The 72,089-nt window shown below is 42.5% G+C and overlaps 3 protein-coding genes and 1 long non-coding RNA gene across 14 annotated transcripts in view; 3 read left to right on the forward strand and 1 right to left on the reverse strand.

The window, feature by feature from the left end:
- Window positions 1-312: 312 nt before the first annotated feature.
- Window positions 313-34,036, reverse strand: LOC111837344 (platelet-derived growth factor C-like). Of its 3 annotated transcripts, none has more exons than XM_023799338.2 (7): window positions 33,215-34,036; window positions 14,980-15,166; window positions 12,291-12,471; window positions 3,724-3,931; window positions 3,134-3,154; window positions 1,993-2,213; window positions 313-1,897 (listed from the first exon to the last, which is right to left on the reverse strand). In XM_023799338.2, exons 1-7 carry the CDS (start codon window positions 33,324-33,326, stop codon window positions 1,781-1,783), a joined length of 1,047 nt encoding a protein of 348 aa, XP_023655106.1. In that variant the 5' UTR covers window positions 33,327-34,036; the 3' UTR covers window positions 313-1,780. The 3 variants fall into 3 exon arrangements, with proteins under 3 accessions (XP_023655106.1, XP_023655108.1, XP_023655107.1); XM_023799340.2 differs by lacking the exon at window positions 33,215-34,036 and adding an exon at window positions 17,456-17,637; XM_023799339.2 differs by lacking the exon at window positions 3,134-3,154 and having other exon boundaries at window positions 33,215-34,035.
- On the forward strand, window positions 18,265-22,790 carry LOC111837345 (uncharacterized). Its single transcript, XR_002836638.2, has 3 exons — window positions 18,265-19,246; window positions 19,344-19,411; window positions 20,684-22,790. It is a non-coding gene; the product is annotated as an uncharacterized lncRNA (long non-coding RNA).
- Window positions 33,932-53,722, forward strand: LOC111837382 (glycine receptor subunit beta-like). Of its 2 annotated transcripts, none has more exons than XM_072707178.1 (10): window positions 33,932-34,044; window positions 41,628-41,771; window positions 42,674-42,780; window positions 43,487-43,554; window positions 46,621-46,847; window positions 47,792-47,874; window positions 48,121-48,261; window positions 50,750-50,902; window positions 51,717-52,003; window positions 52,729-53,722. In XM_072707178.1, exons 1-10 carry the CDS (start codon window positions 33,968-33,970, stop codon window positions 53,020-53,022), a joined length of 1,581 nt encoding a protein of 526 aa, XP_072563279.1. In that variant the 5' UTR covers window positions 33,932-33,967; the 3' UTR covers window positions 53,023-53,722. The 2 variants fall into 2 exon arrangements, with proteins under 2 accessions (XP_072563279.1, XP_072563280.1); XM_072707179.1 differs by lacking the exon at window positions 33,932-34,044 and adding an exon at window positions 39,189-39,516.
- Window positions 53,723-60,494: 6,772 nt separating this feature from the next.
- The window catches only part of LOC111837356 (glutamate receptor 2), a 27,728-nt gene continuing 16,133 nt past the window's right edge, over window positions 60,495-72,089 (forward strand). For 6 of the 8 annotated variants that reach the window (XR_011985584.1, XM_023799369.2, XM_023799362.2 and 3 more), the window contains exons 1-3: window positions 60,496-60,908; window positions 61,160-61,300; window positions 70,736-70,975. Coding sequence is in view for 7 of the 8 variants with exons in the window: in XM_023799369.2 (XP_023655137.1) it covers window positions 60,824-60,908; window positions 61,160-61,300; window positions 70,736-70,975 (466 nt within the window). In the remaining variant the exon portion in view is untranslated. Of the gene's footprint in view, window positions 60,909-61,159; window positions 61,301-70,735; window positions 70,976-72,089 lie in introns of all 8 variants that reach the window. The other 2 variants (XM_023799363.2, XM_023799367.2) reach the window with 2 other exon arrangements.

Below are 72,089 nucleotides of genomic sequence, written 5' to 3' on the forward strand. Positions count from 1 at the left end.
TATCGATACTTGATTCATCCCTGTGGGAAACTGTCTTTTCGCCAACCTCATCCTGCCCCCATGTGCACCAAACAAACAAGTTATGGCATGTTATGGAGGGCCACATCACAGAGTCCGCCAGTGTCCAGCATTCCTCGGTCACTCGAGGCTAAGGGCCTTGTTCAAAGTGGCGAAGGTCTGTCAGCCACGCGATTCAAACTGAGGACCGACTCATATACGCACCACCTCAGTGATGCAATGACTTTCAGAGGCACTTACTAAACATGCGGCAGATCTCCAAAAGCTAATCAAAAACGACTGCTGTTCTGTAGCCTTGTTCAGACTGCAATTTTAATGTCACGTTTTATTTTCCAAATATACCATACTGAAATTCAATTTCAGAAACACCATGATGACCCCATCGTTAAATGAAAACATTTTATTAGCTAATGGTTTCATAGCACGTAGCTCTAACAATACCTCGGAAACTGTTTACAAAACATGGATCACTCACCCTCACTTTTCCAACAAATGAGACTAACCGTCATTAGTATTGGTAATTATAGAAATTCAATATAAGTTTAATGACCGACATAATGTTGTTCAACGCACACTTTTAAGGTCCGTTTGCAGCAAATGCGTGTACATTTTTTAAGTAACGACAAGAAAACAATGCATCTAAAAATATTTACATCTAATGCGAAAATGGATAGCTGTGTTTCATTATACACAGGGAAAATTTAATTGCATGAAATAGAAACAGACCCATCACATTGTGATAGAACTAGAATAAACAGGCATAACTAGGAAATGCTGACACAAAATAACCACAGTTTGACAAATATGACGACAAATATAATGAACACACTTCATTACATTGTTTATAGAATTAAAAAAAAATCCATGTCTATCCTAGAACATATCAAACATGTAAATAACAAAAAAACACAAAATTTACGTATGTGTGGCTGATGAGTTACTTCTGTACACGGTGGCATTTTTTCCCAACAGCTTTCACATCCTATTAAGTTGTTTGATGACTCTGTTGGCTGTAAACTCACCCCTCACACCATCAATCACCAGTATTGATCAAGGTAATAAATGTTAAATACCTTTGGTAACATATCGGACAACGACGGAGATCAGAATAAGGAAGTTTGCAAAGACCCCAGAAAAACAACTCTGAAATGCGGAGATAAATATTTTTTGACAGAATGTTAAAATAAAGACTCTTGGGTCTGATATGGAACACATGGACTATAGCAGGTAAGATGGCGATAAAAACTACTTCCCAGACATCAAGCGTTAGGGGACATCAGAAGTCAGAAGGCGGCGAAGCCCCTATTATATGGACGACACTTGGAGAAGAAAGAGCGCTTTCCCCGAGACCCTCTGAAGCCGTGTGTGTGGAATTTCAACAGTCTGCGGCAAAAAGAAAACTAGCGGGGAGTCTGAGGCCAGAGCTGCCAGCGTCTCCTTCCTCCGCGGGTCCCTTTCATCAGCCGGCGTTTCCAGAGACCGAGAAACAATCGACTGCCCCTCAGTGATATAAAAGAGCAAATAATTAACAACTGCCCTCCAATGTCAGTCTTCTCTATTTGGAACGCACTCAAAAGTTCCAACTCAAGCCCTCTTACTTGCACGCCAGTCATCCATAGAGTTTTTTTTTTTTTTGGGGGGGGTGGGAACACTACCCATTCTGTAGGCATGGGGGGGGTATCTGTAAATAAAGACTCGGTTTTGGAGTTCATCGTAACGGCAGGGGGGGCTCCGAAGATTTAGCTACTTGAGCAGGACCGCTTCAGCCGTTGGGTTCCTCTTTGCAGATGCAGGTACATTCCTCATGGTGCTCCAAGTGCACGTCGGTCAGGGACTTCTGGAAACCCTTGCCCCCACCTCGGTGCCTCAGCTGAAGAACCTATTATGGGGAAAAACAACGAGAGACCATCTGGACCTCCATTTTGCCATACCCTAAATCCCGGTATGTAAGAATGTCCACAAAGGACACCCTACCTCATGGTACTTCTTGGTGACCCTGGTGGGCACGCACTGGCAGTCGCGGCAGCCGTACGAGCAGCATGCGCAGTTCCCACCGCACCGCTTGACCAGGAGGCAGCTGGGCCAGAAGATGGTGTCGGTTCGCCGCAGCTCTTCGCGGAGAGACACAGAGAAGTTGCGCGGCGTGCAGCTGTACAGTCTCACCTCCTCCTTCAACACGTTCAGGTCCACTGCGCCTGGAGGAGTGACCCGGCAACACCAGGCGACACACATGAAGCATATGGTGATTACACGTGTTCCAGCTGACTTTTCAACGTCCAAGAACTCATTGAACTCATTGTGTAGGAGATCATGTTTCAACTTTTGAGCCTATGAGCAAACAATACCTGTTAAAAGTTTTGAGTACACTTGCTGGAAACTAGCAAGTATACATACAAAACAAAATAAAGTTCATGAAAACTGAACACTGTCTCTAAGTCTTGGATTCTTCAAAATGGCCACCATTTGCCTTGATAACAGCTTCACAATGAGGTTTTCAGGTAGGTCACAGTTAAATATCAGCAGGAACTCATCCAAGATGTTTTCCCGGCAATTCCCAGATGTGTGGGGTGCTTGCAGGTTGCTTTGCTTTGACTCTTCAGTCCAGTTAGTCCCTTACAAGTTCCATGAGATTTTGAGGTCTGGGCACTGGGCAGAGCTTTGAGTTGTCCTTCACTTTCCTTCTCCAGATTGCTCTTGAACTAATTTGAGGTGCGTTTTGTGTCTTAATCTTACTGAAAAATGACAAACTGCCCACTCAGCCATAATCCCGATGGAATGTTATGGATTTGAAGCATGTTATGATACCTAAGCCGTTTAAGATTTCCATGGATTTGGTAAAGATCACCAGCTCTCACCAGCAAAGCAACCCCCAACATTGCTTCTATCATGCTTGATAGAGAGAACCACACATGCAGAATCCATGCTCTCACTACCTCCATATCATACAAACACATGCCTATTGAACCCAAGTATTTCAAATTAGTCTATAAGACTGACTTCTGTTCCTGTTAGTAGACAAGTATACAAGAGTTTAGAGCACAAATAATTACTATTTCAAGCAGGTGTGCTCTACCTTTTGACTGCTTCTGTATATTTATTTCAAATCTTTGCATACCTTGAAATTTGGTATCAGGTGCTTATCCCAAAAAGGGTTGCAGGTACAGGTTGCCCAATAAAGAGAAGACCAGAGCAGAGAGAGAATGCAATGGCGTCATGGACTGTTTGCTGGGATTTAGATAAATTAAAACATTGTTCCCGCTGGGACAGCATTGTTGCCCAACATGTTGGAAGGCTCGCCAACTAGGTTCTGCCTTTGTGGTGATCAGGTGGTCGAGTCCCCGAGACCTGAAGTACGGCTGTGTATTTGCGATTGGCCAACGATGGCCTGGTATTCCCAGAATATGCTCTGGGTCAAAGTGACAAACTCAATGTTTCTCAACCCAGTCGTCGGGGACCCCTGGACAGTCTGCTCAGCTTCTAACATGTGTAACCAGGTATCCAGTGTTCAAGATTGGTTGGGAGCTGGACAGTCTAGGGGTCCCTGAAGACTAGGTTGGGAAACACTGCCCTAACCGGATTAATACATGAATATTTGTAGGGATTTTAGCAGTAAAAAAGATGGCTGAGGCAGGGAATGATGATTGCAGTTGTTTTTCCAAAGTGAAAACAATAGGTAAAGCAAAGGAGACAAATGAACAGAATTACCTCTGGCTTTCCTGTGATGAAAGAATGACTTGCCCAGCACGGGCCATGCTGGCTTGTAGAGATCCTCCATGTGGAGCTGCCATTGATCCGGCTCCAGGTATTTCATGACCTCCTCCACTGTGCTGAGGCCAGACACAGCTTCAGTCAACACCTCTAGGCTCTGCAGAGAAGGGGCCGACACCGCTGGGGCCGCCGGCTCCGGAACTTTCTGGATTCAAGACAGGAGGGAGTATTTATTTTTTAATGATGTCCCGACACAGTGGGGAGTAGGAATGGTGGCTCAGTGAACAGGGCTGTTGCCCGACACCTCCAGCAATGCATGTTCTCCCGATGCGTTCTCCTGGTACTCCGGTTTCCTCCTAAAGTCCGAAACCATACTTTAGGTCAATGTTCCTCAAACCGGTTCTTGGGGACCCTCAGAAGGTCCAGGTTTTTTCTCCCTCCCTCGAGCAAAGATTGGACTGTCTGGCAGGGAGCTGGGAGGGAGCAAAAATTTTGACCGTGTGGGGGTCCCCATGGACTGGACTGGGAAACACTGCTTTAAGTGAAATGGTATTGTTACATTGCCTGTAGCATACATGCATCCTGCAGTTGACTAGAATGTGCTGCCCTGCCTTGTGCCCTGGACTGATTGGAATAGGGTCCACCCCCCCCTCCACTTCCCAGTACAAAGTGGATAGGATTTATAACCTTGACTCACCTTGTTTTGGTATTATTAAACGTCCTGTTACCAAAACTAATTTCTTTTGCTTGCAGAGAGAGGAGTCATAGTAGAAGACTAAATATGTTTCATGTTTACCCCTGAGGACACTGCTGGTTGGTATGCTGTGATACTTAAAAAGATCAGGATATAATGTTATGTCTTCATCACAGACTGGACTAATTAGTGCATATTAAGTTTATTCTTGTCTCAGTTTAAAGCCAAAATATTAAGCATACTTTGCCCTTTAAATATTATTCTACGCGCATCAAACACAGGACAAATGTGTCTTGTCTTGGCAACTCTGATACTCAACGCTGCAGCTTTGTAAATGCCAAGAGCACTGTGCTTTTTAAATGGGGGGGATGTTCGGTGGGCGGGGCTGTCCCATGCACCAGCCAATCACAGCACTCGGGGCCAGCATGGTAAGGTGCCCACTGACAATGAGCAGGACTGCCCTGGCATTCTGGCTGCTCGCTGTCCCAGTTCATGACTTCATGATCTTAAACGCTTCAAAGAATGACCACAGTAAGGGTCTGTCCTAAATATACACTAGCAAACTCAGACATGACTGTCCATACCACAACTTTCATAAGTGCTGAGAAATGATAACTAACATTTAGGGTTCCTGCAAGACTTTTAAATTGTTACATTTTCAGAGTGTAATCTGTACTAAAAACCATTTTGCTTGCTGCACAAGAGTAATATGAAAGAATTTTTTAAAAACCCAATACAATAAGGGCAAGCTGAACAGCAATATCCATTTAAGTTTAATATTCACCTTCGATTAAAAATATAAATTTGGAGAAAAGGCTTCAATGTTTTATATATTTAATATGTTTCTGAAGAAAATCACAACTTATTGGATAGGAGCAGGATTTTTATTTTTTTTTATTCAGCTACTGTATCTGAGCTGGTTTCTATGACTGTGTCGCCCTGCAGTTTGGGTGAGCAGATTACAGACTATAGCTGTAGCTGTAGTCAGAACCTGTCAGACCCAAATCCTTACAGGCGGCCTGCTGTGTAGATCCCCAATCCAGCTGAGCATTAATTAGCAAATTAACCTTTTTGCACCCTGCAAGGCAAAAATGCTGTTGACTGGACACCACGGCTGGGTCCGATTCAAGAGCCCTGAGTTCCCACACAGTTGGAAATGTGAATCTATGATATATTGCACACTGCTCTCCACTGTATTATCATATCATTAGCATGTTTTTGAATACCAGTAAATAGTGGTGGGAGGCTGGAACTATTGTGTGCTGTCAATCACTGCATGATAACCAATAGGTGATCAGCAGTGCGTGTTAATCATGCCTACCACCAGCCTGGAAACCTCATTCCTCTAAGTGTTCCTGGTAATAGGTCTGAAGTACAAACACAATTAATCAACTATCCACAAAACAACAGTTATAAAAATATCCCTATAATGATACAAAACATCAATGAGTGAGTTAATGTACTGTAACACTGTATTTTAGCATATTTAACACATATTTCACATTTTGACCATTTTTCCTTGCTTTATTTAATTCTTCAGTTATTACATTTCTAAGCAGAGCTCCTACTTTTGGCAATAATGCATTTATATAATATTTAAAGCAAGTCCACTCTGAATCTGATTATCGAGCTATTATTTTACCCTGTGAACGTCCCATCTGGACAGAAGACTGGTGTGTCATATAATAACACATATACAGCTATGTATTAAAGTCATTATTAAATTATTATTAAAAAAATAATGAAGTTTCTGCAGAATTCTGCAAATATCTGGAGACCAGAAACAAAAGACCTCTTCTTTGTAGTTTTTTTTGTGCCAAATTAAAGGGATATTTCATTTTTTTTCTATGGGCTTGTAGCTCTGGCATACCTCACAAAGCAGCACAAGCAGAATACTGTATTATACACTTTTTTGACATTAATAAAAAACAACGAAGGCCATTGTATTCCGATGGCCTGAGCAAAAGATGTTTGAGAGTGAGGCTTCGACAGGGGGAAAGGACTGCTTAGTAAGGATGAAGGTCAGGAATCCATAAACAAACAAACAAAAATAAATAAAACAAACAACCATTTGAAAGATACTTGCGCTTGGTTGGACAGACCATAATACGGAAGAAGTGTGTGAGACTCTACAGCCATGTCAATGAAGCCTCCTTTCATCGCGCTCTAAACATTGTTTCACTGTTAAACCTATTAAGCATCCATAAGTCCAAAAAAATAAAAGCTATTCGTCCCTTTGGTTTTGATCGTTAACTTTGACTGGAAAGTTTAAGCGAGCGGGTTTTTTTTGTTTTCGCTGCAATAAAACCTGCTGTTTTGGTAACTGAAACACTGTGTCAGCTTTACGGTGAAACATCGTGACGATGAGTTTGATGCGGGGGACACCTCTGTTGTAGTGCCTTTTTACGAATTGAAGGTTGGACGCGTTGAGGCGGCCGACTTTGGAGGGGAGGGTTACGCTATGGAAGAGAGACTTATGCATTATTTACGGATCGGGCTACGAATGAACATGTGACTTAACGGTGAAGTGGTTCATTCATCGATGTCAATGCGCCGATTCGGAGACCCGGTCCTGCTTTTGGCACATGCTTCAATGGCTTCCCCCGGCCACACTGCTTCAGCAGAAATGACAAGCTATCAGGCTTTCCTCTGCCTGGGATCCAATCCGATCCAAGTTTCTCCACTTTGCTGTGGTAAGTGTTGGATAACAAGGACCTTTAGTACTGGGAAACTGTGAAACAAGGCTTCTTTGAGCCTGGGGGGAGGGGAGTGTCATTGCAGACCAACGTGTGAGAGACAATTTCACTCCGGTCAATCTGTCTTCTGTTCTTCTTGTTTTAACAACCTTCTTGCCCCGGCGCCGGATGCCTCCAGAATCTCTTCCGAAAAAAATTATGTCGGGGAGGGGGGGGGGGGGTTTATTGCCCTTTTATGTTTCCCTCGTGGAAGCGGCGAGGAGGAATCGCCGCCTTTTTTCCAGCGCGGCCCCCGCAAGCTGGGAGTTTCAGTAGCTCTGGGCTTGGGGGGGGGGGGGGGGGTCCCGCAGTTGAGGCATGCGCGCGGGATGCCATCACCCGGCACCCAGACCTGATAGCAATGACAGACCGGCACCCTGCAATTAATTACATTGGCTGCCTATCTGCGTCAAAACGGGGCTCGATTATTACTGCCTGCCTCACCTGTACTGGCTCTCTGAGGACCATTTATCCAGCAAGTGCTGAAAAAACACAGCCTGTGGCCAAAGCGGATTATAAAACTTTATCCTTAGCTCGAATATGATAATTAAAATTCATCGTTTAATACTAGATTTATTCAAAAGAATCAATCAAAATAGTTATGTTTACGTACAACCATTAAGGACAGTGTTGGCAAACAAGCCCTAAAAATGACGCTTTTAAAGGAATATTAAAACGGAGAAATATCCACAACCTAAAAATGTCTTGCTCTCCAGCATGGTAAAATATAATGACTCAGGATAAATATTTTCCGCATGCAGGATAAAACAAGGATCTTGTAAATATCTGATAAGGAGCTTTTGAATGGTGTTTTGTGAATTACACATACACTGAGGGATGCGCTCAGGAGCAGTGAGAAACTGAATGAACTGTCTGGTCCCTAGATGGCCTGTCATGTTATAAAATAAACAGCACAGTTCGTAAAGCATGAAGCCAAAGCCACTGTTGCATTGTCCAAAAGCCCTGCGGCAGGCATGTCCGGCGGACAAAAAGTATGTTTAACCAGAGCTTTTTTCGTTACATTATAACACCACAGCTATCACAGAAGTTAGCTACCCACACGCACAACGCAGCAAATACAATGGGTATTTTCCTTGATTATGAAAGATCAACGTTTCGCTAACGAGCTCTGACGACTGCTGTGGCCCACGACAGGCACCCCCACGGTCATATTTTTTATTCGCAAATGACACACATCCCACCACGGGAGTTTTTTTTTAAAAAAAAAAGCCTTCAGGCGCTTTTAGGCTAAACTTTGTGTGTCAGTGTGGAGGCAAATGATTGGTTTTCTATATATCCTCCTCCTCATGTGGTACAAAAATAACACAAAGGCAGACTGGGTGTCCTCGTGACTCCACATCACTTTCACGAGGACACATCTCCTCTCAGAATAATAAATGTCCAGATTGCACTGTCCGAAAGGACGCCAATCCCAGTTCCTATTTATAGATAAGTTTAACACAAAAGATAAGTGTAGATACATAGGACCTGTAAAAGATAAACATTGTTCTTTTTAGGATAGGTGTTTAAAATGGCCACCTTCCATTAAATAGGATGCATTTCTGAATAGCGTGTTTCACTGGAGGTTTTTAAACATTTAATAATATAATACGCGAGAAACTACCAGCGTGAGTGCTTCCAACGCTAATATTATGATTACTTGGGTGATGTGTATCTGTTTAGGTCTTGGGGGAAAAAAAAGCACACATTTGAAAACGTTTTAGAGCAAATTTTAAATGGCATCCCTCAAATCCGTGGCTGAGTTTAGAAGTAAAACCATACATTAGCCCAGTAGCTCCGTGACGGGAGACCAGGCAGGACACGCCCTGGCTTTGTCATCCAGTTACAGCCTGGTGTAGACATGTTGCCCCGGGGAGGGCAGACAGTTTAACAGCAGACATCTGAGTCTGATCTCAGCCCAAGAAAAAGAAGGGAAAAGCAAGGGTCAATGTTGTAGCTCTTGTAGGACTGAATGTGCCGCTTTGCTTGTGATAAAAAAAATTTTGGTAGTATATGGACCTACAAGGGGGTCTTGTTTTCTTGAAAATGATTGCAATTATTTTATATAAAGGTAGTAATGAACTGTCACAGGGGTGGTATGGTAGTACAGTATTTAGCACCGTCGTCTCACACTTCTAGGGTCAGGGTTCTAGTTTCATATATAAAGTCTGCATGTCCTCCCCCTTTTTCACGAGGCTTCTCCAGTCCAAAGACAAGTTAAGGTGACACAAACTTCTTTCCAATGAATCCTACACCTGAGCTAGACTTTAATGTTACAAGCATATTTAACTAAAAATTCAATAATGTGCGAAATAAAGACTGCTACTTTTCTGGCAACAGATTACGCTAAAAGGAACCATCCAATGACCAAATGTAAAGACGACATAAAATTTAATATCCGTCTTTAAATCTGTTCTGTCAGTTCACGGACTTCATTCTTTAACACTTCAACTATATATGGTAACACAGTTCCTCCCCCCATTTTAGCTTCTAATCCTGTTTCCCATAATTCCCTGGGGCTATAGAAAGGTCAAGAGTGCTTTCAATAATGGGAAGTGTTAACTGGAAATCGTATGGTACTGGGAACTACTGGATGTGCTCCACAAACCAGGATCAAATACAGAGGGGCACTCTTCTTTTTTTTTAAGAATATAAAAATTCTCAGTTACTTACTGGAGCTTTTTATATCCTGAGGTAATTTTTAGTGATTCAAGTGACAGTGATACTTTTAACAGGACAAAAGTTTCTGCCAACTAAAAAAAAAAAAATTATATATTTAAGCAATAAACTTTGCCTACAGGCTGTTAAGGATAAAAGGACCATCTGATAGATATCAAAATTGCAGTAATAAATGTAAGTTGCACCATTGTTCCACTGTAACAATAAGGCGCATTTAGAGTTTAGACTTGCAGGGACACTATGCAAATACCCCCACGGAGGTGCCTTGAAAATCCCCATCCTACCGCAAACAGGAAATATCCCCTCAGGATTGCATTTGATGAGTGACGCTACAATGCACCGCGGGACAGTTATCAGGACGTGTACCAAAGGAGATGACGAGATTTGGCTAATGTAACCGGCAGAAATTGGAACGGGGCGGTGATGGGGAAACAATTCAGCGAACACAAAAGAAGGAGGGAATCGCATTGCATTGGCACAAGCCTTGGGTTTGGCCCAGTGGGTACAAAGGTGGCGTTTTGAACTGGAAACATTGGGGGCAGGATTGCAGGTGTCTTAAATTTTTTTGCAGATATTTTTTTCTAAGTGACGTCCAATCGAGAAAGCAGGATCAGACGGGAATTGGGAACTAAGGGCGTTGCTCAGGGGGCTACTGGTGAACTCACTCTGCTGACTCTAGGATTTGAACCAGCAACCTTCTGATTTCATGCACAACCTACTAAGCCTCACGCTTCGGCTGTATTGTTATAATTCATCTTCCATCCATCCATCCATCCATCCATCAATCCATCCATCCAGGGTCTGGTTAGTTGGTTGTTTTATTGGTCTAACTTGAAGGTGAATAGATGGTAGACATTTTACAAAAAGACCGTTCATCTGCAGCTGGGCAAGTCATGCGAAATGGTCTATCAATCCGAGGTTGCTGTTCTGTATTGATAACTTATATGGTTTAACTTCCTTATTAAATATGCACTAAATCTGGCAGTCAGACCAAACGGAATGCATTTCCATATTTATGAGAGCATTATGTTGGTGAAAGACTGATTAGCAAGCAATAAACAGTGTGGAGCAATTGAGTTTCCCCTTAATGGAATAATAAAATAGTTAACGAATATCAATTTTTAGCAGGACAGAAAAAAAAATTGCACGGAAAAAAAATCCTCACTCTGAGAACCAGCCAATTAAAAGGCACATGACAGATATTTCAGTCAAGAAACCCATAAATCTGAATCCAAAAAAGTAAGGCTAGCTGATATCTTCTTGTTTAGGTGGACGAGGGGTAGATGGTCACATCGCAGAGCCCCTATCTGTTTGCAATTAATTGATTTAAAGGGAAATCTTGCCAGTAAAACACTGCAGGATAATTGCAAACTGACAGTGAGTAATTCCTGGGAAAGTATTTATTAAAGTTATCTCATGGCTTTTGGAGAGTGTCAGCAGTTATGCATCATGTTTCTGCATGTGTGGTCTGGGGAGGGGAGGGGTCCAGGGTGGTCCGGGGGGGGGGGGCAGTGCACAATGCAGCAGCCTCTAAGGGGCCCAGCCTGTCTGCAAAGCCCAGCACCAGCCGAATCTCCCTAATCCCCCATTTGTGTCCAAACAGAGGTATGAATCAGGGCACTAATTCATCCGCAGTCTAATACTCAGCTCACATTGTTTGTGGGGCTCTTCTGTTGGACTTGTAAGACTTCTAGGATTTGGCATGACTACTAACAAAACATATCCACAGCACTACATACATTCCCTGAACACTGATGCAGAAGAAGCAGAAAAAGTAAGAAAAGAAAGAAAAAAAAAACGTTATTGCTTGTGGAAAATAAGATATGGCACTCAATGAGCGGGACGTGTGGGTTATGACGGTATTGTTTTTGCAATCCCTTGTAATCTTGGCTTTTGTAGAGAGGAAGCGTACAGTATTTTGATCAAACTCATTTAAGGGGATGGATTCTGAGTGTTTAGCCTGTGGTTTTCTGAGCAGGAGCTGTTTGGACACCTTATAGGTGGCCGTATGTAACTCAAACTGTCTGTGTGTGTCTGTGTGTGAATCACGGTTTCTAAGCAGTATGTGTGCATTACGACTTACTGAAATAATACTCTGTTTACACACACACCTGCTGTATCGCTCCATAACAAAACAATACACGATTATTTTATAAAGTTTTACATAAATTAAATATAAACTGGTCTGATTGCATTCGGCTACCAAGTTTGGCAGTGAAGGGCAGCCACCCATAGCAGCACCCATGGAGCTGGGGGTTAAGGGCCTTGCTCAAGGGCCCCACAGACGTGATTATTGTGCTGAGGCTGGGGCTCAAACCAATGACCTTCTGATCACAGACACATAGGCTTAGCCCACTGAGCCACATGTTACCCTCAAGAGAACATAATACATGAAATCGATCATTTATAATAATGGTATTAATTGTTAATTGCACAGGCTGTTAAGAGACACTTACCACAGGGACCGGGGAATATCGGATGCAGAATCCGGGCTTGGAGGGAAGATACTGATCAGACTGGAATTGGATCCGAAACTGGTTCCCTTTGGACACGAGCTTTCCTGGTGCAGCCTGAGATCCACACCACCGGCCCAGAATGGTACCTTCAACAGGGTCCTCAATCTCTACAAAGTCATACCTAACAGGACAGAAAACATACATACATTACATACTGCCTATATCAAGTTATCAGATAAAGGCGATGATTCTGCTCTATTCCACACTGCCTATCTAGTACAGAGTCATGGTGATCCCAGAACCTATCCCAGGAAGTACAGGGCACAGGGCAGGGGACAACCTGGATGGGATGCCAGTCCGTATGGCGATCAGCAGGTATCTTTGGATTGTGGGAGGAGACTGGAGAAAACCTACATAACAATGGGAGGGCATTCCCAGAAATCCAGCTAAAGATACTGTACAGCTCAATTGTATACCCGTATTCACCAGCTGTTACGGTCACATCCTAGGTGTTTGTACCCGTATTCACCAGCTGTTACGGTCGCTTCCTAGGTGTTTGTACCCGTATTCACCAGCTGTTACGGTCGCTTCCTAGGTGTTTGTACCCGTATTCACCAGCTGTTACGGTCACATCCTACAGTAGGTGTTTGTACCCGTGTTTACCAGCTGTTACGGTCACATCCTAGGTGTTTGTACCCGTGTTTACCAGCTGTTACGGTCACATCCTAGGTGTTTGTACCCGTGTTTATCAGCTGTTACGGTCACATCCTAGGTGTTTGTACTCGTGTTTACCAGCTGTTACGGTCACATCCTAGGTGTTTGCACCCGTGTTTATCAGCTGTTACGGTCACATCCTAGGTGTTTGTACCCGTGTTTACCAGCTGTTACGGTCACATCCTAGGTGTTTGTACCCGTGTTCACCAGCTGTTACGGTCACATCCTAGGTGTGCAAAGCAGCATGAAGAGAATGAGAATCACTCAGTTCTGCTTAGGTGAGTTGAGCTCAGTCTAAATGCGCTTTTCCATTTCCTGTAGCAGCAATAAATAACTAACCGATTTATATCGGAGATACTATGACCGTAGGCTGGACATTGTGAGGGTCATGGCTTAGTCCTTCATGATCAAGGACAAGATGGATTAAATCTCATCCTTCCTCTGTATGTCTGGTAGAGTGAGGAAGCTTAACAAACAGGGAACGGTGAGTGTGATTTGAATAGCTGGAATAGCAATATACAGTATTCCACATCCTACATAGCAATATAATGCAAACTTAATGATGGCACACAGCACATCGACAGTACACAATACAATTCTGAAGGAGCATTACATTCTGGACGATATTAACATTCAGGTTCTTTTCTCTTATATTAACCTAAGAAGAGGAAATTCAAGGATTCCATACAGAGAGTTCAGTGATTGTACCTGTCAAACCTGTGTTTTTTACAGACTACTTGGTGGTCAACCTGTGTTTTTTACAGACTACTTGGTGGTCAAACCTGTGTTTTTTACAGACTACTTGGTGGTCAAACCTGTGTTTTTTTACAGACTACCTGGTGGTCAAACCTGTGTTTTTTACAGACTACCTGGTGGTCAAACCTGTGTTTTTTACAGACTACTTGGTGGTCAAACCTGTGTTTTTTACAGACTACTTGGTGGTATACTTGGCTTAAAATTCCCAGCATGTACCTCCCGACAGCTCTTACAGTGTTATATTCATTTAGGGCTATCTCTCTACAGATGTTGCAAAAAATGCAGTGACCTAGGTATCTTGACATTTCCTGCAATGACTCAGTAACCTGCAGTAAAGTTTGCCTTGCGATAAGGTAACACTGAACAGCTCTATAGCTATTTATGACTGTACTCTAAAGCAAAACCACAGTACAGCAATTCAACAGAGTATTCAATATACTCTGGGGTCAAACCTCTAGGGGGTCAGAATACCCAATACGGTTTGAAGGCAAAATATTCAATATAGCTCTAAGGTTTTAGTATTTAAGATGACTCTGAGGTCAGAGATCAAAACGTCTCTGTTGTCATAGGATTCATTATGACTCTGTGAGGTCAGAGTTCATTATGGCTGTGGGGTCACTGTTCAATATGACTCTGGGGTCAGAGTTCAGGGGATCTGAGGGTTTATGATGTCTTTGAGAGCTGTGGGTCTGAATGCTCACCATGGCTGTACCGCCAGTGTGGGTTTATAAATGAGCAGAATAGCACTGCATGGTGCTGGTCTTGCCAGACAATCGTCGATCATCACTGTACCCTCTGTGCACCGGCCGTCCTCATGAAGGACAGTCGGGGCTCTCGGCCCGAGACACCACAGAGATCCCATTCATTGCGGGTGTTCACTACTCCAGGCAGGTAGAGCATGTTATAATTACACGGTGCTGTGATGCGGGGGAGGAGGTGAAGGGGGTGGGGGGTTGTGATTCTCATGCATCGTATAACCATCAGATGGCAGACAACAGGAGGGTGTCGGTTTGAAACACGGGAGGCCGGGGACACCTGTGTGGCGTCAGTTCTGTATTCCGCCAGGAAATGATGCCCTTGTGTTTGAGGCATTATGGGTAAAAAGTGGCACATGCTTAAGACATGTATAAGCATAGGAGAGTGAACCAGCCCAGGCCACAAGCCAGCCTACCCGCTCTCGTTGAGCCTGGACAGGAGCACTCGCTGAAATCCCGCTTACTTGCATATCCCGTCTTCGGTCTCCTCGAGGCCAAATCTCTCGTCGAACACCAGTTGTATCCGCATGTTCTCACTCGCCGCGACGAGCCTCCAGACGAGAATGCGGTTGCGGGGGTACGTCTGGGGGAAGTCCGGGCTGCTCACCGTTCCCTCGGCTGACACGCGGATGATTCTCTCATTCTGCACACCTTTAAAGAGGCCGCGACAGCAAAGTGCATCTTCAAAAGCGTGCCGTGACGATCGCGATCATAATTACAATTATTTTATCAGAGCATCTTCCCTGTTCGAGAGCAGGCTGCAACACAGACTTCTATCAGTAACCGCTGCAGTGCATGTTTGATTTATTCACCATGTCCGTGTTATCGCCTGCTTCAGCCGTCGTTTTACTGACCTGATAAAATTACAGACTCAGCTAAATATGCCTGCATCCTCTCCTTGCCAAAGCAAGAAAATGAGCTCTTTGCATGTGACTTGCATGTTTTCAAAAAACTTAGTCTCAAATCAAGATGAAAGACATCAGATACAGGTGTGGGGGGGTTGTTGTTCATGGGGCACCACTCAAAAAAAAATTCACTTTGGACCCACCCGGTGTAGTGACTGTTTGTGACCAACAGGGGGCCCTCAAACTTGCGGGGGGCCCGACACAAATGTGTGGTTTGAGCAGTGATAAACACTGGCACTGGGAATAGGAATACAACAAAACTGGCAGTTTGCATTTAGCAAGAACAGAGCAGCTTATTTCTACCTACTTAAGGGAAATTATGAAATATTGTGCAGTAAGGATCTTCATTCTCTTAACAGTCAAACTAATGCATCACTAGATTAGGGCACAAAACTGGGAAACAAACTAAACAGGTAGGAGACCATGACCACAGGGCTGAAAAGCATAAAATAGTGATTAATTTACATTGGGGTTCAGTTACACTTGGCTCCCAATTATAGGACACAGCTGAAACAGTATTCAGGTTAAAATATTTAACAACAGGATTAAAAAAAACACGTTATTCTTTTAAAATCTTCAATACTTCGCATTTGTTTTTACAAATTATTGAAACTACTTTTTTATTGGCTGAAAGAACTGTAAACCTAGCCAAAGCAATCTGATATGTTTTTTCTGTAGCCAAAAATTAAAATAAATCCATCTTTCTTGTAAAAGGTTTTTTATTTCAGGAGGGATGAAATCTGTCAGGACTTGCCCTCTGCTTAAATTATTTGAAATACTTAAAAAACAAAAAAAGAGGCCTTGGTGGGCATCATATGTTTTATTGATTTTTATAAAATGTCCGTCATGCAGTAGGAGAATTTTTTGCTTCTGAAGGAGAGGAGACTTTTTATGGGCTATCATCATCATCATCATCATCATCATCATCATTAGCCAATCATAAAAAACAAAAGGGAGGTTCTGGAATTCATCTACACCTTCCTTCCTTTATGTTCAAGAAAGGTTTGAGATGGAGTTCGTATAAAAACTGGATCAAAACAGTCCGTTACCTTTCAGCACATCGGAAAGTTCCTATGTTAAAAGGACTTCAAAGTAAAGTACACAGGCCGAGTCCGTGCAAAGGTAGGACAGATAAAAGGATTGATTGTCAAACAGTAAAAACAATCTACTGCAAATGCCAGTGTTGTGTAGTTTGAGAGTACGGTGAGGCATGTGTAACAAACACCAATCCAATTAAATAACTGTAAGCAACTTGAGTCCTATAAAACAGGAAAAGCCAAAAGTTTCTCAATAATAGTTTAGCCGACGCAAATCAGGTAAGATTCCCTGCTCTGCAGTGACACGGAGATCTCATGAGACCGTGTGATGTACCTGTCACTGACCTGCTCCTACAGATCGGTGAGGGACGTGTTGTCAATCAATTAACTAATGATTATCCCCCCTGAGGGTGGTCTGTCTAAGCTGTGTGCGTCCAGCCCTAATTGCTGAGTCTTCAGCAGATCTCTGCCAACAGGGTTATTTAGGGCAACTTTGGTGAACTTTGCTGGTAAACGTATTTGCCAGTCCTAGTAGTAGAATATTGTCAGTTCTTTTTTCACTAGGTTTCTAGCCAACACTATAACCCACTGAAACTTTCATTCTAACTGCTTCATCCTTCTCATGCTTGAGTCTGGACCCACAGTCCTTGCAACAGAGATGTTACTCTGACCTGCTTTTTAACAGCTGTGCTTATCATTGAATATGAATTATTTGTAGATCACTCCAACGTTCAAGGCTGATTTCCAGCTACTTGTTTAGAGGAATTACATCAACAGTGCATTTCACTTAAAACACTGTTCTGGATTCACCATGTGGTTTATAAATGAATCAAAAATTGCGGAATGCTTTTAAATTATACTGCAGTGCTAAATAGGGGGGTTTGGACACTTTGCAGGAGTCTTTAATCCCACCAATGGACTGGCTCTGGGTTTAATAGGTGGTCTTGGCAGCCTTGGAGAGACACGCTCGCTTCTCGCCTTGTTCTACCTCTGCTCACCGTCTCCGTGTCCTACCGCTGAATATACACCGCTCCCTCAGCAGCAGCAAGACGATTCTTGCCCCTCTGCAAAATATCCGTGGACACTTTTCTGAAATTTTAATCCAAGTTCAGAATCCTTGAGGGGGAGATCCACTGCCATTTTCTGGAAAACACCACCCCCCCTCCACATTTTAGAACAATTAAAGTATTGAGTACAAAATATACAGGTAATGCTTTCCTTTCTTCTGATGAAAAGTCTTTGATCTGTTTTTTTTTCCTTTTTGGAAAAAAAAGCTCGATCGTTCTCTTAGCATGCTGTAGCAGCTCTTCAACAACGATGGACTGTTCTCGCCGTTTTGTTTTTGCCAATATCTGCCAGCTGGTTTCCAGTGTCAGAAAACAGCAAGCATCCCGTCTCTGCTTACCGGTGAAACAGCGGTTTTTAATCACGGTCGCATGTTTCGATCGCCTCCGTGCTGCACCGGGGGAGTCCCATCGGATACTGATTGATGGAAACCTTCCCTTAAGCAGGGGACGCCGAAGTGGCTCAGCGCACAGTGAGGACACATGGTTTCAATAAAGCAGGAGCGCCCGCTTTTACGAGCGAGGGTGACCGGGCACAAGGCGTGTTTGTGTAGCCCCCATAAACGTCTCGTGCCTCCAGTTAAAGGACGGTAATGATTCATGGTATGATGGATTGTTGAAACACTTCAAATTGCATGTTTGAGGAAATTAAATTGCAAGTTTTTTTCAGTTACAGCTCGGGTGGGAAAACGAGAAACAAAGGACTTTGAGTCTCTCTCTCTCATCTCTCTCTTTTTTTTTTTTTACTTTTTACAATGGTTGGGTTCAGAATTTAGGATCAGAGAAGACTGGTACAAATTACTTAAGATTTCAAAGAGCCAACCAAATTGTTCCAAAGTGTCAGGTGTGCAAATGGTTTTTGATTATACTAATTATATGCATATACATACCCACACACACACTTGCAGGTAGGCCTACAAAGGCCAATATAGGCCTACATAGAGAAAGCAAGATATTAGATAGCTGGATCAGCATTTGCTTGTATCTGATTAAATTATTTATTCTCTTCGGCAACAAGCCAGAATTTATCAATTAAACATAAAACACAATAGCAATATTACGATTAACACATCGTCAGGCGTTGGCAAACATAGCATCGCGTTTATCTTGCTCAAAGTTTACATGCTTCACAGAGAGGGGACTCTGGGTTTTTGTGTGAGAAATGAGGTAGAAAACACACTCCTTATTCTGGTTAAATAGTGTCAGGTAACCATCACTTGCAAGGTCTGCTGGGTTAATTACTTTAAACATGACTTTTCCTTGACCTAATTTTCGCGGAAGAGTAATTGGAGAAGCTGAGGGTAAAATAAACAGCCCGTCACTGTACCACCGTTGTGCATTGTTCACACGTTAAAGTCGAGCTGCGACAGCGGAAAAATATTATCAAATATTAACTAGTTAAAGGGAAAAGCGCATGTCACACTTTGCTTTTAATTGTTATAGTGTATTATTTTATATTAAGTGCAATTCAGAAATATCTTTTTCCGCCCAAGTTCTGTTCATATGAATGAAACTTCACCAAGCAAACGTTCAAATGTCTCTGACTGGTAAATGTTTTATTTTTTGCCAAACGGAGTTGGCATTTAAAGTAAATGATTCGCTTAGCGGACCCAGCGGAAGCGGTGTTGTTTATGCACGTTTAGCGTCTGCTTGTGATGGCGCCCTTTCTTGCAGGTCCAGCCGATGAACGTTTGAAGTGGTTACCGATGGGAAAACATTACATAGGTATTCTTCATTTAAAGTATAGCGGCTTAACTGTATCGTAAAATAGTACAATGAAACTGTCAACACTGATTGCTAAGAGCGATTTTCCCTGGAACAGCTACTGTCAGCTCCACTGAAAAGGTGCAAAGAAAACAATTCTAACACAATACGCCACTGTGAATCTCGGTAAGTTAGTGTCCCGTGAATGCATCAAATTATTGGTAAGAAATGCAGGTAATTGTATATATTTACACTTTTCAGTTACATATAGGTTTTTGGTTTAGATTCTCTGTGGCAATAGAGGTGGAGTAAATCGCTTGTATTTTTAGTTTTGTATAGTTTATTTTTACAAGAAGCACATAAAATTTATTCATGATGAAGGGATTTGCTCTTATATGAACAACACACTAAACACCTAGAATAGTTATAATTTCTTTGAAACGGTAATTGCTTACAATAAAGTACTTTAAACTACACTTAGATTCTAAATACTTAAATTTCAAAAATAAAAACACAATCAAAGTTGTTATATCCCTGCTCTGTCATATTCCATTGTGCAAGACACCTCAGTAGGTATGCACCAACTACCAGCGGTACCTACATCACTTCCTCTTTCAAATGACCAATCACTGTATGACTGCTGATCACAGTTTCCTGTATGTGGCCGTCCGAGGATATGCCTGGCTGGTAAATCAAACCTTCATTTACAGAGAGTAAAAATCAGTATGACTCTTTTTAATGACCCTGATCCCCACACAGGGGAAGACAAGTTGATAACATGCATTGCCTCTGTGGCTGTTGATGACGTTCTGCTGAATAGCTTAGATTCCTTGGAAATTACTGAACTGGGGGTTAAGGCAGGCCAGGGAAACCGTACTGTGAGAAAAGTCGGCACCATGTGTGCGGAACCAAGAGAGAAACTGTCCACAGACAAGCCGTGCATAATTGGATTAGTTCTGACTCCTGATTCCCTGGATCAGCGAAGCTGGCTTGTCCTTTAAACCGATCAAATGTGAATTAAAACAAAAAAGATGAAAAGTATTTCAACACAAATCTTTGACATCCCAGACACATACGAAGAAGTCCAGGTACTGAAAGCCGCGGTGAAACTGAAGGTTCAAAGAGCTTTTATAACAATTCAAAAACTATTCTTGAAACCCCTTTGAACTAAGGATTTGTTTTAGGTATAGAAAAACAAGATAGACGAAAGTACAGGCCAAACAACAAAATAGTAATAAATAAATGAAACGGTGGCGTGTGCAAGGTAACAGAGCACAGCTACGGAGGCTTTTTAGCGTTATAGCTAAGAGGTGATCTAAGAGACAGTACTTTCTCTCAACGTGTTCGGTCGTGTTCCAGCTAATCTCCAGTCACAGATTTGTACAAGTTACCCGGGGCTCGCTTCCAACAGCAACTCCGGAAAGCCTCTAATTATTGCTGACGTTGGCCTCTCCGAAGGTGTGCGGCTCTCCCCGTCGGACGGCCCGTGACTGACATGTCGCCTCGGTCCCGGGACCAACGTTCGCCTCGCACCCGGGATGAAGGCATGACCTCCGCGCCTAGCCCTGCGTGTGACCTGCACCCGGCGCTGACTAGCTTTCAAAGGATAGATGTCCTGCAGATGTAAGACAAACAAACCAATTATTTCATGTAAGTCATTTTTCCCCACAGCTGCAGGGGCCCAAACGCTACATGGACATATGTGGCCTTTGTAGTAACATCTGTTAATCAGTGTCAGCTGGAATGCAGGAGTAAATTACAGTGCTGTTCCGGCTTAGCTGGGCTGGCTGAGGGTTTGCATGGTGAGGTCAAGGTACCGCTATTAAAAGTGATTAAAGTTCCAGCATCCTAAAAGCAGGGTATATGGTTTCCCCAGTGATTGACGTGCCGCGGCTACAGATTTCTTGCGGGCTGACATCTCACCCAGCCTTAAGACAAATACTCTAAAGAGGAAATGTCCCCGAAAAAGAGAACAGAAGCAAACTAAAATGTGAAATCGACATCTTAATCCACCTGTTAATTTTCCAGCTTTCCTGCAAAGACTATGCAAAAGGAAATGCTTGTCTCCATTACCTTTAACCCGAAACCATAAAATTCATTAAGAATAATGGTCTTATATGCATCATGATGTAATAACTGCAACAAGTACCTTCAATATAAGATTTCTTGTGCACCATTGCTGAATACATTACATCATCTCTCTCATCATAATCTTTTTTTTTTTTGGGAATAAAGGGGAAATCTTGCTTTATTATCTGCGTTTAAATATTCTCTTCAGTGTAGTTTCTCTCATGGAACCCAGGCCCACAAAAAGAACGCCGGCACGTATGTAATTACAGTCAACCGATTCGCAATTGCTGAGAAAAGACAAAAAACTTACACTGTTAATTGTGACGAGGTGCAGAGGTCATCTCTTGTCAACGCTTTCAGCATTTATGGAGAATCGCTGCATTCATTCCTCATCTATAATACGAAACTTGAGTAGGTCTATAATATTATTGTAATACATTCAAGAAAAGCTTTCCCTTCATTGTGGTCGTTCTCTCAAGGATGACCTACCTACCTCCCATCTCAAACACCAGTTTTATTGCACTACATAAACAAACCTTTTGTTTACGGGGATGTTAAGTTGATATGTTTAGTGCGGTTTATGTTTCGGATAAGACACAAAAAAGGTCTGAAATTGACCTTGTAACAGAAGAGGAATAATATCACTTTTGAGCATTTTCAGGGGTGGGTATCGCGTGTTCTTTTTATGCCTTAAATAAATTAATTTATGAAATCACTGGTGAAAGCCATTTGGGTCTGACATTTAATCTCCCAAATCCCTCCGCACTTATTGTTCATTGTTAATTTCTCTGTATTGCATTTCCTGCCTCAGTGCGACGCTCTAAACAAGTTGCTCAGTGTTCTTCCGCTTCTTAGAAATGGCACAAAAATAAAGCGCCCACTTCTGAGAGACCAGAAGGAAGGATGATCAAGCTTTGGACTTAAATGGTAACAGGGTATATATATATGGGTAGATTATGATAATGTGCCAAACGTTTCGGCGGTTGGGCCTTGAACGTAATTGAAATGGCTCAATATTTCGGTCTGGGACTTTCAACAAAGCGCACCATCACCCCACTGTGCTGAGGTTTAGCTACATACCGTATTAAAATCCACTGTTCATTTAGAGGGAAGGTCCACGTGGAACGAGCAAGGCAGGACATGTTAGTGCCCAGCGCTTGTCTTGGCTGCCATGCGCCATTAGACAACTGTTACCATTCAGCGACAGGTTTCGGAACTTCCTGTTTACGAGCAAAGTTCGGCTCCTGTAGTTATAAGAGGTGCCCCTCTTCGCGAACCTGCTATTTACGCGAGCAACAGAAATAATGATGGCCTGACGTGAATCTAAAACGGGCAGTGGGGAGGAAGAGGTGGCCGGTACTGTCGGGCCAGATAAACACAAACAGCTAATCAACGGACGGAAACGGAGCCGCCTCTTCGACTGGCTGCGTGGCCATCCTGATTCCGGATCGTTCCTTTACGGGGTATCGATATGTGTGTGGCGGAAGGTTGACCGAGTTGTAATGGGAGAGGGGGTATGTCACATAATGTGGAATGGGGGGAGGGGGGCGCATTGGAGCTGAGGGTGTTTCTGAAACGCGGGCTTTGATCTGCAAGGAACCACCAGTACGCCATACACCACAATGGCGTTCATGATCAACTCAGGCGGGTGCCACAGGTTTCAAGAATACCGTGAGAAACGTAAGCTCCGCTGCAGAGATCCCAAATGTGAACATGACCCAAAAACTGAAACTAAGGATTAAAATAATTCAAAAAATAATAAAGACAAACGGTCCTATACTGGGCTTCGTCATTGAAGTATTGTGTCATTTTCAGGATGCATCTAAATCTTGTAGTATCAACCCAACTCATGTCTAAACCTGAAAACTGGTTAAAAGGGTTGGTCATCATGCAGCAGGACCCCAAAGCTGTTTGACACGGGTGTCCTGAAATGTCCCAAAATGTCCCGAAGGTGCTTTCTGATCCTTCAATGAGCTCTCTGAACAGAAAGATTAGGTTACATGTCAGAGAGCTGTCTTTCCCAGCTTACCTTATATACAGTGTAAGGATATACGGTGCAACAGATGGCAAAATGCACCCAGAAGACTAAAACGCATCGCTGAGGTGAATCAGCATTTCTTAATGACCTGAACAGAAACTGAATCCTGTCTAAGGTAAGAAACAGAATTATCCCTTCTGAAATATATCAGATTACAAGACGCAAAACACACAGACAGACAATAATAGACTTCACTTTAAATTCTGTCCAGGTACCATAATATATCTGAAATAGTGACCCACCTCTTAAATTTTGGCCCAGTATACTTTGTTTAATTATAAATATTGTTCCCTTACTTTAACAGCAGATTAAGTTGCTTTTGTGTTAAATATAAACGCAACAATCACTCAGCACAGTGTCTCGAAATCCTGGCATAAGGTGAAATTCATATAAAGTTCATATTCTCCATTTCTGAAGAAAAAAGATGGTGCTTACTTCATTATGCTATGGAAAGTTACATTGACCTTTTCTAACTAATGGTGTCCACAATGTTTTGAAGAAAGCTTCTAAACACTGGTGTTCAACCAGGAATAGGACGTGTACCTCACCTCACCTAACCTCATGTCAGATCTCATCTTAGCTGTAGAAGCGTCTCTATCACTTCCTATTTCAGTCATTTTGATGTCCTACAGAAACAGGGAAGGCAAACACCATGAGTTCCATTTTCATTGCTCCAAGCCAGAAAAATGCATTAATATAGTACCAGTGAGAAGTCTGGAGACACCTGCATTTAATGCATGTCTATTTTAACTCCGTTATTCGTTTATTGTTAAAATCCTCTAGGCAGCGAAGTAATACATATCAAATATTGCAATGACTAAGAAAGGTGTTCATCTCTAAATTTTCTCAATTTTTTGTCTCTTCAAAATAGCTCCCTTTTGCTTTGATGGCAGCATTGCAGACTCTTGGCATTCTTTCAACCAGATTCCAGATGTAGCCCCCTGGAATGCTTCTCCAACAGTCCTTAAGGAGTTTCCACAAGTTCTGGGCACAAGTTGGCTACCTTGCTCTTACTCTTCGATCCAATTCATCCCAAACCAACTCTATAGGGTTTAGGTCATGGGATTGTGGAGGCCAGGTCACCTGTCACAGCACTCCATCTCTTTCCTTATTCAGGTAATACTTACTACATAACTTCGATGTGTTCACAGTGCCGTTACCTGGTTGAAAAACCAATGATTTTCAGTAGGTGTGTCCAGACCTTTGACTGATACTGTATATTTCTTCATTAATGTAAAACCTTTTGAACTAAAACGTCTACCTGTCCCTAACCCTGTCCAGGTTATCCGATAAACAGATCTTCTTGAAAATAATTTCAATCTTTGCAGCTGCATGTAAAATTAAACTCTTACTCCATTACCTTGATATCACAGCAAAAAGATCTGAAATGTTCAGCCAAAGGGTTAAATTTTCCACTATACAGCTCAGAAAGGTTGTGTTTAGACATAGTAGCTCATGGCCGATAAATATAGCTGCACATTTAAACCTGCAATTCCAAAAGAAACAGGAAAGTAAATGCAAAACGCAGATATCCAAGAGCAGGTCTCTCTTAATAGGGTTACAGAGACAACTGAGCTTCCATTTAAATAGAAACTCTGAGTCGGAAGCAGGGGTTCAAACAGCTGCACGAACTTTAATAAACAAGCGTGCACATTTCCGTGGAAAACCTGAAGCCACAAGTTACTTTTATTATACCCCGTCCAGTTGATCTTACGAAAAGCAAACGTGAGCATCAAGTGGACGTCCACGCCCACAGAAGGGAAGGTGAGTTTAGCAGCCGGCCTGTAGTCACACAACCAGCGCAAATCGTATGTTTGCCTTCTTTCGCCGCCACCACAGGAAAAATAAACAGGTCAGCCGCAGATGTGATGTCATATGTCAGCACCGTGGAAACGGTTCACAGGCTGGCTTGTGTGTTTTTGCTATTTTGATCGATATTTTTGCAAACACCTTTGGATGTGGCTGTGACAACCACAGCTGCACAGATCGGGTGATCGGTCAGTCACCTGTGAGATAAGAGGTGAATGATTTATTCATAGTACTAGTGAGTCCTGGATCATTATCGTCAATTAAGTCATAATTACTGAGGCATTGACTGGTCCCTGCATTGATTCTCTGGAATTAGCAAACAGAACCAAGCTGATATAGAACTGTTATTTTACATCAGCTCTCTACAATGGTTCGTTTATCTAAAGCCCCAAAAAATCAACACAGTTAAGTATTATGCAGCATTTTAGATTATTTTTAGATAGATTGATACTCAAAAAAGCAAATACTGAATTCCATGTCAAAATGTCTATATCAAACCCTGCACAGTACCAGTCAAAAATCAAGACACCTGCTTTTAATGAATTTGTCAGTATTATAGCTATGTTATTCACCTTATAGTAAAAGGCCTTGAGGCAATGAAGTAATACATATCAGAAATTGCAATGCCCAAGGGAAGTGTTCAGCATCTCGAAATTTTCTCAAATTTTAGCCTCTTCAACAGTCCTCCTTTGGTTCGATGACAGCACTGCAGACTCTTGGCATTCTTTGAACTAGCTTCTGGATGTAGCCACCTGGAATGCTTCTCCAACAGTCCTGAAGGAGTTTCCACACGTTCTGGGCACAAGTTGGCTACCTTGCTCTTACTCTTCAATCCAATTCATCCCAAACCAGCTCTATAGGGTTTAGGTCGGGGGATTGTGCGGACCAGGTCACAACACTGCACCTCTTTCCTTGTTCACGAGGTGACTGCATGATGTGCATAGGGTCGTTATCTTGTTGAAAAACAAATGATTTTCAGTAGGTTTGTCCGGACTTTTGGCTGGTACCGTGTATCGCAAAAAAGCAAGGTGAGCTGCTGAGATCAGCAAGCGGATAGAGCATCTCACATTTTTAAGTGTTCTGCTCCCGAGGTTAAAAAATAAAAAAGGTTAAATTGCAGACATTACTCAGCATATAAAAGAATAACGATAAGAAGCGGGCTGCTTTAAGACATTTTACGGACACAGTGTGATGTAATCAGCCGTGGAATGTAGGTGCACCAACCCCAGAATGAAACCAAGGTCAGCTTGTCAACCACGTACATTTCCAAACCAGAACACTAAGTCTAATGGAATTTAGCTAACTTTCTGAACCCCCCCCCCCCAAAAAAGAGACCATATCTATGGTTAACTGGCCCTGTGCAGATGATTATAAGTGTGTCTGAAGACACCAATTCACACAGTATCAAAGGGTACACATTCAAACTTGTCTTCATTAGGTAAAGCATGCTAATTTATTAACGCCATTAATTTTGGATAATGCACTACATATCTGAAGTAATATAGAATATATTTTATACTGGATTTTGCAGCTCATGCTGATAGTATGATGGTAAACGACGTCCAAGGGCAGAAAGGCAGCACACCCCAGACAGATCAAGCTGAAACATCCCTCAGCGCGCTGTCAAGTGTTAGCCGCTCAGGCTCTCAAAGAGCTGCTCTGTTCCGAGCAATGTAAATCAGGTGTTTTGCCTCAATGTGTTTATTGTACTATTGTGTGTCTTTTTGGGGAAGTTCCTTACCTTGACAGGTCCTTGGCAGATTTCGGGCAATTTATGAGCCCCTTATGAGATATCCCGGCTACATTATTGACGTTTCCATTGAGTAATGGATCAGATCACTCAATGGTCTGGGTTTGTGTGTCTTGTGTGTAACTTTTGTGGAAACACTGAGGAATAGTGCCCCCCCCCCCATTTAGGTAAGCCTTTCAACTCTGCAGGGGCTCGGCCCTACCCCCACAGAATGCTTCATATTAGTGTGCTTATCTCAATAATGACCTTTACGTTCCATTTGATAATCCAAGCTACTCCTCTTCATGCTCAATACCCACACTCCAAGAACTCACCCAGTGTCTGAAAAGAAACCAATTATTTACTTTCAAATAACTTTACCTCAAGTAAGTTCCCTAGCAATTTACTTCAACCCCTCTATACAGCTGAATATTCGCTGTATATGTGATGTGTCCTATGACACCTTTGTAGTGTTAAGCAGCACAGCCAGGGACAGTGTGTTAACCATTGGGTTTCTATGTCATTTCTGCTCCCAAAGCACCAACCACAGTATCATTGATCAAATTACACTATTATTATTTGGAATCACTATATACAAAGTTGCTCAAAATCAAGGGTAGTATTGAATTAATATTTCCTTACTGAGATACTGCTAAGATAAATACAGAACCAGTCAAAAGTCTGGACACACCTGCTTTTAACACATTTGTCTCTATTTTAGCTATGCTATTCATCTTATAGTAAAAGGCCTTGAGGCAATGAAGTAACACATCAAGTACTGCTACATCCAAGAGTTCAACATCTCAAAATTTTCGAAAATTTTAGACTCCTCAAAATTACCCCCTTTTGCTTAGATGACAGCATTGCAGACTCTTGGCATTCTTTCAACCAGCTTCCAGATGTCGCCACCTGGAATGCTTCTCCAGTAGTCCTGAAGGAGTTTCCACAAGTTCTGGGCACAACTTGGCTACCTTGCTCTTACTCTTCGATCCAACTTATCCCAGAGCAGCCATAAAGGATTTAGGTCGGGGGGGATTGTGGGGGCCAGGTCACCTGTCACAGCGCTCCATCTCATTCCTCGTTCAAAAGATAATACTTATCAAGGTGTGGCTAGTAGTGTTGAAAAACATGTGATTTTCAGTAGGTGTGTCCAGACTTTTGTTTAATACATGCCTTTTAGAGCAAGTATACAGTGAGTCTGTGTTAGTGATAAAGAACAAGACGAACGCGTTGTGGGTGTCAGTCAGGCAAGAGTTGCTTTCATTAGGGGCTACTCTATAGCACGCACACACAACAGTATGTCACTAAAAACCGAGACCATGGTGGATCCACTAGATCCAGGACTGGTTGAGTATATTCAGTATATCACTGATACCTGGCTGATCTTGCAGATTGTTCGTCAGAGAGGGTAAAAAATAAATAAAGAGAAATAAAAGTTAAGGAAAAACCTGGCTAGCGAAGACCGCTACACCCATGACAGGCTTACCAGATTATGGTTTTTGATCCCACAGGAAGGTACGTTTTCGTAACGCAACAAAGAAATCAACGTGCAAACTACTAACACAAGGTCTAGTGATTAATAACAGCTGTTTAGCTACAACTCACAGAGAGCAAGGAGGTACGGTAGCTGATGGCTTTTCAGTGCACTATAAATGAAAAAAATACCTTGTGGATAATGACCTTTACGTTCCATTTGATAATCCAAGCTACTCCTCTTCATGCTCAATACCCACACTCCAAGAACATAACACATATAACACACCACATGGATGCACGTACGCAGCAATTGGTAGTTTTACGAAATATACTACAATCATCCTGGCAACTTAAAAGAAGGGTAATAGGGAACTGTTTGGATTGCAGAAAGACCAAACAAGTCAAGGCAGCAGACCACCATGGCTCCTAATTAAAATATATACAATAGCTGAGGAGGGTGCCTCATTACCAAGTGCTCTGTGAGAAATTCACTAACCCTAATATTTGGGGGCAGGGGGAAGGGTAGCTGAAGAGGCCATTAGTAAAATGGTGAACCGTTTTAGTAACAGGAGATATGATGTCAGTTTGCGGACCACGTCAGCCCCTACTCCGTGCAATATCACGCTAATATCTGGTTGCTAAAATGCTAAAGTGAGCGTAGCGACGCGACGCGATGTAATAATGTTACCGTTCGCGGCTCGTTTCAGTTTCTACTCCTGGATCAGGCGCACAATTTTGATCCCCTTCGCATGCAGTTATTCTGCAAGGCACACAAACCCAAGACCAAAGTTTTACTTTGGAAACTCCAGCCAGAGTTGCACCCTGGAGTCCATTTCTGAGTCACAGGGAATGTGGCAAGGAGACATATCTTCTCAGATAACCACACGAGCCTTCTTCCCTAGTGAGTTAGTTACTGTACAGGAGATGCATGAACGCTGGCAGAACCAGCACCCCTCCCCCCTCCCCACACACACACACACACAGCCCAGCGGATGACAAACTCCAGGCGAGCAGTGGCGTCTGTGAATGCCAGACACGTGACACCATCTCCGACACGACTGAAAGGCCGGCGAGTCCTGCGGCTCACGCTGTGACGGGTGTAACTGGACTCGCCCCCCCCTTCCCCAAAAGCACACTTCTCAGATTCATCTAAAAGCGCCGTTTTATGGACATTTAAAAATATGCCTCCTCCCCCCCATCTAGATTTTCTTCCTTTACAAAATGTCCCGTATGACGAGCCGTTCTCAGGTGGTTAACTGCACAAACCCTATTCAGTCATATGTCGTGCGGTTTACCTCACTGCTATACAGCAAACAGCCCGTAGTGATACAGCGTCATAGACAGGCTGACATTTCCATTGCATTGCCAAAGAACTTCTTTAGATGTTTAATTTTAGTTTACTTTTTTTCCTGCTTATTTTCCAGTCATTAAGAGGTCATCGCTTAACAGAGAATGGATCGAGTAAACAAACAAACTGACTGTGATATCAATAAGGCAAATATAAATATGGGGAAAATGATCTCTGAATATTAAAACATGATAAAAATGTAAAATTCATCCCCCTGCAGTTACAGTACAGAAAATAAAATCAATGAAAATGGTTCAGGCCACTAAATTTTGCAATGAAAAGTTAGCACTAAAAAAAGCTTTCAGTGCTGATTATCCTTAAACTGCGCTTCATTTTCTGGCCAAACTCTTTATGGATGCCGCTGCGATGGGATTGTGATAATGCAACTTCATCTGCCACTCGTACAAGTACAGGTACATAGGAAATCTGTCATTTTCCAGCATCTGCTGTTATTCTCCTACGGGACACACATCAGAGTAAAGCCTGGGGTGAAAGCGAAGGAGTAATGCGTTTAATTCATTATTCAATGTGGTCCGCAGATCGATCTTCCCTTTGCCACAGAGAATAAAAAAAAAAAACATATTACGTCATTCTATCCCCCCCTCCTCCTCCCCCATCTCTTTTTTTTTTCAGAAAAGCTGGCGTGGTCCTGCTTCAAGCAAAGATCTCCTAGCCAGTGGCCCCCAGGTTATTCAAGTTTAAGACCCCTAGCGTAGGGTCTGTCATTGATTCGGCACCCCGGAGCAATTTTCCAGGATTAAGGACCTTGATCAAGGGCCCAACGCTGACAAGATTACTCTTGGGTCCATGAGCAAGGCCTGCATCCACATATGGCACAGATACAGCCGCCTGAATGATGGAATTAACTTGCACGTCTGCCGAAAATCAACATTAACAACTGCCGCCTCGTTTTCCTACAGTCAACACCCGAAATTAGCTCTGTCACCAGGACAACTGTAGAGGGGCCAAATGAGGTCAGCTCACGAACAGGCGTCTCTCCCTCGTCACGCCGTGTTTACTTCCTCCTTCTGCCACCCCCCCCCCCGCCCCCCGCTTTCTGGGTTATGCGCTAAGGGGCACCTGCTCGTCTTCAATCTAAACCGAAGCATCGCATCAGCATGTTCAGCGACTTTCCTGTTATTCTCCTACCTTCACAGTAAAGGCTGTACGGTGCCAGATGGACCTCACAGTACAAAAATCATGCACCATGTCCTCAGATAATGAGGTAAAGGGCCCAGTAATTAATGATGCAATGATGTAATAATGAATACAATAATGATCGATTCTGCGAAAATGCAGTACATCCTTTTCCATTAATGTGCAAAACATTATGTTTTTTTTTTTTTGCTAATCTCTAACCTTAAATTAGTGCAGCAACACCCTACAGCAGGTGGGCTATGGTACGCATGGTTGGGATGGCTGATGACATGTTTGAGTAACGCCTTTCATCACCTCTGATATTTTGCCCTTTGTTACAGAGTGGAAAGACTGAAGACTCCTACCCCCACTCAAAATGATCAAATGAAAATGACTACATCCCACATCTGTCATCTGAACCCTGGACATTACTCACCAATTAAGCATGTGATCCACCTGTGATTGGACCACAAATTTGTCTCCACCTCCTGGCCGCAAGCATGCGGCAAAGTGTGTTCCGGTTGCAAAACAGTTCCCAAAAGCATTCGCCGGTTGCAAAACAGTTCCTGCTACCCTACGATTACGATAAATGAATTTCCATTCCTGATAGCCTCCTGCTGAACCAAAATGAACTTCTCTTCAGAGAATTTAATTATACACTGAGGCACAAATCTCAGTTTTCAAAAAAAAATAAATAATAAAATTAACTTGGCGGGGGCTATCGTAATTTCCTTGGTTATCTTTCAATTATAAGGCCACCCCGGCACACAAAACAACCTTGTGTGTCTCATAGGCGATGCTGGCTAGTCCCTTAATCTTATGAACTGTCAGCACAAGAGACATAAACCAATCACAGCTGACGGGGTCACATGGGGCCAGGGAGGTACCTGGGTCGGTTTAGCAAAAAGGGGGGTTTGTGTGGATCACAGGTGCACTCGCCTGGCCTGGATAGCCATCGAATAACCCAGTCCTCGACAAGCAGCTTATACGTTCACTGCATCTGGGCACAAGACCACGTGGACCAATCAATACTGTCTGGTCCACGGGCATTTGATATCAGCTGGCAAAATTGAGCTGCTCTTCTGAAAGGATACTCTTCGACTGCTCTTCCCTGAAGGAACAGCTGCTCTGTGAAATCTTTTAGCAGACTCGTCCCCAGCGTCGACTTCCTAAATCCAATTAGATACTCATTGCAGACCTGGGCTTATTGAGCAGCGCTCCTTGCACTGCACGAGTGATCCTTATCGCGACAGCATCGGGTGACATTGCCTTAAATAAAGGGCTTGGTCCTGGACCCCAGCATCTGCCTTACAAACTGAGTCAGCGTGCCTGGTGCTAAACTTGAGGGCGGGAGAGTGAACGTGAACCTTTACGGAGTTAAATGGGGCTACATGAGATGCTGCTGCAGGGTCAAGAGTTCTTGAAATGGGAGAGGGAGAGAGTATGTAAAATTTATGCACTGAGTGAATCAGAGAGCCAGTCAAGGAAAAGTAAATAAATACAGAGAGCAGTAAGTGCCAAGGCAAGTTATCCAAGCCAAAAATGATGAGTTAAGGCATGGTAAGGGCATGCAATTACAGATTAAACATATAAAAGTGTTACAAGGCTTAATAATCAACAAATAATACAATGTTCAGCATGTACTGAGGCACTTAAGTTTCTTTCTCAAGTTGCAATTTTTGAGTGAAGGTCACCTTATATTAAACATTAAACACAACTATAGTAGGCCCTTTTGAGACATTAATACTAAATATCAATTAATCAATAGCTAATCCATGTTTTAAGGCCATAAGCGAGTCACACGGACTTTCTCACACAATCACACGAACAGAAGAATTAGTAAGCGAGCCCTAAAAAAGGGAACGTGCGAACCGTTTGAAACGCAACATTAATAAAACATCGCTTTATTTACTTTAAAATGCTTAAATCACCAGGCCCTCAATTTAAACCGAAGTTGGTATTTGACCAATCGAGTGAAACAAAGCATAAATCAGGGAGGGTTCAGAAGGTACGCAAATTACACAGCCCGCGGCTGTTCGCCCGCATGAAAAGGCTCCTTTAATAGTTACACCGAAACCAAATCTCAAGAGATATGAAAAGTGAGTTTTCCCGCCCCCCCCCCTCTCTATACCTCACTTGAGGTTACATTTTAAAAGTTAAAAAGTCATTACGTTTCCTGCGCTGGTTTATCCAGCGTGCGCCGAACAAAAGGTGTTCATTCATTTCAATTGACCACATGGGAAATGTCCGTCAGGAAGAAAAGCGCTGCGCTTTAAACCCTTTAAAGTAAAGGAGCAGATGAAGGGGGGGAAAGCGGCGTTTGAAGCCCCCGAGGTTAGTGTTACACACTTGTGACGGGGAGAGGCCCGCATGCCGGCTTACCGCTCAGCCCTTTCAAGCCGGAGTGTTGAAACGTGTTGCCGACACTTGATTCAGCCCCCGATCCATGACGCTGAGCAGACGACACAAGGAGGAACAACAATAACAGGATCATTTGGATGACGGTGAACTGCGAGACCTATGGATGGGACTTCAGAGCCGGGCGTCTCAGGACGTGTTTTGTCACCATTCACGATCTGTGCTGGGTGCGAGAGCCGGTATCCCGATTTAAAAGCATCGGCGGACAAACTGGTATCCACATAATCGGATCAAAAAGTCCCCTTCACGTCGGTAAAAGGAGAAAAAAGAAACTTTACATGCTAGGCTATTTGATGCACCCACAGACCCTCCAGAAAAGTTGAATCGCTGCACGCCGACACGCAAGTCTGCTCCGTGGGATGCAAACACCAAGCACCTGCTTACTTTGTTAAAACTCCGGCAAAAGTTTTAATGTTCATCAAGCAAGTCTAAAGACTGTGCACCGTCCGCATATGCCGGGTTACCCTGAGGCGTGCAATTAACGTGATGAACTTTCCTGCACTTTTATGATGGAGTATAATGGTCCATGTCCTTCGTTTTCGAATCACTGCCACTTTGTTATCCTATCAGTCGTCCCCAAAGTATTCGATCGCGTCCATTATTCTTGCATTGCGAGCGTAGACGTGTACAGTGCTGCGGGTCCTTCGCTAAAAATCCAAACTTTTCCCGGACGATCCCGTTAAGACGGACTCCCGATGCTGCGTGAAGTCTAATCCCATGTATCGAGAGGCAGTACTGAGGCGGCGGCGTCTGAAGCATGAGTGGACCCAGACTGCCAACTGGCGACACAACAGGTGCTGTACATAAAGTCAAACTTCCCAGTCAAGGGAACTCCCCCCCCCCAAACTCCCACAGGGACGCCCAAACTAAATAGTCGCTCCTGCTCCGTAATGTAACCGAAGACGCGCTCTTTCGTTACACGCGTTAAATATATACGTGATAAAATTCAAGTTATTGTAAGCGCTTTACCAAAATTAAACATGTTATTCTCTTGTCATTATCCACGCGGTATCCTGACATTTACAAACGTCGGTTTTGATGGGATAACTTCACATGGGGACAAATTATGTGTATATGTTGATATGAAAAACAGAGTCGTGTGTAGAAATACCAATTCTATATGAAATTAATCCAAACAGCTGACTCAGAGTCAGACCTGCTGATGATTTTAATGAAGAAACACGTCGGATGCTTTCAGGATCCATAATCAGAATTTTACTGCTTTACTCCTTCGAGACATTCAGTTTTCACATTGTAAGTAATAAAATGGTAACTAACGTCCGGTTTGGCATCTCTCTATAAAACTGTATGCAACACAGTGGAGGAAACCTCCTTGGAGTGTTATAATGGTAATCTTTCCGTGTGCTGAAGTGCGTTCTTAGGTATAGATAATGATCCATAATAAACAATAGGCCCAGACAAACATATCATTTATGGCATTTAGGCAGACTAAATAAGTGTTCTCCTGAAAGCAAATTATGAATGGAACTGACTTATTGTAATTCTTTCATCCGTAGAGAATTGCATTAAAAATTTTTTTTTTTTTTGAAGCATCAGTATTCTGCATTGGTGATGAGGTGACAAAGGCGTCTTAATGAGTTAATGTTGGGGGCTTTGTGCTGGCTGCTGCATTGTCCCAGCCATGTTAGGCTCTATTATTTTGTAGACATGCCTGTTTTTCTGGCTCAGGGATGTTCCACAGTATTTAGGGGGGGGACGTGTTCAGGTCTGTAATTTAACCGCTGCAGGGTGGTACATTGGGTCAGTGTTGTGGTCTGACACCTTCAGGGTTGAGGGTCTGTTGCCTGCCCCTGTGTCTGTACATTCTCCTTACTTTCATGGTGGATTCCTGCAGCTACTCTGATTTCCTCCTGCAGTCCAAAAATGCTTCTATGCACTGGTGTCTTTAAATTGCTCATGCGTGTGGGTATGTCCCTTCTGCTGGTCTGACATCCCATCCTGGGTATCCCCTGTGTGCTGCACTGTCCCGGATTGGTTCCAGGCTCACTCATCACCCTTTCTTGGGTAAGCGGCCTGACATATAGATTAATGAGCTGTTATACTGGTGAACGTATACGATAATATCTCAGTTTTCTGGCACTCGGGTCACTGGCCTGCGAGGGCTACTCACGTAGCTTGTGGAATTGTTAGCGGAATGTGGCTTAAATCAGGCGACACGGTGACCCCGCTGACAGAGGCGTGCCGCGCGTGCTTCGCGCGGTTGCTGCGCGGTGTGGCCGTCGACGCCTATCCGTCCAGTGGCGTCTGCTCTGGGCACCTGCCCCCCTGCCCCCCCCCCTGGCCTCGTGACCCGACTGTCGCCGGCGTGAGTCTGTGCGTCCGCGGTGAATTAAGGCTGTAACTCGCCATATCGCCGCCTTGGAAAGAGATGCGCTGTGGTGCCGTAGGAATTGCGCGAAGAGAATAAACCCCTTCAGTTTAGATGGATGAAGACAAAACACAAAGGGAGCCGTTTCTTGAAATTAGCAGTAGAAAGATGCAATATCCACCATGTTGAAAGATTGACTTGGGCACCACGTGTTATGGGGATGGCTGATCTTAATGTCACATAAGAGAGAGTAATCCTTCCCTCCTGTTTCCAATTTGTGTCATAGGGTATGACCGCATGAAATGCTTTTCATGTGCTTATTGTTATTTTTTACCCATGAGCAGAATCTTCTAAGAGTTTATATTCCCTTAAACTACCTTCTCTCTTATAAAGGGGGGGGGGTGGGGTGCTTACCGATTTTGATTGCAATTCTTCATCCATGATGCAATACCTGGACAGTGTACCTCAGAGTGTGCATCGTAGCCAAGGCGCTAGGCCGGATGTTGGGAAACCGTGGGAGATCAAAACGTGCGTTTAACGTTAAAGTGAGTGAGTATAAGCATTTAGCGCAACTTATCAGTGGATTGTCAAACCGGCATCTGGTGCAAGGTCCCGTTCTTTTGTCTGCCTGAAGGTGTCAGGTTGCATTTTGTGCCGGGAAACAGCAGATGTCTGCACTCTGGTGCAGAAACATTTTCCTTCTATTCCCTCTCTTTTTCCCCTCAAGGTTTTGTCTGAATAGCTTTGGTATTTTGTCTCCATGGCCTCCTCTCGTTCCCCGCACGGCCCGGCGGTATTTGTGAATCGCCTCGTCTCTGATTTGTACGAAAATGAATAAATATGCCGATAAAGCCGGGCTCTAAGGCGGCTTTTTAGAGGCTCTGTGGGGGATTGTCGTAATGATATCTGAGGGAGGCGTACAGCCGTGATTCATGGCGATGTGTATCCTCGCGTTACAAGGTTCCAGAACGGTAAACTTTTGCTTACGAGCTAGAGACACCTGGTGGTCTCTTCAACCAGTTCTGCCTTTGGCAAAAGAGGGCAATTTACAAGGGTAAGGATAGCCCTTAATTAACTGCTAGCTTAATGTTAGCCATATAGCTAATGCTATTTGCACAAATACTTGTCTTTTTTCCTATTGTTGCAGGTTGCTGAACTAGCACTCATAATGCGTAGGGATGCTCAAATGCCTTCGTAACATCTGTATGATGTGTTAGACGCCAGTTATCTCCAGCTGTATACACTGGAACCGTGAGCTCTGCCAGTTGCTTCCAGATTAGCGTGCTGAGAGAGCAAGAAGCATCGTGGCATCTACCATAGCCAGAGGCTTGCGGTCGCAGAGACTTAAAAAATGCACACGTGTCTTTAGTTCTCTTTAAGAGATTTGGTTGGCAGATGCACAGGGGAGACACAACTGTTTGTGTCTCAAAAGATCTTTTCGTTTTTTTCAAACTATAGGCAGTATGTTTACCTTTAGGAAAGCCAAGTTAGAATATTATAGCGATAACACCATAAGACATGCCTCTTTTGTTTCAGTTCTAGGCCATATTTATTGTAATTCAACACGTGTGTTTCACTCTGCATGTCAAACCTTTCTGATTACCTCCAGGATGATGGCTAGATACCACCCATCAAAGCAAGGTGATAGCTATGCACTAATGCATCACGTGCGAGGGCTGTCCGCGGCTGTCCAGTCAGCACAAGCGAGCCTGTCGTGTTTACAGTCTTCACGGATTTTCTGGTAATCCCTGTCTGTCAGAGGAGCACATGTGATTTACGTTAGCTTCACATGCATACGGAGATAGCTGTTGCATTTCTCACGTCCCTGCTATGTTTTTTATATTTTATTTTTTTTACAAAGATATTTGAACCAATATGTTTTAAATTAACCAAACAGACTGGCTTTCAATAATACAATCATTGATACATAATAAACAATAGGCCCAGACAAACATATCATTTATGGCATTTAGGCAGACTAAATAAGTGTTCTCCTGAAAGCAAATTATGAATGGAACTGACTTATTGTAAGTCTTTCATCCGTAGCGAATTGCATTTTAAAAAAAAATTTTTTTTTGAAGCATCAGTATTCTGCATTGGTGATGAGGTGACAAAGGCGTCTTAATGAGTTAATGTTGGGGGCTTTGTGCTGGCTGCTGCATTGTCCCAGCCATGTTAGGCTCTATTATTTTGTAGACATGCCTGTTTTTCTGGTTCAGGGATGTTCCACAATATTTAGGGGGGGAACGTGTTCAGGTCTGTAATTAAGCCGCTGTAGGGTGGTACATTGGGTCAGTGTTGTGGTCATTGAAGAGAATTTAATCAAAACAGTGAGATTTGATTAATGAAGGGTTTGCTTGAAGCATTCCCTATGTATGCAATCAAAATATTGTTGTTGTTTTTTTTAAATGGATATTCTGAACATCACAGGTTTGTTGTAAAGCAGCACGATTCATTCCTTTATTCCAGAGTAATGTGTGTTTCAGCAGTTACTATTTCAGAAATGCAAAAAGATTTGTTTAATCAAATGTACTGGTTATGCTAATCAGTGTAATGTGGTTTAGGATATGCAGTTTGTATTTTACAGCATTGAAGGAAAAGAAATGCACTGTTTCAGGGTATGGTATATCTTTGTACTCTTCTCGTAAAGTTTCAACTGGAGAACGCAAGAAGAGGTCAGCATTTCAGCACTGCTCTCAGCAAATAAAAGCTGTATTACTTTGCTTTGAATCTACCTTTTCATGTACGTTTACTGTGGAAATGTAAATCTCACAAAGCTCAGGCCTCATATCCAGAATGCATTCGCTTTCATTAAAACACTCTGTTACTGTGTTTGACAAAAGACATCTCTTGTTAAGCCACATCTGAGCAATCGGAAAGATTGCATGCGTACGTTAATGTGCTTTTAAGCTCTGTGTTTGTATTTCCATGCTCAGATTTCTGCTGCTCTCTGAATTTTGCCTGTATGCTTATGTGACATTAAGATCAGCCTTTTGGCTCTCTGGTGTACATCCTTCCATTCTGTTCCCCTCTGTCACATTGACCCTGAAGTGTAACAGTGAACATTTTGTCTGAATAAGCTTTCAGAATTGCAGTAAACTATATGGGCAACATTACTATGTGTGACAGCAGTCTTGCTAAGGCTAAGTTCACACACTTTTTTTTTATCTTTTGTGCTGATGTGGTCAAAGGGCCTCCTGCAATGCAACCATAACAACTAGCCAGTCAATTTTGTCCTGCTTCCAATCATACAGGTTAGCCAGCTAACATTTCAGGTTAAGATGCAAATCTGAAGAAAACCACAAGAATCTCTGGAGGTTCTTCCTACGATAGACAGAGAAACTCCTCTGCAGAAAGACTGAAGGATGTATGTGAAGTAAATGCACATTTAATTAAGATTTTATGTTGAATTAACTCATCCTTATATATTATTTTAGCTTTATTATGTTGTGGCTATCAGCTATATATATATCAACTATATATGCGTGACGTCGATGATAATTAATGAGAGGATCACACGTGCGCAGAAAGATGCTGGCGCTGCGCAATCTTCGCGTGGTAGCTGTGACTCCACGTCTTGGAGCGGTGCTGATGTGGCGCTTTTTGCGGCAATGATGTTCCTGCGCATGCGCCGGAGCAGGTGCAGGGACTCGTGCTCCATCTTGGTCATCCCGAAGGCCGGCCGAGATATAATACGGACGGGAGGGGAGGGAGCATGTGGAAATAGAAAGGGACCGACTGATAGATGATAATATGGTCCATCGGAAGTTAAAACTCTAATTTCCCGTTTTGTGCTTGTCATACATAGCTGCGTAAGGAAACAGGAAGCGCTCGATTACTTTTGATGGTGATCTCCTGTCCGGGCAATCGGTTGTGTTGCATCCTTTGCCATTAATTTTACAGAGCAAGATCGTTTGGAGATCATTGCAATATCTTGGTAAGTAATTTAAGTTATTAGCGCTCTGTAGAATTCATTATCCCTTAGGTGGTGTGCCGCATTATGTATGTCTACATCCCATCGGCTATAGCTGCGTTTTTCGCTTGTGTTAAATTGGATTTTCAGTCCTGTTCTCTCCATTATCGGTAAGTGAAATAGTGTTGACCAGCGTTAAGTGCTAACGATCATAGGTATAGCGGTGCATGCGTTTGGTGGTCATACACAGGAAATGCATACCGGAGTTTACTCAATGCTTCACTTACACCACGAGGTTCACCTTGTTTCTGCCAAAACCATCAGTTGCAAAGCAAATGCCTTAATTTACTAGCATACAGTTAAACGAGAAGCAAGGGGCAGAGTTTAGCATTGGCAATGCGAACTGGAAGTTTCAAAATCTATTAATCCTTTCTTATCGATTTACTTCTGAAATACTGCTACATTGGGTATTACTTGTTATAAATGCAGGAACTTAAAAAATGCTACCCAAAAATATCGTTCGACACCCCGTAAGCTGTTACAATATTTGCATGCCTTCACAAGCGCCACAAAAATGGGTGGTATTCTAATAAAAATCGTTATAGATTGTATTTATGGTAGTTGTCCATTTTTGAAAAAGGGCTTCAAATAAATTGTGCCTCGTTCAGACATATGGCTTTGCATCGTGGTCTTCTTGGTTTACCAAGACACCGTGATTCGCTGCATAGGATACCGATGCGGCACTGATCTCGAGCCGCAAAGGTAGTTTATAAAGAGCCGGTGTGAAAGCGCGTGTATCTGTGGGATGTGCTTGCAGCGCTTGGGTATCTACCTAATGTGTAACGTGCCAACCATGAAATGCACTTATATTGCACCTAATTTTGCAAACCAGGTTTAGGCGGGAGAGGCCGCATACTTTGGTGATAGTTAATGTGTGACCGAATGTCATATCAATTTTTAATCCTTCGAAACCATGCTGCAGTTTTACAGAACTGTTTTTGTTTTTTGTTTTTTACCGGTGGCCTGTACCACGAAGTGGGGTTACTGGCTTATCGGGGTAACTTGTCGGATTTAAGGTACCACAGTTTAAATGGACTTCATATTCGTTCACTTACATTTTGCCCAGACTACCTTAAATCCGACAAGTTACCCCGATAAGCCAGTAACCCCGCTTCGTAGTACAGGCCACAGGTCTATACAATCTAACAACTTGTTTGTGAGAAAACCTGTAACCCGGGGAGTGTCACAGCTTGTAGGATATGAAGGAAAAAATATAACAGCAGAGATGTAGCAGAAAACAAAATAAATGTATATAATTATTTCATTTATTTCTAGAATCCGGAAGATCATGAATGTGCTGTTACAGGGTTTCAAAAATCAGGACAAAAAGTGGTCGCTGAGCATCTTTGAATAAACCATAAATTAACAGTATCAGACATTTCAATGTCTAAAATGGTATCCTGTGACTTCGCTGCAAACTTTGGCTTGATGGACTCAAGCCTATAGTCTTGGTCCTATCCTGGGGTATGACAACTAAATTTTAATTGTCCTCTGGGTCAGGTGAGAAGAATGCCATATTTCAGCTAATTAAAAAGAAATAAAGTATTGTCACTCAGAATGCATGAAGGCTGGAAAGCATATATGAGGATTAACAGGCAGGAGACATGTTCAGTAGCTTCTGTTGTAAAACATAATCTGTTCCTCTGAGGAGATAGAAGGGTGGATATTGCTGGGCAGATTCTGGCTGGATGATATCAGATGAGTAGCATCTGGGTCTAGCAGGAGACACAGGTGACACATATGTGCGTGAAAACACCCCGAAATCAGGAGGAACGATCTCAGATGATGCCGCAACAGACAGCTTGAAAGGTTCTAGAAGACATGCAGCGCAATGAGTCGATTGTTAAGGAAAGAGAAACCAACGGCAGTGTGTTGGAAGAGTTTGAAGGCAAATGTTTGTGGAAGTATATTATTAATGTGTTAATCTGTTCTTCTAGAGATGATCAAACTGTGGTAGGAACTGCTGTAATAAAAGATGGTGGTTAGATATGGAAAAGTGAACGTTTGGTGGGAAGTCAAGGCGGGTGGAGTCTGACACGCGCAGCTGTGACGTCTGTGCCTCTGTGTTTCGATAGTTTTTCGGGGAGAATGCGGCCCGAGACGTGGCTGGTCAGACTGGGACTCCTGCTGCTGGTCTGCTCTCTGTGGGTGGCAGCAGGTTCCGCCAAGGAGAAAACCGCCAAGAAGGGGAAGAAGGGGAAGCTGGTGATCTGTCCCTCGTAAGTGTGCAGAAGGCGGGCGGCGAGCCAACGCCGTCGTGGCGCTGGAATGCGCGGCGAGCCGTGTTTTCACGGAAATGTTAAATCCTTTTTATAATCCTTCTTGCCCTCCTACAACACTGCTGTTTTTATGATGGGTTCGGGATTTTTTTTATTGAAGGCGAAAATACAAAGAATATCAATAGACAGCATATACAGTCGGTCTTAGTACGAATGAGTTTGATATGTGAAGTGTGTCATATTTCCTCAGACTTAGCAAATTAAATATGTAAATGCTTATTGCCATGTTTTCCTGGTGTACCATATATTATTATGGCACAGGCTAGGGCTCTGTGTCAGCAACCGGAAGGTCGCTGGTTCGAATCCCGTGAATGCCCAGAGTGATCCTACTCTGTTGGGCCCTTAACCTGTAGCTGCTTCCTCCTGGGTGTGATGTTAATCTACATCCAGCCCTATAAGCAGGTCCTCCAACTTACAGGGAAAAAATTGGGGGTTGGTGGCAGGATTGGCACTTCAGCTAATGGGAAAAAACTCACACTGGTCCTTTCGGACTAGTGTGGTACTGAGGTATCACCCACCGCACGGCTGCCCTTGGGTTCTCATCCCTGAGGTGGTTTGTCGTGTGGTTGGTGCAGCAACACGCTGTAATCACTACACGCTCCTTACTTCTCTCGTATATTATTAATATTCTTCTTTAGCTGATGACTGGATAAGGCAATTTTTCTTTCCTTCATATGGCTTAATTGGAAAAAGACCACAAACTCTAACATTTAACTGTGCCGGAAGTTAGATTACTAATTCTTTAGAGGGTGAATTAGCATTTATTTCATTGGAATTGTACCTGTCCCTTATTTCCAGCATAGCTTGATTGAGAGAGTTTTTTTAATGTGTCATTTTCATAGACAACTATCACCAGAGGACATCGCCAGAGTTCCAGGAAATTCCACGAGCAACATCTTAAACCGGTTACTGGCTACTTACGATCCCAGAATTCGGCCCAACTTTCAAGGTATGGAGGACCTTGAGCTCAGAAATGCGAAATATAATTAATGTTTGGATTTAAAATGCCTTTTGTTGAAGCCCGGGATGTCGATGCTGGAGCACAGCGCCGTGGAAACAAGCTGTGCACTGCTGTGTTTTTCTTTCCTGGCAGAGTGATGCTCTTTCACTGTTTTAATAAGACAGAGCCAGCATGTGTCGACCAATCAAAAGCATTTAGAAAAGTCACCTGTGAGACAGATTTGGCTCGAATGATTTTCTGCAGGACTCTGTGGAGGTGAAGATTGCTACACAAGAAGGGGATTTTCAACAACAAAGGGATATTCGAGAAAGTCTGTTCAGTGCTTCCCATCTTTTTAAATATAATACCTAAATGATTTAAAAGGATTTTTTCCAGCTGGCATTGGGTCCAGGGCAACCCCTGCCTTGTGTCCTAAGCTGCCTGGCAAGGACTCCAGCCTTCTTCATAACTCAGTTCAGGGTGGATTTGGAAGATGGAAGGATTTTCAACTGGAATCCCATTCAGGCTGCCCCCTACTTTGGGATTCATGCTGACTAAGATGGGTTCTAGGCTCTGTTTGACCCTGTACTAGATAAGAAATTGGATGGATGGATGGATGGATGGACGGACAGATGGATAAATAAATTTTAGCTTCATTTAATCTCTTCAACTGCCTCTTACTTTCAATGCAATAACATGCATTTAATATTCACAGGTATCCCAGTGGAGGACAAAGTTAATATTTTCATAAACAGCTTTGGCTCCATCCAAGAAACGACCATGGTAAGAACAAGACGCACAGTACTGAATCTCGCTGGCTTCTATCTTTGTGTTAATTAGTGTTAGTTGAGCAATCACACCGTCACTGCATTAAGGCAGTGTTTCCCGGTCCACGTTTTTGCGGGAGCTGTGGAGATGTGGACTGTCTGGTAAGGATCTGGGAGGGAGCAAAAATGAGGACCATTGGGAAGCACAGTGTTAAGGAGATATAGTATTAGGTGCTGACAGAGGTGGAAATATCAGGTCTAGAAAGTAAAAATCCAGGCCAAGATTTCGTTTCAACCAACCAACGTTTGGCTGAAACAAAATCCTGGTCTGGATTCTTACTTTCTGTATCTGAACTTTTCACAGAAAGTTCAGAATTTGTGTCCCTTTTCCTTTGTTATTGACACTGAAGAAATCAATCAGTGTTTTTTCCCCACATTCAAGGCAAAAGACGTCAGTGTGACACATTTTTTATGGAGCGGAAATGGAGGTACTGTTAGAGTAAACGTCCTGATATATTCAGATCGAGCCTCGATCCTGTTTGGTGGGGACAGACCCAAGAAAGATATGTTTCTGTCGTCTGGCACATCTTGTAAAAATCAGGCTGATGCTTAAATGTATCTTATGTGTTTCCAATTGGTTTGAACACATTAGAATACATGTGCAGGCTAAGATTCATGAGTATCCCTGCGATCACTCATGCATGTTTTATAACCACTTTTCAAGCCTGGATTCTGTCCTGGGGGGGGGGGGACAGAAGGCACAGGACACCCCCGGACGTCATACACACTATCGGCAATTTACAGGCACCAATGCAAACTCCACACATGGGATCTGAACAACAACCCTAATGGTGCGAGGATTCAGTGCCAGTCACCCAGTCGCAGTGTCATCCCAGTGATTAGGTGAAGTGTGTCAGATCCTGGGTCGTAGAGTTGGGAGCTTTTTTCATCATGTCTATTTGACTGATTTTTAAAATAATAATTATTTATTATTATTATTATTATTATTATTATTATTATTATTGGCATTGTTATTGTTGGTGCAAAAAAATCAGACAGTATGGGAACAGTGGAACAAAAAAGAAATATTAACGATGGATGGGTGGATAGATAGATAGATATCGATGGATGCAATGGTTCACAAAATTCATGGTTTTTGGGTTCATGGTGCAGTTTCGGTGCCGGAGGAAAAACTGACAAATGCATATAAGTTACATATTCATGGTTATATGTATATAAATAAGGATCAAATCATGCATCAAATAAATTAGCAAATGATTAAGTGGCAATATATGAGAAATAACCCTAACCCCAGGCTTGACATATGGATATCTTTCTTACAAGCTCTTACTTTTTAAAATTGATTTTATACATTGGATTTAAAAGGTTAAAATATTCAGGAGTATACTTCAGATCAAGGTACGTCCTTAAATGGCGATGTTATCACGCTGGTGTCAACTATCGTCGCTTGCACTACATCGTGAATTTTCTATTACGGGAAAATGGAACAGGTGATCGCAATTTAAATTCATTAAATGTAATGAGCTGTCATTGTTCACCGTGCACCGCACCGGCACGCCTGTTCTGAAGCGAAGCTAACGGGACGTTTTCAAGGGTGAGCACTGAGCGAGATTGACTGCTTCAGGTGGAGGAGACACTGTGCGTCGGAAGGTCTCCGGTCAAAATAAACACCCCAAAAACCGTGTGCATTCTGAGGCTGTTAGGGCTGCACGTTATTAGACCTAACTGGTACTACTCAATGCTTTGATATTAAGACATTTTGCATTTATAATATTCAATTAGGTAACACTTTACTTGAGGGGGCACAAATAATGTCGTAGTACACTGTAACTTAACGTATTAATTAACCAGAAACTAAGTGTTAGTTATGCATTGAGTCCATGTTCGTTCATCATTAATCAATCATAATGGTTCATGTATTTCATGCAGTTACTATGTTTGGCCCTGATTTGTACTTGAGTAGTAACTGAGTAACTGCCCCCGCAAGTCAAGTGTTACCTTAAATTATTTACTATGGCACTTTGTTTATAGGAATTGACAGTGCAATTCAACCAGCAGTGAGACATTCTGCTAGCTGTCATTCGATTGACTCATTCTGCCACGTAACAGTACGGATAAGAGCACCACTGTCTGATAGCATTGAGAATTTTCACTTTCACGACTGAGCTGCCGTAGCTTAGCTCACAGTGTTTTGGATGCCAGCGGTCCTTCAGGGAGATATCACAGAGCTCCTCAGTACAGCTGCGGGTCATTCTAGGTCTTCTGGCTTTGGTCCCATCCCAGAGTTACCCATTAACATTTAAAAACTCAGACGCTTTTCTTTTTGTGTGGCTCGACATTGCATGTGGTGGCGGGGGGGGGGGGGGGGGGGCAAACTGGTGTGATAATGTGTCTAGGGTGAAAGATCTGATGTCACAGTGGAACCGGCTCGCCCAATTAGTGCTAACGAATGCCGTCTCCTTGTGAGGGTCCCGCTCTAGGTGTGTACATAAACTTTGAACCCCTGTGGATGAACAGAGCGATTTGAGTTTCCAGATCTCCCATTACACAGGAAAAGTGTTGGTTGCATTGAGGGTAAACAGGGGTCTTGTTAAACAGCAGCTGCACAGCCAAAGCCATTGATAGCCACTCATTTCCATACTGGTTGTCCAGTACAGGCTTAAGGTTAACTTGGAGTCTGTCTCAGAAATCCCAGCGCAGAGATGCGAGAATACGATAACAGACCTTCGAAGGGCACGAACTCACAAACTAACGCATTCATAGAGTCACCAGTTCGCCTAACCGCATGTTTTTAGTGTGTGAAAACCAGTGTAGCCAGCGGAAACGCGGGGAGAACTTGGAAACTCACAGAGCTGGGGTGGGAATCAAACCCACAACCCTGGAGGTGTGAGGCAACAGCACCACCCACTGAGCCACCAGCTATTTACACCGTTCGTGGTTATTTTTGGTTGTAGAAAGACCTTCATAATGGCATTGCATTTCCAGCATGTTGCACATTCTTTAATAGCTATAATTCCTACTGATAACCCATTTAGCAGAAATTGGTTGTGTCCTCTACCAGGATTACAGGGTAAACATCTTCCTGAGACAGCGGTGGAACGATCCTAGACTCAGGCTTCCCACCGATTTCAAATCAGACTCCCTCACCGTCGATCCCAACCTGTTCCAGTGCCTCTGGAAGCCTGACTTGTTCTTCGCGAACGAAAAGAACGCCAACTTTCACGACGTGACGCAGGAAAACATCCTCCTGTTCATCTTCCGCAACGGCGACGTGCTTATCAGTATGAGGTACTTCACATCTATTTGAATGTCAAACTTTATTGACTGTACATGCATTAATTTAGATATGACATGTTGGTGATCCTTTAGAGGTCTTTGCTGTTAATAATGTGTCCATAATGATGGAAGATGTCTTGACTTCTCTCTGAAACGGGCATATTGTTCATTTTTTTCCAAATTCACAATATTGGGGGGGGGTTTGAGGTCTTTGAGACTTCCCAGTATTCATGCAGTCAGAAATACATTTTTTTTGGCTTCTGGAGCTTGTCAACGATGAATTCTGCATTAAGTAGGAACAGGAGCCATCTAAGATGTGCAGTGATAGCTCATAGACGGGGTCTTTGAAAACCCCGGTGTTATTATAGCTCGTTAAATGGCGCGGTGGCAGTTGGAGGATTATTGCTTGATATAACTTGCACGTGGGTCATGGGGATGTGTGACATTCTCTTTCCCAGTTTTTAGTTTAATGCGGTTTAATGTGAATTCTTGATGCAAATCCCTTCCGCGTGATCGTGACGGGCTGCCTGCCTCTTGAAATTTCCCTTTGTACCGAAGCTTTTATGAGTCTCAACCTCAAGTTTGAAAGTAGCGTGAAGAGGCTCGAGTGCATTCTGACTCCGATTCAGAATCTGCATTCCTAAAAGTACACTTTCAGTAAATTTTGAACCTGTTCTCTAGGCAGAATAATGCCTTAGCATTTGGATCTCGGTAAGAAGGTTTTCAGATTCAGTTAAACGACTATTAAATTGTGATATATCCATAAGAACACCACTAGCCTTTGGAAATATTACTCTCTGTCTTTAAATCTTCTAATATAAATGCAGTTCGTGGTCTCTCGGTTCTCCGTAAACATTTCACCGAAAGTTTCGATCAGAGTGATTGCTTTTCACAATGAAACAGCGAGGTAAGACTCTTTGCAAAATGCATTTTTCTTCCTGTCTGTCACATTCCAGGTTGTCTGTCACTCTGTCCTGTCCTCTGGATTTGACTCTGTTTCCGATGGACACCCAGAAGTGCAAGATGCAGCTGGAAAGTTGTATGTGACCATATCTGTGTCATTACTACAGCTCACTTCATGTGCGGCTTTTGCTAGCATGTCGTCCGAACGCCGGGATCCTCGCCTAAATTAAATCATCAGCATTTGTGTGTTTTTGTTACGGTTCGTCATGCTCTTTCGGCTGGCCACCTGTTTTTTTTTTTTTTTTTGGGGGGTGGGGGCCATCTGGACTGTCGAGGTCTTTGGAGTGAGGTACTTACACCCCCTCTGGATGTCTGTTTCCAGTTGGCTACACCACAGATGACCTTGTGTTCAGCTGGCAGTCAGGTGACCCAGTGCAAATGGATGAAATTGCACTGCCCCAATTTGACGTAAAGCAGGAAGAAATAGTGTATGGAAACTGTACCAAGTACTATAAAGGGACAGGTAATTTTTTACGTTATTCTTAATAACTACATATACTTTTTATTTAAAATTGACAAGTTCGGCTGTTTTTGTGCTTTGACTCACCGAAACAGAATTTTGATCAATTACAATTAAATCTTGCAATGACATGCTTGTGAATAGATTTCTTTTGATTGTGTATGACAAATTTTTGGGAAAAGAAGCCATATTTCTTACAATTAAGTAAGCATTTAGCTTTGATTCCAAAAAAAAATCTTTATATTACAAGGAAAAGAAACTATATTTAAATTAATTTTTTGCACTTATAATTATATTGTCATGTTGACATCACGGAAGATTACGCTAAAAATTGGACCTTAGTTCAGCTAAGGTTCAGGCAGGTTTGGATATTTTCATAGTATATTGGATATTTTCCTTACGTATATCTCTGTATACAGTATAGTACAGATTTAGAAGACAATCCACTGAAAATGATTTGCACTGTGCTTGAAACACATCAGCTGACTGTCTTAGTCATCAGCCAGTGTGGTGTGTTATCTCTTCACCAATGCAGTCATGGAATACTGTTAATCTGCACTGTTTACTTTATACGTGTTACATAAGGAATGAGTCAATGCTTTTCCATATTGTATATATCTGACAGTTTAGATTCATTACCAGGAAAAAACAATGAAATTCAGTTTCAACTGTCAATAAAAATCAGTCAAGGACATTTAGACCACAGCAATATGTAATAAAATCAGATTCACATAGACAGAGGTATAGGGAGAGGGAGTGGGGGGTGTACCCCTCAACATTTAATTTTGCCTTTATTTGCTCCCCCCCACATAAATATACCTCTGCATTTGAATTATTGCCCCCCCCAAAAAAAGTCTCTTCCCTTACATAGAGAATCTATTTTTATTATTAGGTGCCGTCAAAATGGTATTGACTCGTTGGCAACTATATAAATCACTTTTCTCTGTCTGAGTCTTTATTATACAGGTTTTGGATATTAATAAATACCACCAGGAGGCATCGTTCTAGCCACTGTATTGCATTTCAGCTTTGTTTTTCAGTGTCTTGGTGAAAGTCCTGATTACAGTAGATAATTGAAAAGAGCAATTCAAAATATATAATGTCGGAATAATTTAAAAGCCATAAACTTTATGAAATGTATTACAGCTCAAAAATACGATGTTTACACAGTACATTACTACAGAATATTGAAAGCAACTCGGTGCACAAATTTGAAAAATACTGCAAAAATTGTACTGTAAGAACTGTATGTTCAGCATCTACTTCCCATTCGATGCTTCGGGGGGAATCAGGATGTGAGAGACTCAAGCAGAGTTTTTTTTTAGGTTACGCATCTCTGTTTCAATCTAGACTATAGCTGTAAAAAAATCCATTAGGGATTGGTGTCCAGTGAGGGATCAGCTTGTTGATATTTTAGGGGTGCGGTTGTTCAAAGTCTTCATCTTTCAAAGTCTTCATCTACAAAACATTTGGTCAGAACAGAGGTGTGTGTATATGTGTGTGTGTACAGTATGTGTGTGTGTGTGTGTGTGTGTGTGTGTGTGTGTGTGTGTGTTTGGCAGGGAGATGTGCGTATTCTGTAGTGAGGTCACTTCCTGTTGAACGTATCACTCCAGAGGAACAGTGGCCCAGTTTCTCAAATCAGGTGAAAGCAGTCCACAAATACACGGCTAGATACAGTATACAGCTCCTTCAGCCAGTATAGGATAGACTGCCTTCCTTACCTTTCAGAACATGTACACATTTCTCTGCAAATCCATGTCTTCCCATCAGCTAATCTGAGCAATGTTGTCATAACGAATTAGCTAGTTGTTTCTTTGAGAGCTGTACATCTCTCTTAGTAAATTAAAGAGGATCCAGTAATGTTGCATTGAGTTTTGTTTCTGTCAGAATTGATTGGTCAGAATGATTAAGTTCTATATTCAGTGCATCTGCAAAGACCAACACAAAATACCGCGTTAAAGAAGAAGATGCAAATAATGTACCTGTGTTTTACTACACATATACTGTATGTGTGTGTATTTATGTCCATCCCTGGTACAGGAATGAGAGCTAAGGATATGGTTTTGGAAAATTTCCCTGATGCATTCCTTAAAAAATAAGTTCATAATCATTTACCCTTGAAGCGGTTCTAGAGGCACAAAGTGGATCCTACCTGGTTCTAGCTAGATGTGCCTTATAAAGATTCAGGATTCAGGTTTGTCAAACGCAGATCCACTATGCTATTAAAATCTTAATCTCCATATGCTTCCACTAAACCCAGAAACACAGATCAGATGTACAGACTGAGGTGCAAGTATACATTTAAGGTGATGTGCAGCAACACATGAAATAAATTACAATGTTACATTGCATATTTATCATGATAATTGTAAGTGCATTGTAAGTGTAAAGTGGCCACTGTGTTTATTTAGCATTTATTGCTAATGCTTTGGTTTAAATGCAAGAAGCCCTGTCCAGTTCTTTATCACTTTTCTCTGTTTCTTCAAAGGCTACTATACCTGTGTAGAGGTGATCTTCACTCTGAGGAGGCAGGTCGGCTTCTACATGATGGGTGTCTACGCTCCCACCCTCCTCTTAGTAGTGATCTCGTGGCTGTCCTTCTGGATCAACCCGGATGCCAGCGCTGCCAGGGTTCCGTTAGGTAGACCTGTCCCCCCGGCCATTGGGGGGGGGGAGTCAGCTTGGCAGTTGGCTGTGTAATCATCCATTTCAGATCCATAGCTACCTCTTCCCCTTGACAGCACCCATCTCCGCCGCCCCCCCACCCTCACCCCCCCCCCCCGCCCACACGCCCCGCCCCGCCAACTCTGGATGCGTTCATGACATCTGAGTAAATGATTCCATTTCAGGTCAGTCACGCTCTGTCCATCACACTCTTTGGTGCTTAAACTGCATGCATGTATTTCCGACGGATTGATTTTTCTTTTCGAACTTCCCAAGAGCATTGGCCAGATAATAAATATATTTAGAAGCTTTCATCCGTCAAAAATACTGGAGTTTGACACTTGGGATTAGGTTGATTATTAACACAATACATTTGTATTATAGTATATTTGCACAAAATATCAGACCTTGGACATTATGACATTATTTTCAAGACAGCATATTTGAAATCCGTATTTTTCAGTTCTTTAGCATAGTATCTGCTGTCTTTATTAAACAAGAATGAAATAATGTGCATCGTCACTTACGGTGCAAGAACTCGTATAAAATGTCTTCTTGCTTGTAACATTTTAAACCAATTTGCTACCCTTCAAAGCTACATCAAATTAAGAAACATGCCCCTTTGATTCTGTATAATGATGTATCGATATAATATAAGAATATGCAGGATTGAAGATTGTCATTTGTGTTTATAAGTGGCTGAATGTATAGAATCAGCTTGTGGTGCACTATGGGATGTGGTGTGGACAGCTGTAGCTTGATTGGCCCTTTTCTGGCCACCGTCCCTGCAGGTATCCTATCAGTGCTGTCGCTGTCCTCCGAATGCACGTCTCTGGCCGCTGAGCTCCCCAAAGTGTCCTACGTGAAGGCCATCGACATCTGGCTCATTGCCTGCCTGCTTTTTGGCTTTTCCTCGCTGGTGGAGTACGCCGTGGTCCAGGTCATGCTCAACAGCCCCAAACGCATCGAGGCCGAGAAGGCCAAGCTGGCCAGCAAGGAGAAAGCAGAGGGCAAGACCCCGGCCAAGAACACGGTCAACGGCACGGGAGGGACACCCATACATGCCAATGCACTCCAGGTGAGCGGGCCTGGATGCTGGGGGTTTTTGGGATAGGTCTGTACATTATACGGTGTGCTGCTTGGTATTGACTTCAGGCTGACCGTATCCCTGTAACTGGATAAATAGGGTGGATGGATGGATGAGTGGAGGATGGATGGATGGATACATTGATTGATGGATGGATGAATAAGCAGGACGGATGATAGATATAAACAGGATGGATGGATGGATAAACAGGATAGATAGATAAACAGGATGATGGATGGACAGACGGATGGATGGATAAACAGGGTAGATGGATGGTTGGATAAGTGGGATCGATAGATGGATAGATGGATGGATAAACAGGATGGATGGATAAACAGGATGATGGATGGACAGATGAATGGATGGATGGGTAAACAGGGTAGATGGATGGATGGATGATGGATGGACAGATGGATGGATGGATAAACGGTAGATGGATGGATGGATAAATATGGTAGATGGATGGATGTTCCTTACACGCTTATCGAAGATCAACGCAAATGCATGTGACATTGTCTTTTTTGTCCCGGCTATTGTTTTCTGCTAATACAGTGCTAAACACGTCTATTTTTACGCTCGCTGTTAATCTATTAAGTGATATCTGCTCAGTTCCGGCAGCCCAGCTGCAGGCCATAAGATTCAGGAACTTTTCTTCATGCTTGAAGATGAAGACGAAAGCTTCCGTCTGCTCTGACCCGTCGCTCTGCGTTTGACAGGTGGTGGAGACCAGGTGCAAGAAGGTGTGCACCTCCAAGTCCGACCTGCGGTCCAACGACTTCAGCATAGTGGGGTCGCTCCCCCGAGATTTCGAACTCTCCAATTTCGACTGCTACGGAAAGCCTATAGAAGTGGACGGTGTCGGCAAATCGCAGGCCAAAAACAACAAGAAGCCGGCTCCTCCGAAACCGATCATCCCGTCTGCAGCCAAGCGGGTCGACCTTTACGCTCGCGCCCTCTTCCCCTTCTCCTTCCTATTCTTTAATGTCATATATTGGTCTGTCTACTTGTGACGACCTTGTGAGGAATGTAGCTACCTGCGAGAACCTCCATGCACTTTGCTCTACCCCTGCGGTGTTGTTTGTTTTCATCTGTTTAGTTTCTTTAACGTGCGTTTTGCAATAAATGCAGGATAGTCGCTTATTTTATAGTTGAAGCTTCTAGGGTAGGGGGATTAAAATAAACAAACAAAAAAAGCATAATCGGCTATAAGCGAAAGCGCTTTGCTTTTAGATTGGGTAGACGGCTTGGCGATGCTTCGCGTGTGCTTTGGGCCTAACGCGGCGTGTACAGTACGTTCCGGAATGCCGGTGACTGCTCCCTGCGTATGTCCCTCCGTGACTGAAGGTGTGGGAGAGGCTATAGCCACGTTAAAAAGCTAATAGCACTTTAAAGCAAATGCACGTTTAAAAATGTATATTTGTATGCATATATAACTATGAATGTATAATTCATCTACGCGTAAATCGGCAAATGATACGAGATAGATGTATGAATACTTTTTAGAAAGGTGCGATAGTTTATTTATTCATTGAAGGTCGATATTTCGGCTACTGAAATGGCAGCGACGATTCACCCCGGGGCAACAGATGGCAATTCGCCGCAATAAAACGGCGACCCATCCGAGCAGATGCGAGGAATGTGTCACCTTTATAGGTGAGGGTGGGAGAGCCGCATCCCTTCGAGGCAATAAAGACGACATAATTGAAAGAACGTGGGAGTGCCGTTTGCGCTTTCTGTTTCCTGTTCTGTCTCCCGTGGATACGCCTTTACGCAGGCTGCTCGTTTGACCCTGGCGGTAAGTGGAAAAACACAGTACAAAAACGCAGTCCTGTGGGTTGACATATTTCTCCTTCTCTGTGCTACATTCTGCGTGTTACATGCCACGTATATCATGGCATTTTTTTTCTTGACCCAAAGGGCAGCACAATTTTTAGCATCTTTCATATATAACCATATATAGTTCTGATGCCAGCGTTTCCACCTACCGGCAGGTGTTCGTGTCGCACACGGGTCGTATATTGTATTTTGTATGTCCATGGACGATGTCTAAAGGAGGTAAATTTTCATGAGTCCATCAAAGAGAAGCGTGAATAGACTGCATTTCACACAACCGGGGCGGCAAAATTAAATTTCCCCGGTGGTTCCAAGGCTCTGCATGAAAGCATGTGAACATTGTGAGTGGGGCACCAAATTGATAGGAATCATGGGAATTATGCAAATGAGCCATATGGCTATTGGCCAGAAAATATCATTGAAAAGAATGAGCGAAACATGCATGCTTGGAGGATTCGAACGTCATCTCTAAAGTCAGGAAATAGAAGTGAGTTTGTTTTTAATGCCTTATTTTCACCGGTGGTCCGAGCAGAATCAACCCTTATCACAACGGCAAACATTTCTGGGTTCCATGGGAGTAGTTTTACAACGTATATGTTCTGATAGCAATCAAATTGGTTAATTTTTGGAACAGCTTGTCAGAAACACTCCGTCGCACACAAATATCCCAGCTGCTCTTGGCTGTGCGTTTCTTAATTACTCCCTGAGAGGGAATCTTTGCAATGGCCTTCTGTTGTACTTTGTTACTTTTCCCATTCAGTCAAGGTGCAGAGCATTACATGTATTAACTAAGTAAAGAGTGTTTCCTGCAGAGCGTTTCCCCGAGGTGCTCTTTGAGTGCCCGCCACTGCTATGTCTGTTTAGGTTCTATCCTGAGGTGTAGTGATGTTGTGGGAGATGCTAGCCACAAGACCATGGTGAAGCTAGCTAACGTCCACCACGGGTTCTGTCCGCTAGTGAGAGCCCAAACGTCACCACGGCCCACTCCCAAAACGGTGCCTGCTCCGTGTCCCGGGTTCTATCACGAAGCAACATGTTGCGACATTAATAGTAACACTAAATAGTGTTGTTTTTTTTTTTGTTTGCTCATGCATTAGTAAAGTACTTATTTGTAAATCAACATTCTCACAGCCCCGCTGATTCCACAGCTACATTGGCAGTGTTCATGGTGATAGTTTATTTGGGTTCTGCAGTCCTCAGATAAACAATGTGTGATAAACTAATAGTGCCAGAGTTGTTGTGCATTGGGGAGAGTGGCGGTAGGCAAAGCTATTTTCTGTGTATTATTATTTTAGGCTTATCGTCCTAGAGAAACCGTGAAGGGAGAAGAGTTTGCGAAAGTGCTGTGCTATGGTTGAGCGTTGGCTGCAAACAGAGACCTTGGAGATTTAGTTTTTGTTGCGGCCAAGAGTCCATCTATGGAGGTTCAATTAAGTTCTAAGCAAGGTTCACTAGAGCAGTGAAATTCAGTTGTGCTTTAAAAAAGATCACCAGAGTGGGGCACTAACGTCCAGGATTAACGATACATTGCCGGGAAGTGATTTCGATTTCATGCTCTTGGAAATAATGTAACATCTGACCTTAGAGTAGCTCTGGGAAATGTGAACATTCAGAGAAGAGTAACAGGGAGGACGGCCACTGAAGATGTGACCGGGGATTCAAGCTTACAGAGACAAGATCATCTTTTCAATCATCTCTGCGGAATTTTCTGTCAAGATCAAAAGCAGGCAGCTGAGAGGAAAGAGCCTGTTTTGTTCTGAACAGATCATTCTCGGGCCTGAAGGCAGTCTGTCTCATACCGGGTGCATTCTAGGATAGGGGTCCAGACTGTGACCTCCCCCATTAAATAAATGGTTACTGAAAGGATGAATTGATGTTATCCTACGCACGAGCAGCGTTTGGTTGTGATTTATTTCTGGCTTCGAAACAGCTGCCTTTTGTAAGATCTGCGGATGTTTTGTCTGAGAACACAGAAGTCTACTGATAGTCATTGCATGTATCTGTAAGACTTGATTCAGGGTCTGGAGTTGAAACAAAAAGACGGCCATTTTGGTGCGTGTTTGGGGTGGGGGGGGGCGAAACAAACCAAAATGGTGATTAGCTCAGTGTGCAGTGAAAGGGTGCTGGAAAGAATTGACTGGGTTGTGCATCATGGTCAGTGTGAATTTTTTTGAGGTTTGGAGAGAAGAGAGCTTATTTTTAATGACAGCAATGGCAGAACCTGATATGCTAATGTTGCTGGAACGGAGGAAATGTGCCACATCAAGTTTATACCACTGCTACTGGGTAGCCGTTACGGCTGAAATTTCACTATGTATCTTCAGTCATACACTCATTTATGTTTTTGTACTATGGCATTGGCTGAACTTAATCAGTGAGTGTTTTCTGTCACATCAGCTCACATATATGAAAGCTCAAAAGGATCATGGAAATTATTATGCTTGTCAAAGACATAAAACATCGATATGTGGATATGAGATTCTTCCTCACCATACTTCCTGCGGAGAGCTTTGGTAAATAAATATTGCTGATGCATAATTTCCGACCTTCAAAAAGTAGTAATGTACTCAATGACCACAGCATCCTTCCTCCTGTGGCCATAACCCATGAGATTATAGATTGAATGTCGCAGCTGCTGTTCTTGGAACTTCTGTGTTTGTCCTCGATTTCCGTTGTACCGAGATCTGTCTTCTTGCTGGACTCGATCTAAATAAACCAGTCGAGGCCTCCTGGTGTTATTCCCTGCCTGCTCTCTAGGGGGCAGCGTTTGCCACACGCCTCTGGGCTGTGGCTCCCGCCTGGGCCTTCTGTCGCACTGGGGCTGCCAGTGGAAACGCTCCCCCTGAGTCATGCTGGAGAGCTTTGTGACGGAGCTGAGCCTCATGGCTTTTATCGGACCCTAGTTCAAAATTCTCCTCCATCCTTGATTTCTTCCAGTATGACTCTCCATTCCTTCCATGGTGGGGTCTCAGATGAGAGAGCCCTGGTGGAGTTCATCCCTCTCAGGTTCATCCCCCTTCCACCCTCTCCTCTGAATTTTTGCCTTCTCTGAAAGCCGTTCTCCACCTTTCCGTTATGGGCATATTCTGCCTATTCCACTGTGCCTGCCTCTCCTCTCCTGGGAGATACTTGCTGTCCTTTTCAGCCTCCATGCACTCTACGTCTGTAGCTGGTGTCTCTTTTACGGACATGACAACATTGTCCAGAGTTATTTCATCACGTTTTCCACCATCATCCTCCCCCATCCTCGGCTCCTCCACTCATTATTCTGACCTTAATTTTGATGCTGATTTTGACCTTAACTTTGATTTTATCCATATTCTTATTCTCCATAACTTTTGGACCGAGAAGAAAAGCATCGCTCTCTTCGTAAGCTGCGCAGGGAATAAGGAGAGAATAGAACATTCTCTATTGACCTTAGGTGTTTCACAATATGCATACTTGACAGTACTTGTGTTCTCTTGTACCCGTTTTATATCATCTTTCATTGCCGAAGACCACTTCCAATACTAAGAACAGAAATACAGAGGACGGTAAAAATTCCCAGATGTTGTTCTTGCCCTGCCCCAAATATCAAGGATACATTGGTTGCATCCTCTCCGAACAAGAATAATCTCCTGATTCATTGTGCCTCAAGTTCGTTTTTGGGAGTCAAGTTAGCAAAACCAGTCTTGCCAAGACCACAAGTACAATCTTTGCGTTCTTAGTGCTGAGAAACACCCCTTGTCCAGTAACAGTTTTGTGACATCACAGGTTGCCATGGAAGCAATTAGAATGCAAGCAGTAACATTGTATATGACATATGCATAGCTGTATATAGCTTACTTGTAGGTCATGCTGCCCAACCACACACATGCAGATCTAGAATGCCTAGGAAAGTAAGATCCAGTTTCAATGCTGACATATACTATAGTGTCACAAAGCCAGTTATTGTAAAAATTAATAAGTAAACTTCAGTAACACAATGTAAATTTCAGAGCAGACAATGGCAACAAAAGTATGGGTACTGCCTTGGTGCCACAATTACTGCCCATTGTTCTTAAGCTCATTTTAATGTGCTCAGTGCTGTCAGGATTAGGCTCGCTAACAATGAGGTACTGAACGTGGTAGGTGTGTTAAGGCATTTTCTCAAAAAACACAAAGATATCTGTTGCAGTGCAGCTGGGAAATGGAAAAACAAATTCTTGACAGGGATGAGGTGATATAATGATGGTGATTTATTTTGCCCAGGTGCGGTGACAGACAAACGGTGCCACAGATAAACAGTATTATTATTGTCGAGTTGCATGTATTGACAATGAATAAAATCCCCTTAAATTCAAGCACACATCCAGTTGGCTAAATATGGGAGGGATTCTCTGCTCCACTCCTCCATGGTGCTTCCTGTAACCATTCCATCTCACTTTCCACCCCCTTAGGTGGTGCCTCAACCATTCCATCTCACTTTGCACCCCCTTAGGTGGTGCCTCAACCATTCCATCTAACTTCCCACCCCCTTAGGTGGTGCCTCAACCATTCCATCTAACTTCCCACCCCCTTAGGTGGTGCCTCAACCATTCCATCTCACTTTCCACCCCCTTAGGTGGTGCCTCAACCATTCCATCTAACTTCCCACCCCCTTAGGTGGTGCCTCAACCATTCCATCTCACATTCCACCCCCTTAGGTGGTGCCTCAACCATTCCATCTCACATTCCACCCCCTTAGGTGGTGCCTCAACCATTCCATCTCACATTCCATCTTGCCTGTCATGGTGTCTGTGTTAAACTCAATGTGAATCTCTATTATAGACCTATTTTCACTGGAAGTGAATTAGACATCCACTCTGTGTTTAATAAAACATTATCCACTTGTAGCTTGTCATCTATAATCCAGTGTTTTTATACCCTGCTTTTCTCATTATGATTTAGTTACTTTACTTAGGCTTTTAGCCAAACGAACTGACAGGTTTACTCATTTATGAAGCTTACATATTTTGACTGGATCAATCCAGGTTGCAGAATTTTCTAAGGCAGACTTAGGCGGCTTGGGACGTGGACCAGCAACCTTCAGGGGTATGGACCTCTACTATACACTGATCCATTTACTGGAATGTATATAGCTCAATACTGTGCCACTGCAGTTCTTGACCAAGCTTTTGCATTGCTTGACAGGGTCTTCTTCTGTAATGTTACTCTTCTCTCTTGAGAGTTTGTCTTGCACAAAAATATTCTGAGGGCAGAAGGAGAAAATGATTGGTTCAGGGAGATGACCAATCAGAATATTGAGAATGTGGGTCCAAGAAGCTAGAGGAAGCGGGACCAAGACATCTGATTGGTTGGTCCCATCTCCTGTGGCAGCTTGGACCCACCTCCTCTACAATATGATTGGTTCAGAGCGATAGCCAATAATTTTTCCTTCAGCCCTCAGAATATTTTTGTGTAAGTAAAACTCCCACTTAGTCTTCTGGGATTTCTAGAATGCACTTCTGTGCCAGAACACACTGACTAATTACATATACATACCGCTTCTCAAAAGAATGCCAACTGGTTCTTTGGTATATTGTGTTTTGAATGCTATTTAAATAACTTTGAATTGTATCATACAGTGAATTAGGACTCATTTCAATTGGGATTGACGAACAACTGGCCACGGACGTATAAGCTTTCTGGAATGTATAATGGCTTCCATGGCGAGTCTGCCAAAACAATGCACTTCTTGAATGACAGGGGTTTGTATAATAGCTAAATAATTGCAAAGAAGGATTGTGTCAGCAATTACGCTATCCAAGTAAAATTGTTTTGACACTCTGTACTTAAGTAGGAAATGTGAGCACGTTACTGGGGATCTTATGAAAGTTCTCTCTTGCGATCAGACGGTTTTCCTTGAGCAGCGGCCTTGGGATCCCAGAGGCGATGTAGCTTAGCAGAATGCTAACGTCTGGCAACAATGGATTCTTAGTGTCTATTGTTTCTCTGCACAAGGCCCTGTCCATGGTCCTACAAGTCACTGTAGCTGTATGATTATGACAACTTTTGGCTTTTGTCGCGGTTTCAAAGGAAGTTTAGATACTTCATTTCATGGCATATAGTCTCATTTTATATCTGCTTTCTTTGAATCATTCAGTCTCCTACTCAGACATAGTCTTACCAATGTTTTCGCTGCAGGTCACTGTACATGCGACGGTTATACCCAAACCATTTAAGCACCTGTGTCCTGTTACTCTGTCCTTTATTTTAAGGCATTTTATTCTAAATTTCCATAGAAGTTTTCATGTTTAATGAGATATATTGGCTTTGACCCCCCCCCCCCCCCCAATATTAAACTGTCTTGTATGCCCTTGGTTATTATGCATAAATTTAATTTCAGTCACCCATGAAATAAAGGCTTGGTTTTAATTGACCACTCTGCATCTGTGCTGACATATAAACGTGCAGTTTATCGGTACATTGGCACATATGGATTCCCCCCCAATAAGTCTAATTTAATTCTGAAAGCCTGGGGTGCACTTCCTTGTTTGATAAAACTTGGACTTTCATCATCTCTGTCCTGTAACTAATAATTCTTGCGTTCTTATGAAAGGATTATACAAATCCAACATGGGCTAAACGAATGGGCAGATCCTGCTAGTCTGATGAAGAGATCTCGTCTCTATTGCCGTCTTCACGCCCTCATTGACATTCCCCCCTCGTCCGTGATGCTGAAACGGCCTCCAGTCGGCGGCGAAAAGGGGCGCAGTGCTCCTGCGTGCGAGCGTAAGTACCGATTCAGCGGGACAGCGCCGCAAAGGAACAGAGAGACAGATCCGCAGCAGCGTCCCTTCCGCTGGAGCCGGAGCTGCGCTCATTCAGCCTCAGTCACCCAGCAGCAAGACGCCACTGCTCCATACACGTTCATTATGAATAGGATGTAAAAAATTATATAAAAAATAAAAAAACAAACGACGATTGCTGATACCCAGGGAATATTCGGTGGATGTGGTCACAGTCTCCTCACTGGAAATGCGGAAGAGTATGCATTTTTCTGCTTGCCTAATTGTTGTGTTATGGGGACTGGCGTTTGGTGGCTCTCCCAGCGTACAGATCGGTAGGTATAAATAGGTTTTTTTTCACTGCACGTTACTAACCTATGTGTAAACGAATCTCCATTGCGATATCTTTTCAGAAAATCCTTGATAAGATCAAAACTTGAAAAAAAAAAAATTAAACGTACAGGTGATTATTTTAACATGGTTTTCGATACTACGGATTTTAATTATTGACTGTGTAGTATATTGACACTATGCATAGCAGGTTTGGCCATATGGATGTGATGTCTGATCCGTCTGTCTTCCGCAGGGGGGCTGTTTCCGAGGGGCGCCGACCAGGAGTATAGTGCATTTCGAATAGGAATGGTTCAGTTCGCCACAATCGAGTTTAGGCTGACGCCCCATATCGACAATCTGGAAGTGGCTAACAGCTTTGCTGTCACCAATTGCTGTGAGTAACATGAATTGGATCTTCAAATGAACGCGTTGCCCGTTTGTTGCAGGGTCTCTCTACCATACAGTCAGGTAGCCTATTCATTTCCAGCCACGGACATCCGTCTCCATTTAAGTTACAGTTTTACAGTATCATTTTGTATCTGACCCCGGTGATTTGACAGAGTTGCATCTGATCGTATGTAATATTTATCTTTGTTGTTGTCGCTGTTTATCTCCCAATTTTGCAATCCATGCAACATCCATGGCACGTTTTAATCAAGTTCCAGCAATAACTACGCAAAACAGCCGTCGGCTGATCATATGACACGAGCGCCTCATGCACTGACGATGCAGGGCTGCAATTTCAATGTTTTGCATCGCAGGGGGACAGCAGATCCTACTCGTAACGATGTAAGCTGTACAGGACCGATGATTGGCAGGTATATGAAAGATCATGGCGAAGTTGGTTTCCACAGTAACAGTTAGAGAGAGGGAGAGGCATGTTAAGAAGTCAAATAACAGGCCGGTTGGGGTCCATTTCACACGGCATTAAATATGATAAATCGTCCCATGTAGAATTGTAAAGGGCCTTTCATTTATTTATCAGAACTAGCCATTATGATCAGATACTGCCTCTTAAAATGCCTTGCTCGATCCCTTTTACCCCCCGCACGACTATACAGATGAAACAGGGAGGATTACTCCTTGATCTCGACGATGCCGTACATTTATGTCCTGTAACTAGATTGTTAGCATTGGCAGCTATAAAGGTCCATTAAAGAAAACTCAAAGTCACAATTTTAGGCGGGTTAAAGGTTTGAAATGCGCTGTAGAATCGGGCCCACCGACTGAAACACAGGGGTGTGATTGTCCTTCTTTCCACACCCACGGCGGTGTTTTCGTGGGAATTTTGTTGGCTGGTCGCAGTTCATAAAAATATTATATGGAGGCGTTTTCAAAATGCCCTTTCATCGATGTGAAATGCTGTACCTTACAGTTTCTCGCCATTTCATTCCAGCTAAAATGATCCATAATAGAATTAATAAATAATAGTTGATGCTGAATCGTCTATAGAAACACCCTATCAGGTATCCATTATGTCTTATATATATTTACGGATTAACGCACATGGAAAACACCCACTCCAGAGAATTCAATGGGGGTCTTGATAGAAACAAATTTCCTTGCTTGCAGGCCATTTGTGTTTAAAACCGCACCATGTCATTGTATCGTGGGGATGCTGATTCATGCCAGGAGTTCAGATCTGATCAGACACTTTATATCCGCGGTGTTAACATGAATAATTACGGTGCTCAGGGCCGCGTTTGAGGTGCTCATTATGCTCATCTGATTATTGCTACTATAGGCGCTGACATTTGACTTTTAGCTGTATGTGTAGCCCAGTAAAGGCTGTCCCGCCGCAGACCTAAATGTCGCTCCAAAACCCTTATAACCCACCGATAGGCTACCCTATAATAATAATAATAATAATAATAAAATCATTAGACCGATTAAGGCAAATGGATTACCATAACATTTCTACACTCCCCGGCCACGTTGTTGGCTATCCCTAAAACAATACCTAGTTTTCTTTATTTGTTATTTTGATTTTTCGCTATTGCTTGCCTAGTACGTTATTAATATCACTTCACTTAGCATAACTGGACTCCTTTACTTGACCGCAAAATCACTGATTTTGTCAATATATAGGTATTAATTACTACAACATATACTTTTAATATAGTCATATTAAAAATTTCCTGCTGTCTCACCAAATTTAAAGATCGTGATTTCACACCAACCTCAAGTAATTAAAACATGTTTCTTTCCCTCTAATCCTTGTTATTTTTAAAACATATGAGAGTCACGAATCTTCTTATTCATGTCTAATTCTCTAACAAAATATTCAATAAATACTTTGCAGTCTAGGAATGATAATCTTTATGTTTCTCTAAGCTAGTCTTTTACTTATATGCATTAAATCTGAACGCCAGACATGGTCTATGTGTAATGAATAAACAAACATTTACAGTACAATCATTTATATCCTGTATTTTGATCATGAATTAATATCGTTTTAAATAAGATTTATGTATTTGTTGATCCTTATTAAGTTAAAATAATGTGCAACTCTCTAAGGTGATTGCTGTCACTGAACTATACATTATGTAGGGAAAGTTTAACTTATGAATCTGTGTGTATTTTTTGCTAAATATTTGTATTACGTGTTTGTTATATAGACTTTATATAAACATCACTAGGTGGCACTGTAACTCAAAACATGTCAAAATTATGTTCAAAGATTAAATAAGTTCTCCGTGTTTTCTGACTCCTGTTTTATGAAAACATTTAAAGTATCTCCTTTGCAGTCTTTATGCGTACATATATGTTTTTCAGTGTAAACACAGGCCTATATAAACATCAACATGTTTGGTCATGCAGAAAGGACTGGCTGTTGAATTGTGTGCATTGAAGTAATAATTCTGAATTCAGACTTTTTGTTAGTCTGCGATAAACCATCCAGCTGATCTGATTAGGGAAGGAAACGGCAACTAGCTTTGATAATAATTGCAACTTGGCTTTTTTAATGCATGCAAGGGCTGGTCTGTCTGAAGGCTAGATGCCCTCATTCCAGCTTTGCTGAAGGAAGCATCCATTCAGAAAGACACATCTTTGAAACTTACGATTGAGTCTTCCCCGACGTCACCCCCGCCGAAGGGGCCAGTGGACCGTTTTCCGGTGAATTCTCGACAAATTAACCGAACGTTTGCCTTCAGCTAACGAGGGGGATCTCGGCAAGTCCAGAATGTAGGTGACGGCCAAGTGCTATTCCTGGGGCGATTCCCGACACCCCAACTGCCCAGGACAGGCCTTGAATAGATTCACGGGACAAGAAGACTGTCACTCAAAAAGTAGGCGGGCCAGCACCTTCATCTGCAAATTTTCAAAGGCTCGGGAGTCACGTGAAATCCCCTCCGCTAAATGTTACACAGAACAACCAGCGATCTCTATCCAGCTGCTCCTTAATGTGAATAAATATAGTATATGTTATTTGTGTGATTAGCTAAATATAGCCATTTCCCCCATAATGACCAGTAATCTCTGTTTAGCTGTTTCTTAACAAGAATGCATTTAGTAGATGTTATGTGTCAGCTAAATATAACCTTTGTTCCCTATAATAATTAATAATCCATAATTTAATCAGAAAATAAGAAAATGTTACAAATAATAGGTTCCCAATGGGCTAAACGGAATGCAGATGATACAACGTTACTCTCAGATCTGTTGGACGTTACCTAAAATTAATATATTTTGAATGGAGTTCATTCGAGGATAGTTAAGACCAGGATATGCATGCAGGGAAATATCATCATATTCTACTTATTGTGTTACTGAAATCACATACATAATCTTTTGAATGTTTTATTCAGTGGACAGGTTTCAGGTCTGGTCATTCAAGGAACTGTTTACCTTAGACTGAAATTCAGCCTGAGCTGTAAATCTAGATGCAATAAAGAATGAAGGAAAAATCACGTTCTTGTGAACAGAATGCTATTGTACAAAAGGACCTTGCATGTACCTGCATGAAAATATGATTTTGTTTGATGCTGTATGTAGAGGTCAGAATCAATATTAGTGGCAACACAGGTTCATGGCAGACGCTGTAGTATGTCTGTGACATCTCGTGAATGAAAAGCTCTTGTCAGTCCAAAAATCACTTCGGTAGGTGTCAGGGATGTTGACGAAGCGGCTCAGTTGTGTCTTATCAGCTGTTCCATAACTGGAAAACATGAAAAAATAGTTGGCACCACAACGATTAAGAAATAACATGTCTCTCTGCTCAGAAAAATTATGGCTATATTCCAGTCGGAGTGTTGTGCTATCTTTTTCATGTCATTCCATTCAAGATCTGCTTTTTTCCCACAGATTTAAGAATAGCTTGCCTGGTGGTCTGGAGGCCATCAGGAACATTCAAGCTAGCAAGCAGTTCCTCCTACCTTCTCAAATGTAACGATATTGTAGCGTACTTATGTAGGACATTGTTGATCTGTCCATCTGTTACAGCAGACAGAGACTTATAGTAAGTTTGCTAGAGGGGATAAGCTTACTCAGTGTTTCAGATGGTTAATAGGCATAATGTAGCAGATGAACTTAAGGTTAAATTTGTGTGTGAATATCTTAAAAAACATACAAGGTTAATGAGGTGAAAAATAAATGTGCTTTATCATACATACACATAGTACATTTACATCACATTTATTTATGTAGATGTACAGGCGAGCAAAGCTTGGGGTCAGAGTACAGGCTCCCCGGAGCAGCTGGGTTTAAAGGCCTTGCTCCAGGGGCCAGCGGTAATATGATTACTCAGCAGGCCAGGGGATTTGATCACATGACCTTCAGGGTACGGGCAGAGTTCGCTGACCTAAATGCACGTCTTTGGACTGTGGGAGTTAACCAAAAGTTCCTGGATAAAACCGACACGACATAAGAACATTCAAACTCCTCCCACATGAGGGTTCCAGGCAATAGTGCTACGCAAAGACCCCCCCAAACCTCCCTGCTGACTTTAATCATTTTAAATAGTCTGTTTTGCTAATGCTGTATTTAATATTTTGGCATTTTGTTGTGAAATCCTTTACTCCTATACATGAACTCTAGACAAACTCTAGTGGTCCATTCATCCATTTTTAATAAGCGGCCAACCAATCAGGATTGCTGCGCTGAAGAATCTGAAGCACTGATTGGAAAACGCCCTAAAAGGGGTACTGGTATGGCCAAATATAAAAAGAATCAACAGTATCATCTTAGTATAAAAGCCATCTGCAGTCTGACAGTATCGATTATTTTGTACGTCAGTAGTTGGTAGGACTAAAATTAATCAATCACGTTTGCAGAAGCATTAAAGAATTTTCTGGAGAGCTGTCCATAGTGCTGTGACACTAAATGGTCTCTTTGAATAGCACAAATGCTGGTTAAATGACAAATCAATGATCCAGGCAAAATCTCAGATGGGGCGGCCATTTCTCATGCCTGATTGAAATGGTACGGTAACATTTTGACTGATTAAAATGTATGGCAGAATAAGCGATGCCCACATTTAGTGGTTCACCGATGTGGAAATTTTGGCTGATACCGATGACCATTATATTTCTGTCTAATATTACAGATGCCAATAACTGGTTAACCTCGGAGCTTCAGAATCCTGTAGTGAAACTAATGTTGGTGACATTGCTCCATAAAGTCTCCTGAATGTCTGCAGCAACCACATCATATAATACTTGCAGGGAGAAATCAACAAGACTGCGCCAACATTGCCAAATACCGATTTGTTAACCGAAATATCGTATATCTATACCCACACTCTTTATATTTGAGATCGACAACCGAGATGACAAAGTAAAATCCTCTAATGCAGCAGGTCAACGACTCTCAATCCGATTCTCAACAAGTTCTGAAAGGGTAGTGAGGCAGAGTTGGAAATGTAAGCATTTGAAAACCAGCAAGCTCCTATGCTGATCTATGATCAGATTTCCCAAGCCCAGCTCTAGAATTAACCAGTATAAACAGGTCTTGGGTCTGCAACTGCTTGGTGCAAAACTAGCGAACACTCAACCAATCCAAGAAACCACACCACAGATGCTTAATTTAGAATTCACTGGCACATCCAATCAGATTTGTGCGATAGGCATCGATTGGCATAAATTACACAGTGCACTGTGTGCTTCATCATAGCGCTAAATTCCCACCAACAACATTAGCTAGCATAAATATGGACAAATTCTTGAAATCTACCAGACCAAGCAGCACCGGCTTCTGCTGAACGTTCTTCTGAACAAGAGACAATATAAAAGGATGTATGACCCAGATTTTCTCAAGTTTAGCTTTACCTACAACCGTTAAACATGGTGAACACAAGCCATTGTTTGTTCTGTGCGATGAACTGCTTGTCACAGAGGCATTTAGAAGTTGATTTTCCAGTATTATTATTGCAATATATTAACCCATTTTCCCACTTAAACTGTTAGAATGGCTTATTTCATATGAGTAACATTTGTTTTCAATTGTCAAATTGTAGCAAGCGTGATGTTAATTTTGACCTGTACTTGATATAGGGCCGTGACAGAGCTGGCATGGTAAAATTTTGGCTGCGTTGCAAAAAGGTTGAGAAGCACTACTGGAGGTGTTTGTGTGGGACCGTGGGGCTGCGCATGCCTCCCTACAGCCCATGCCAGAGTAGGGGCAGAAAGCTCGCAAAAGGCCCGCGGACCTGGCGGGTGAAAAACAGCGTGAACTTCCCTATGAGGCGAAACCTGGATGCAAACTAGTAAATGTGGTCTCAAGTGTTCAAGCAAGCGTCCACTTTCATTGCAGTTCCTATAAACATCATACATTGATCCATCAGCACTTCTTCAGTTGAATCCCGTGGCCGTCCTGGACCCTATCCCAGGAAGTGTAGAGCTCAAAGCACGTGACACCCTGGGTGGCAGGACAGTCCGCAGCAGGACGCTCACACACACAATACAAGCATGGGCGATTTAGAGACACCAACTCACCAAAGTGCATATTTTTAGACTGTAGGAGGGAGAAATTGAAATGACTGAGACGTATTAATATTGTATGTTGTATAATATATCTGTGTATGTTCTGGCTACGTTTTCTGTATATATCAGTTATGGTTTGCTTTTTGAAAGGTGTTTTATAGGCTGATTTGACAACATTGACATTGACCAAGTAAATGATGAAATCACATAAACATGATAATGGCTGGTCTGTGAGTGACGTACTCGGGATTCGGTGCTGGAGAAGTGAGTGTTCCTCCGCTAAATGTGACAAAAACTATTGCAAAGATGGGTGCTTCCTTTCCAGTGTCATACCACTTGCAGTTCAGACTAGGTAATCCACCTGAAGTTAAGTAGGTTTGGGCCTGACCAGCACTTGGATGGGAGACCAACTAGGGAAGCTGGGATCCTGCTGGAGGAGGTGTTGATGTGGCCAGCAGGGGGAGCCCATCCTGTGGTCAGTGTGGATCCCAAAGCCCCAGTGCAGTGACAGGGACAGTGTGCTGTAATAAAATTGGTGCCGTCCTTCGGATGAGACATAAAACTGAGGTCCTGATTCTCTGAGGTCATAAAAAATCCCTGGGCTTCTTTTGAAAGAGTAGGGGTGGTACCCAGATATTCTGGCTAAAATTGTCCACTGTGGCCCTATCAGATCTGGATTCCTAATCACCCCCCTTTATCTAACTGGTGAATTCTCTCCCGCCCCTTCACCACTTCAGCTGCTGTGTGGTGAGCATATTGGTGCAGAATGGCTGCCGTTGCATCATCCAGGTAGATGCTGCACAGTGCTGGTGGTTGGAGTGGCTTGAAAAGCACTATATAAATGTAGCTTTCATTCATCCATTTATTCAGTGTTGTAATGAAGACAAGGTTAGTTAAACTTGAAGAGGATTTGTTTAAAAAAAAATGCATTTAACTAAGCGTGCATGTAGTAAGACAAAAACACAAGCTTTACTGGGTCACAACTTATACAGAAATCAATGATGGAGTGACCTAAGAGGATTATGGGTAATGACATATTAGAAATGTATCAGTGGTGTGTTGTATAGGAAGAAAGCAGCACTATTTTGTATATGTATATAGAGAGAGAGTATGTTGTTTCATGTCAAGCCTGTTGGAAATGGTGGAGGGGTGGCTCTGAGGCTAGGGATCTGTGCCAGCAATCGGAAGGTTGTTGGCTCAAACCCTGAGAATGCCAGCAGTGATCCTACTCTGTTGGGCCCATGAGTGAGGCCCTTAACCTGCAATTGCTCCATCATGGGTATGATGTCACTCTACATCCAGCCCTGTAAGCAGGTCCTCCAACTTCCAGGGAAATCTGGGGGTTGGTGGTAGGATTGGCACTCCAGCCACGGGGGGGGGGGGGGACTCACACTGCACTCATTCTCATTCCTGAGGTGGTTCGTTATGTGGTGGGTGTGGCAATGCAGTGTAATTAGCATGTGCCCCTTACCTCTGGAAATCACAAAAAAAAAACATAATTTTGCAGAATAAATATTCCCTGCTTGAGCTGACATATCAGGACAGCTAAATATCTACATTTGATATTACTCCAGTAGGAACATTAGGTGATGCTGTACCTTTTGGGCATGGTGTGGGGGTCTGGACACCAGTGCTTAAGTACGTAGCGTCTTTCAAAATTTCTCGTAACAACGTTTATCCTCGTCTGTTTTTTAATGTGCATCTGCTTGCTTGATTGATGAGAATAAGCAAAATCAAGATTAAAATAACAAGGCAACAGGTCTGCTTCTGCAGAAACCTCACAGAAGGTATACACAATCCCACTGGTGTAGAAAAGCTGGAGAAGGCCAATGAAGGAAGCTTCAGAGGTGTCAAGCATTATGTCATCGTATAGTATAGATATAGGTATTATACTAGACTTGGGCAGTATCTAATTGTTCATACCACCATACCATCCAGACATCATACCACAGTATTCGGTATTTTGACAGTATTTTTGAAAGCTATCCCACCAATAAATTTTGCCAAAATATCGCGGTATACCCAAAATACCGTATTACCATAATACCACCTTAGCCTATATTAAACCATGTTGGGCTTCCAAACTAGCATTTACACTAGGAAGGTAAGTAGCTATGGAAGAGTAACAATGTGAATTACTCTGTACGCTCTCAAAAAGGCTCTACATTTAAATGGACAATCACATCATAATGAAAACGGAAATGTTACCTTTTATATTTCAATGGAAAGATTCTTTAAGAAAAAGCGAAAACGGCAGGCAGCCGTCGTATAATTTTGGAGGGCAGGGGACGTCAGTATTACGACCAATGTGATGCCATATCAGTTTCAGTACTGTGGTTGATGCTTGAATGGCAGGGGGAAGCTTTCATTTTATTGGTCAGTGTCAGAAAGACAAGGATTCCAAGCCTATTGTTTAGTCCCAGGGGAAATTAATCTATAGTTAGCAGGTTTAAATATATTCATCAGTCAATAAACCTGACTGCACTGAAATAGCCACAGTGTAGATTCATGGACAGTACCCAAAATTGCAGATTTTGCCTGAACAGGTTTGAATGTTATTGTCATAACCGTCCAACGTTTTTTTCATTGATCATGTAAATATACTGGCCTTTCTGTTTAATGCGAAACACTATGTATATATAACAACACAGTGACTTAACATTATTGTGCATGAAAACAAGTCCATTGGTTCACTATGACAGTTAGTTTCTAAACAATTAGTACTGCACCGATTCATTTGAATAATCTCACCTCAAAAGATTTTGCTTTTGATTTTGGGAGTTTTAATGCAGTAATTATAGTATTATGAATATTTAAAAGGTATTACACAATATATTAAGTTGCACGTCCCAAATGCAGCTGTTATTAATGGCTAAAAGTAATGCAAATGTGTTTTCTTTTTTTTGCAGTCTGTTCACAATACTCAAGAGGTGTTTATGCCATTTTCGGATTTTACGACAAGAAGTCGGTCAACACGATAACGTCGTTTTGCGAAACGCTGCACGTCTCCTTCATAACGCCAAGCTTCCCTGTGGATGGATTGCAGCAGTTTATTTTACAAATGCGACCAGACATCAAAGGACCTCTTCTCAGTTTGATAGAGTACTATAAATGGGAAAAGTTTGCCTATCTGTACGACAGTGACAGAGGTAAGTCACTAATTAATTACTTATTCATTACTTGCCCCGCCCCCATTCCCCATTGGCCCTCCCCTTGTCCATATATGGCGGAATAAGACACTATAGAACACATAGTTTGTGTAATTTAATGAACAGACTATTAACAAATCTGCTGTGTGTTTTTCCTAATTCATTTGTGATATATCATACTCAGAAGGATTTAACCTACTTCCAAAAACATGGTTTTAGCTTTCTTATAAACATAATGCAGTCTTCCAGTGAATGCTTATGTTCTTGACAAGCAGAAAAACCCTGAATGTTATATGTAGCATACTATGAATATATTGATGGTTATTGATTTCATCAAACATCTTCTGCTGTTTATGTGTGTTATAACCCTGCCTGATAAAGAAGCAGAACTGCCAAACCTGTTCACTGAAAACATCATTATTGCACACAAATATCCAGCATGAAAAACGACCAGCGTAACTATAACTTCAGACTACGGGCATAGAGACTTACAGTGGATCAATAATGGCGTTCTAAATTTCAATATTTGGATAAACGTCTGTCACAAAGAAATATAGTTTAGTTACTGTTTGCTGAGAAGTTGTTTAGTCAACTGGAAATTGTGTACAATACTCCAGTCGATGCTACATTTTGTCGTTAGATAAATAACCATTGCTTATTTGGTAGTGTTACTTTACACATGCAACATTTACAAAAACAATAATATGCATGAAGACTTTGTTCTGATCAATTTTGCAACTTTGTATTTTTAGACATATGATATGAGCATATGGTCAGGAATGCTGTACTCTCGTCATTATTAGCATTAAGTTATGCTTATGTTTGCTCCTTTGCTTAGTTGCTTTTAATATTTTTTGCTGATTTCGCCTTTCCTGCTTTAGCAGGAACACGGCCTGGTTGTGATATTGCCTGGGAAGAAATTGAATTTAATGTTGCGTGAACAGCCCTGCTCGTTTGTATTAAAACACATATTTACTCAGCCAAAACAAGCAATGACCGTTTAACATTTATTTTTCGGTTCATTTTAGTCGTAACTTTTTTTCTTCCGACGCAGTCAAAATGCCCGCGAAGCTGATGATAGTTCCGTAACTGTTATCAAAACAACTCATGCATA

This window comes from Paramormyrops kingsleyae, chromosome 25 (assembly GCF_048594095.1).
Source record: "Paramormyrops kingsleyae isolate MSU_618 chromosome 25, PKINGS_0.4, whole genome shotgun sequence".
NCBI classification, from domain to species: domain Eukaryota; kingdom Metazoa; phylum Chordata; class Actinopteri; order Osteoglossiformes; family Mormyridae; genus Paramormyrops; species Paramormyrops kingsleyae.

Excerpts from the sequence above, each read along its gene's own strand:
- LOC111837382 (XM_072707178.1), top strand. The coding sequence starts at position 33,968 with ATGTATCGAGAGGCAGTACTGAGGCGGCGGCGTCTGAAGCATGAGTGG. Across the intron at positions 41,772-42,673 it reads AAGCTGGTGATCTGTCCCTC|ACAACTATCACCAGAGGACA; the intron begins GTAAGTGTGCAG and ends TCATTTTCATAG. Across the intron at positions 50,903-51,716 it reads CGCTGCCAGGGTTCCGTTAG|GTATCCTATCAGTGCTGTCG; the intron begins GTAGACCTGTCC and ends CCGTCCCTGCAG.
- LOC111837344 (XM_023799338.2), bottom strand. The coding sequence starts at position 33,326 with ATGATCCTGTTATTGTTGTTCCTCCTTGTGTCGTCTGCTCAGCGTCAT. Across the intron at positions 3,155-3,723 it reads TCATCACAGGAAAGCCAGAG|CACCTGATACCAAATTTCAA; the intron begins GTAATTCTGTTC and ends TTTTGGGATAAG. Across the intron at positions 2,214-3,133 it reads ACCTGATACCAAATTTCAAG|GCGCAGTGGACCTGAACGTG; the intron begins GTATGCAAAGAT and ends TCACTCCTCCAG.